At 39.6% G+C, this 72,089-nt stretch overlaps 1 protein-coding gene and 1 long non-coding RNA gene across 3 annotated transcripts; one reads left to right on the forward strand and one right to left on the reverse strand.

Annotated features, from left to right (window-relative positions):
* Positions 1-21,620: 21,620 nt before the first annotated feature.
* Positions 21,621-44,630, reverse strand: ASNS (asparagine synthetase (glutamine-hydrolyzing)). Of its 2 annotated transcripts, XM_045494875.1 has the most exons (15): positions 44,395-44,630; positions 43,134-43,236; positions 39,627-39,702; positions 37,974-38,071; positions 34,747-35,018; positions 30,623-30,860; positions 29,522-29,707; positions 29,161-29,262; positions 28,374-28,501; positions 27,192-27,318; positions 24,853-24,959; positions 24,299-24,399; positions 22,928-23,009; positions 22,685-22,840; positions 21,621-21,966 (listed from the first exon to the last, which is right to left on the reverse strand). In XM_045494875.1, exons 5-15 carry the CDS (start codon positions 34,993-34,995, stop codon positions 21,757-21,759), a joined length of 1,686 nt encoding a protein of 561 aa, XP_045350831.1. In that variant the 5' UTR covers positions 34,996-35,018; positions 37,974-38,071; positions 39,627-39,702; positions 43,134-43,236; positions 44,395-44,630; the 3' UTR covers positions 21,621-21,756. The 2 variants fall into 2 exon arrangements, with proteins under 2 accessions (XP_045350831.1, XP_045350829.1); XM_045494873.1 differs by lacking the exons at positions 37,974-38,071; positions 39,627-39,702; positions 43,134-43,236; positions 44,395-44,630 and adding an exon at positions 37,364-37,869.
* On the forward strand, positions 38,081-45,511 carry LOC123606467. The gene is made up of 2 exons (XR_006716296.1): positions 38,081-38,574; positions 45,435-45,511. It is a non-coding gene; the product is annotated as an uncharacterized LOC123606467 (long non-coding RNA).
* Positions 45,512-72,089: the final 26,578 nt, after the last annotated feature.

The following is a 72,089-nucleotide window of genomic DNA, read 5'->3' on the forward strand; positions in this document are numbered from 1 at the left end:
GTTTCAAGTTACTAAAAATGTTTGAGAAAATATTTTTAAGTAAACACATTGTGAAACATAATTATTACTGAAAAGTTCACTTACAAACCTTACCCTACTTACATTTATTTAACTTACTTGTTTTTAACCATTTTGCTTGGGTTACTCATGAAAGTTTCATAAGACATTAAAGTTAGTCATGATCTTGAGTTAATTTTCTTATTGACAAATGAAGCACATATCAGGAAAAATTAGAGAAGCAAAGAACCTAAAAATTAAAATACACAACTGCTCTGCATTGGGCGCCTGAGTGGTTAAGTCAGTTAAGCGCCCGACATCAGCTCCGGTCATGATCTCATAGGTACGTGGTTCAAGCCCCGAGTCCGGCTCTGTGCTGACAGCTCAAAGTCTGGATCCTGTGTCGGATTCTGTGTCTTCCTCTCCCTCTGCCCCTCCGCTGCTCATGCTGTCTCTCTCAAAAATGAATAAACATTTTAAAAAAATTTTTTAAATAATAAAATCTACAGCTGTCCCCAAGCTTTTTTTTTTTTTTAACTGCTGTGTTTGGTATACACCAAACAATTTATTTTTATTGTACATTTTGTTCTTAGGTTGAAAATTTAAACTTCTGGGGGCATGTGGGTGGCTCAGTTGGTTAAGCCTCTGACTCTTGACTTTGGCTCATGTCATGATCTCACAGTTGCTGGGTTCTAGCCCCAAATCAGTCTCTGTGCTGACAGTACGAAGCCTGCTTGGGATTCTGTCTCCCTCTATCTCTTCCCTCCTTGTAGTTGCTCTCTCTTTCTCTCTCTCTTAAAATTAAAAAATAAACTTATGAAGAAAATTTAAACTTCTGTAAGTTAAACATCTAGTAGAGATAACATAAGCTTATTTAACTGATGAACCCTGGTAGAAACAGTTGTATATCTGTATTATATTTAATGTTGACAACTCTAAAGACTCCTGTTTTTATTAAACCAACAAACTTCAACTAGCTTTTATTTACTGAAGACTATCCCAGACCACATGAACCTGAAAACCATTCGGGCTAGTTTCTGTATTTCTGAGAGTTTTTTTAAAATAGTTAATTTATATAAACACTATTTTTAAAACCAGTTAAAGCAGAGCTCTTTTTTGAATTTTGGCAATAACAGGTAGAGGTATTATGTACATATACATACATTCGTATACACATATACATATATATGTAATAGACATACGTAAACATACAGACAGATGCAAATAGAGATCTTATAGTTTTCATTTTAAATCTTAGCCATGAGTTAGTAAATTCTGTGTGTGTATTTATACCTAACTTACAAGAATTGATCTCATCTTTGCATTATTACCGTGATGATGATAACTATTAATTTGAATTCTGTTTTTTAGACAGAACAAGTTAAGGTTACCTGCCCAATGATGGCTAAAGCTTCTTACCAGTATTTATGGGGAAGACTTTTAAGATTTTTATTTGCCTTTGATAGGTAGTTTTATACAGGCTGTGGACTAAATTTGGGGTGGGGAACCCTGTGGAAATACCAAATAGCAGTTTGGGTTTTTTAGAAGACTTTTTCCCCTTTTTTCTTTTTGTCCCAGAGCTTATGTTAGCCACGAGTTATCTTCTGGAATATTTATATTTACATCTCCAAGGGTTTGAGAAAGGATGTAGGTTTTCTCTTAGAAGGAATTCAGAGGCACATTTGCCTATTATCAGAAACCTAGGGTTATTATTACCATTTAATTTTTTTCTTTAAGTGTAAGGTAGTCCATTGACTTGTGTGTGTCAGAGGCAGGAGGGGTAAAATATGGAAAGGCCTGGAGTCGGTGGGGTTTGGTTAGAGTCAGGGACATAAGTTCGCCCTTCTGCATGTTTCGCCCCCACTTTTGTGCATTTACATCGGTTTCACGCTTACTTGAGTGTCTTTTACATTTCTTAATTTTTGTTCTAAATCAGATCTCTACCACCTAATCTTGTCAAGGGAGTCTTGAATCAGCCAAGGCATTCTCTTGTATCTTTTTCTTTATTTTCCCCCTTTCTCAATCTGATCTTCCCATAGGTATTAACAGGATATTTGCTTGTCTCTAAAATTCCTTTTAGGTCTAAAAGCCAAAGTCTTCAAAGATATATGTATTTCAATGTTACTCGAAAGCAATAAGCTTTCCTGTGACTTAACTGTGGACACAGGAGACTTCCTTAAAGAATGAGCAAAAGGTGCAGCCCCATCCAAGATCCAGAACTGCTATTAAAAACAGCTTAAGAAAGTAAAGAACTTCATTGTCACAGGCAGTAAGAATACTGTTTGTGAAAACTTACCTCTGGTTCTCCCATGAATGTGACAGTCTGCTCACAGACCTGCCAATCTGTGATCCTATGTAGGCAATACTAGGATGAGAGCTTGTAAGAGCTAACAAGGCAACTAAGATTGAGAGGATAAAGGCCCCTTATGGACCGAGACCCTTCACTTAAGACAAACTTCCCTGAGAACTGGAATGGTCAGGCAAAGAGACTTCTGCCTGTCATTTTGTGTTCAGGGTCCCTAACCAGCTAGCTAACCATCTGATACAAGCCCTATGACCTGTGCCACCCAGCTGATGGAAACCAGAGAGAATATTCTCATTAGTCACAAAACCAAGCTCCTAGGGCATTCCGATTCTGACATCAATTCCACCATGATGGTTTTCTCCCCATACAGCCAAGCAATTCTCTAATTCTTTGTAGACACTGACCAGGTGTCCCCCAAATTTCACACAACTCTGACACTTTCCACCTGAAGGATAGCATCCGATTCCACTGTGTAAGAGCTCAGTCCCACAAGACTGCCCCCCACTTCAGATTCCAGTTCCAAATTCAGATTGTCACTGTACTCTGATCAGCTATAAATCAGACCCCATGACCCCCTCCTTGGGTTTGATTAAGTTGGTAGAATGGCTCACAGAACCCAGGAAACCAGTTTTTTTACTAGATTACCAGTTTATTACAGAGGATATTAATGGATATGAATCAACCGCCAGATGAAGAAATACATAGGGCAAGTTCCCAAACTCAGAAGCTTCTGTCCCCATGGAGTTTGGGGCACAACACATGGATGCATTCTGGTTCACCAATCTGGAAACTGTCTGAACCCTGTCTTTTTGGATTTTTCTAGAGGCATCATTACATAGGCACAGTTGATTAAATCATGGACCATGGGCAATTGATTCAACCTCCAGCCCTGTTCCCTTCCCTGGGTGTGGGGGAGGGGTAGGACTGAAAGTTCCCACCCTCTAATCACGTGGAGGCAACCAGCCTCCATCCTTAGGTGTGTTTTCTGAAAGTCCCCTCATTAACATAAACTCAGTTGTGCTTGAAAGGAGTTTGCTATAAATATCAAGACCCCTTTATTGCTCTTACTAGGAAATTTCAAGGGTTTTAGGACATCTGTGACAAAAACACGGTCAAAGAGCAAATATATGTTTATTATAAATCATCACAGACATAAGAACAAGGCAAAAGGAGAATCTCATCTTATGATAATCTTCTTTATGACAAATGACACAAAAGCCAGCAGCAAAGGAAAATAATGACTATTTCTGGAAAGCTAAAGATCAGTAATCAGTGGGTAGGTAGCCAAACCAAATTCCCAAGAGTCATAATCCAAAGATTAATTCCCAGAACTGTTTTTCTCCTGTCAATCTGAATTTGGAAAGGAATAGGCAAGGAGAAGGTTAACTTCCTCTTTTGCAGAGATACAGGAGACTGACATGGCAAGAATTCTTACCTTCTGCCAGTTTATTTAGGTCCTAGAATCTCTGGCAGCCCTAGCCCCCAGAGTCAGCAGGGTTCCAGCCAATGCTATCCCCTCTTGTCCCCAGAACTGTAGAAGAGGAAAAACTTCCTTCTACTCTTCTACCCACAGGTTCTGTGCTGGCCTAGGAAATAAACTGACATAAGACAGATGAACGAGAGGAAAACAGACAAATTTTATCTTACGTACACATGGCAGTTTTCACAGGAAAATGAAGACCCAGAAAGCAGAAAGACCCCAATACTTATAAACTAGGTTGAACAAAGAGTAATAATTATGAAAGAGGAACAAAGATGTAATGGGGAGACTAACAGATCATTTTAACAAACTCTTTGCACAGATATCTCTGGACCTCAACTCTCTCTCTCTCATGGTAAAAATGTTTCTTTCCTCCAAGTGCAAGGAGGGAAGCTTCTATCCTGGAGTATCCTCTCCTGCTTTCAGGAAGAAAAAGGAGAGGTCAGTGTGTGTCCTTCTTATACCTACTGTTTCTCAAGTACCTTAGCTCAAAATAACCCTTGTGCCAAAGCGACATATTTTGAGGTTGCTTGTCCTGTCACTTATCAGTAACACATTGTCACAGGTCTTTAACATAGACTTTAATATTGAAGGCATGACTCAATGAGTAAAATGAAACCGCAAAAAAAAAAAAAAAAAAAATCCTTCTTGTAGTTAACAATGTGCTGGGCTTTGTATTAAGAAAAGTAGTCAGATGGGGTGCCTGGATGGTTTGGTTGGGCATCTGACTTCGGTTCAGATCGTGATCTCATAGTCTGTGAGTATGAGCCCCACATCAGGCTCTGTGCTGACAGCTCAGACCCTGGAGCCTACTTCAGATTCCGTGTCTCCCTCTCTCTTTGCCCCTCCCCTGCTTGTGCTCTGTCTCTCTTTCTCTCAAAAATAAATAAGCATTAAAAAAAAAAAAAAGTAGTCAGAGGGCCACTGATCTTTGTGTTGAGCTGTTTTATATAGATTATGTATTTATTTATATATAAATAAATATAAATATATAAATAAACAAAACAAGTAAATATAAATATATATTTATATTTAATATATATTTAGTTATTTTATATAGATGAGTTATATTGTATAGATTAGATCTAGAATCTATATAGATTATATGGATTATTTTATACAAGATTAATATTAGTATATGGGACATGTCTTGTTTGGCTTGAAATTATTAAACATTTTAATCTACATTTAAAAATCGAGATTTTTCACCCATTTTATTGAGATATAATTGACATGTAACATATTTATCATTGTACAATTGTAATTAAATTGTACAATATACAATTATGTACAACTGTATATTATATTTATAGTATACAACATAATTATAGTCACCATGATATACATCATATCCCTGGAGCTTCATTTTATAACTGAAAGTTTGTACCTTTTGACCACCTTCATCCATTTCCTCCACCCCCCTCCCACCTCCTGCCTTTGGCAACTACCAATCTGTTCTGTTTCTATGAATTCAATTTTCATTAGATTCCACATGTAAATGAGATCATACAGCATTTTTCATTTCTGTTTTGTTTCAGTTTACATAGTGCCTTCAAAGTCCATCCATGTTGTCAAAAATAATAGAATTTCCTTCTTTCTTGTGGATGAACATATTCCATTGTATATATATAAACACCACAGTTTCTTGTGCGTTTATCTATTGTTAGACTCTTAGGTTGTTTCCATGTCTTGGCTATTGTAAATAATGCTATAATGACCATGGGAGTGAAGATACTTCTTCCAGACAGTGATTTTGTTTCTATTATATGTATAAAACCAGAGGTAGAATTGCTGGATTATGGTAGTTCTATTTTTAAGTTTTTGATAAACCTCCACAGTTTTCCACAGTGGTTGCAACAATTTACGTTCCCAACAACACTGCATACAAGAGTTCCTTTTTTTCCACATCTTCATCAGCACTTAGTATCTCATCTTTTGATGATAGCCATTCTAAGAGGTGTGAGGTGATAACTTATTATAGTTTTGCTTTGCATTTCCTTAATGATTAGTGATATTCAACACTTTTTCAAGTACCTGTTGGGGCCATTTGTATATCTTCTTTGGAAAACCCTATTCAGATCCTCTGCCCAATTTTTCATCAGATTGCTTGCTATTGAGTTGTATGAATTCCTTATATATTTTAGATATTAATCCCTTATCAGGCAAATGACTTGTAAATACTTTCTCCCATTACACAGATTGACTTTGAATTTTGTTGATAGTTTCCTTTGCTGTGCAGAAGACTTTTACTTTGATACATTCCTACTTGTTTGTTGCTGCTATTGTTGTCTGTGCTTTGGGTATCTCACCCAAGAAATCTTTGCCAAAATCGATGTCAAGAATTTTCTTTTTGTTTATTTTTCTAGGAGTTTTATGGTTTCAGGTCTTACATTTAAGTCTTTGATCCATTTCAAGTTAATTTTTATGAGTGGTATAAGACACTCTTCATTCTCTAGTATGTGGATATCCAGTTTTCCCAGCACCATTTATTGAAGAAACTATTCTTTACTCATTTTGTGTTCTTGACTTCCTCATCAAAACTTAGTTGATTACATATGCATGGGTTTATGTGTAATCTATTTGTTCCACTGGTCTACATGCCTGTTTTTATGCCAGTACCATACTGTTTTGATCACTTTACCTTCGTAAGATAGTTTGAATTCAGAAAGTGTGATGCATCCAACCTTGTTTTTTCTCAAGATCCCAATGGCTGTTGAGGGTCTTTGATGAATCCAAAAAAAATTTATGAAAGTTTTCTCTATTTCTGTGAAAAATACCATTGGGGTTTTGATTTGGATTGCATTGAATTTGTAGATCACTTTGGATAGTGTGGACATTTTCACAATATTAATTTGTCCAAACTAAGAACATGGGTTATGTTTTCATTTATTTGTGTCTTCTTCAATCTCTTTCATCATGGTGTTCTGTGTACAGGTCTTTCACATTGTTACTTACATTTATTCCTAAGTGCTTTATTGTTTTTAATGCTATTGTAAATGAAATTGGTTTCTTAATTATTCTTTTAGATTGTTTGTTTTTGGCATATGCAAATGCAACTGATTTGGATAAGGTAATCAGTGTGCCATTTGCTTGTCACCTATTATCCATTCTGCACCATTATCTCCATCCTTCAGAGGATGGACATTAGTTCCACAGTGCAACTTCTGCTTAGTCTAATGTGGATAACTGGAAATAAACAAAATAATCGTCTGGTGATTTTTGCAAGATAGGACAGTTTTCCTGAAATTCTCCGTAGTGAATTAATGATGGAGAAAAGCTCTTGAAGGCCTAGCAATGCATGTCTTTTGATCTATGCCACGATTTTCAGGTCAGTGTACTAGGAATTCTTTTAGGAACAGACCTGAGATTGTAGAATAAAATTGGATACCAAAATAAAATTCTATCACGGTAAAAAAAAAAAAAATGCAACCAATTTCTGTATGCTGGTTTTGTATACTACAACTTTGTTAAATTTATTTATTCTAACTAAATTTATTCTATTTATTTAGTGAAGTCTTTAGGGTTTTATATACATAAGCATGCCATCTGCAGAGACTTATTTTTCTTTCTGATATGTATGCTTTTATTTATATTTCTTGCCTAATTGCTATGGCTAGAATTTTCAGTACTATGTTAAATAGAAATGGTGAAAGTGGGCATCCTTGCCTTATTCCTAATCTAGAGGAAAGGATTTTCACTTTTCACTGTTGAGCATGATGTTAGCTGTGTGCTTATTGTATATGGCCTTTATTATGCCGAGGAACATTTCTTCTTACTCATCTTGCTGAGTGTTTTTATCATAAAGTTATGATATTATATTTTGTCAACTATTTTTCTGCATTTATTGAAATGCTCATATGGCTTTTATCCTGCACTTTCTAATGTGGCCTCAACCACATTGATTGATTTGAGGATGTTGAATTTTCTTGGCATTCCAGGGATAATTCCCACTTAATCATGGTGAATGATCATTTTAATGTGTTGTTGAATGAAGTTTGCGGATATTTTCTTGAGGAATTTTGCATCTATGTTCATCAATGATATCAGCCAATAACTATCTTTTCTTGTATCAGTCTTATCTGGCTTTGGTATGAGGGTAATGCTGGCCTTGTAAAATGAGTTTGGGAGGGCTTTCTTCTCTTCAATTTTTTGGAAGAATTTGAAAAGGGTTGATGTTAATTATTCTTTAAATGTTTGGTAGAATTTATCAGTGAAACCACCCAGGCCTCACCTTTTCTTTCTTGGGAAGTTTTGGTTATTGATTCAATATCCTTATTAGTAATTTGTTCAGACTTTCTATTTCTTCATTATACAGGTTTGATAGGTTGTATGATTCTAAGAAGTTATCCACTTATTCTAGGGTATCCAGTTTGATAGTGTATAATTATTTATAGTAGTTTCTCATAATCCTTCGTATTTTTGTGGTATCAGTTGTAACATATTCTTCATTTCTGGTTTTGAGTCCTCTCTCTTTTGTTCTGAGCTGATCTAGCTAAAGGTTTGTTAACTTTTTTGTCTTTCAGAAAACCAGCTCTTACTTTCATTGCCATTTTTTGGTCTCTGTTTCATGTTTTTATGCTCTTATCTTTGTTATTTTCTTCCTTCTGCTAACATTAAGCTTAGTTTATTCTTCTTTTATTTAGTTTCTTAAAGTATAAGGTTTTTTATTTGAGATCTTTATTATTTCTCAGTGTAGTTGGTCATTACTATAAACTTCCCTCTTAGGAATACTTTTGCAGTATCTTACAGGTTTTGATATATTGTGCTTCCATTTTCATTTGTTTTTGGATTTTTGTTGATTTCCGTTTTGATTTCTTCTTTGACTCATTAGTGGTTTGGTAACATGTTGTTAAATCTCACACATCCATGAATTTTCTAGCTTCTGTCCTACTATTGATTTCTACTTTCATACCATTGTCATAAGAGAAGATACTTGATATGGCCAATTCTAATTTTATTAAGAATTGTTTTGTAGCCTATCACGTAATCTATTCTGGAAAATGTTCTGTGTGCACTTGAGAATAATGTGTCTTTTACTGCTGTTGGATGAAATGTTCTGGTATATGTCTGTTAGGTCCATTTGATCTAAATTGTCATTCAAATCCACTATTTTTTTAAAGTTTACTTATTTAGAGAGAGAGGGAAGGAGAGAGAGACAGAGAGAGAATGAGCACAAACAGAGGAGAAGCAGAGAAAGAGAATCTAAGCAGGCTCACACTTATCAGCACAGAGCCCGCATGGGGCTCAATCCCACAAACTGTAAGATCATGACCTGAGCTGAAATTAAGAGTTGGACACTTAACCAATTGAACCACCAAGGCACCCCCACATCCACTATTTCTTTATTGATTTCCTGTCTGGCTGATCTATCCATTGTTGAAAATAGAGTATTGAAGTGCCTTATTATTATTGCATTGCTGTTTTATCCTTCAGATCTATTAATAGTTGTTTTATATAATTTGGCGCTCTAATATTGGGTGCCTATATGTTTACAATTATTATATATTCCTGATGAACTGACTTCTTTATCATTATATCATGACCTTTTTTGACTCCTGTTAGTTTTTGACCTAAAGTCTAATTTTTTTTGAGTAACCTCAACACTTTGTGAGGAGCCCAACACAGGGCTTGAACTCATGACCCTGAGATGAGATCAACAGTCAGATGCTTAACTGACTGAGCCACTCAGATACCCCAACCTATTGTCTATTTTAAGTGTATTATAAGTATATTTACCTCTGCTTTCATTTGATTTCCATTTGCATGGAATATCTTTTTCAGTCCTTTCACTTTGAGCTACTGAATGTCCTGAAAGCTTAAGGGAGTCTGTTATAGACAGCATATAATTCATTCAGGCACTCCGTCTTTTAATTGGAGAATTTAATCCATTTATATTTAGAATAATTGTTGATAGGTAAGAACTTTTAATTGCCGTTTTGTTAATTGCTTTCTGAGCATTTTGTAGTTCCTTTGTTCCTTTCTTCCTATCTTGCTGTTTTTCTTTGTGAGTTGATGATTATTTGTACTAGTGTACTTTGGCTCTTTTTCTTTACCATTTGTGTCTCTTACAGGTTTTTGCTCTATGGTCACCATGAAGCTTTTATAATATATCTTATAGTAACAACCATCCATTTTAAGCTAATAACTTTAGTTGCATTAAAAATTTCACTTATTTACATGCCCCCACAATTTACGTTGATGTACCAATTTGTATCTTTTTATATTGTGTACCTATTTATATAAAATCGTAGTAATAGTTATTTTTAATACCTGTGTCTCTTAACCCATATTTTAGGGTTTGAAGTGATTTACACACCACCACTGCAGTATTAGAGTATTTTAAATTTGACTATATATTTGCCTTTACCAGTGAATTTTATGTTTTCATATATTTTCATGCTGCTATTTAGTGTCCTTTCATTTCAGCTTGAAGTCCCTCTAGTATTTTTTTGTATGGAAGGTCTATTGGTGATTACCTCAGCTTTAATTTGTTTGGAATTGTGTTTATCTCTCCTTCATTTCTGAATGACAACTTTGCTAGGCCTTTGATAACAAGTTTTTTTTCTTTGAGCATTTTGAATATATCATTTCACTCTTTCCTGGCCTGTCAGATTTCTGCAGATAAATCCGCTGATTGCCTTATCAGGATACCCTTGTATTTGATAATTCTTTTTTCTCTTGCTCTTTTCAAAATCCTGTCCTTGATATTTGAGAGCTTAATTATAATGTGTCTTGGTGAAGATATATTTGTGTTTAGTCTGTTTGGAGACCTTTGACCTTCATGTACCTAGATGACCATATTGCTTTCTATATTTGGGTAATTCAGCCATTTTTTTTTTTCTTTAAACATGGTTTCTGTCCCTTTCTCCCTCTCTCCTTTAAGATTCTGATAATCTGGACATTGCTTTACTTGCTGGTTTCCCATAATACGCGTAGGCTTTCTTCATTCTTTTCCTTCTAATTTCTTGAATTTCTTCCAACTAAGTAATATCAAGAGATCTGTCTTCAAAGTCACAGATCCTTTTTCTGCCTAATTGTGCCTGCTGTTGAAGGTCTCTATTGCATTTTTTTTCATCACATTTGTTGTATTCTTCAGCTCCAGAATTTGTTTTGTTTTGCTTTAATAATTTCTGTCTCTTTGTTTCTATCTCATTTTGTTCATATATTGTTTTCCTGAGTTCACTGAGTTATCTATGTTCTCATGAATCTCTCCGAGCTGTCTTAAAATAATTATTTTGAATTCTTTTTCAGATAACTCACAGATCTCCATTTTGGGGAGATCAGGTCAGTAACTGGAAAATTGTGTTCCTTTGGTAGTGTTATGTTTCCTTGCTTTTTTTTTTTATCTTTCTGATGGCTTTGCATTGATACCTGTGCATTTGATGGTGCAGTTATTTCCTCTAGCCTTTTCACACTGTCTTTGGTGGGAAAAGACTTTCACTTGGAGGTGGCTATGAGGGTGTTGGCTGGGTGGGATGCAGCGTTTTTGGTTCCTGAGAAGGCATAGGGGGCATAGTCTTCATGCAGTTCCTCAGCTGAGAATAGCGTTGGTCAGACTACAGAAATCTTCTGTGGCCAATACTGGAGAGGTCCTACAGGTGTCAGTGGCAGAGTGGAGAATTATGAGATCTGCAGAAGCAAAAGCTCCTGGGGTCTTTCTCTTCTTCTTTTTTTTCCCCCTGGAAGGGCATTCTAGTCAAGGGGATCCCTCTTGGCACCTGAACTGTCATGTTGGCACCCAGAGCACTATCAGAACCAGAGCCCTGGGATCAGGTAACATGGAACTCCCATAGCACCTCAGTCACGGAGCACAGGTGTACTTGCTATAGTTGTGGCACAGGTGGCTAAGGTGTGGCACCTGTTGATCTCGCATGAAACCAGGACTTGGGACTCGGGGACTCACTGCAGTCATTCTAGCCAAAGGACGATGGGATGCAGTAGCAGCATGGGTCTTGGGATGACAAGGTGCAGCAGTGGCTTGGAGTGCACTTGCAGTAGCAGTGCAGCCTGGAGATAATGGGTCAAAGTCTCAACTCTGGTCCCAGGGACAGTCAAAGGACAGCATCACAAAAAACCTGGTGGTTATTTACTGTAGCCACATATTGAAGCCTGGGGAGTTGAGCTCAGAGCAGTGGCAGCACAGCTCTTGCAATGAGAGTTCAGAGCCAGAACCTGGGTGGGGTTCAGGACAACAGAAGCACCCCTGGAAATTAAGGGTCATAACCATGACCTGGGACCCTGGTGGTGAGGCTCAGGAAGGCAGTGGCCCAGTCCCAACAAGGAAGGTTCAGAGCCATGGACTGGGATGGGGCACAGGTCTCAGGGCAGCAGCCGCACCACTGGCATTGTCAGGTAGATTGCACCCTAGGTTGGGAAGATGGGGTTCACAACTTTGGTAGCCCATTTCCAGAAATGAGGGTCCAGAGCCATGACCTGGGACTGGGGGGTGGGAGTGGGGTGTGGAGCTAGGCTCGGGGCAATAATGTAAGTAACAGTATGACTTAGGACCCAGGGGGTGGGGCTGAGAACAACAGAGGTTGCTCTGGTAATGATGGGACAAAGCCACAGCCTGGGTTCAGGAGTGGGATGCAAAGCAATAACAGTTCTGGTCCTCTATATGGTGAGGTGCTATGGCTCCCCAATCCTGGGAGTAAATGCAGTAGAGTGGAGGGGGGATTCTAGGCAGCTCTGTTAGCTGGGATCAGCATTGGTGAAGACTCTGGGAGACCTTTTGTAGCTTAGTGATGAGGCTTGCTGGGGTTTTCTCTTCTCTTCAGTGGGGTAAAATTCTTCTGAAAGGATCTTTCCAGGTGTGAAGCTGCTCTTAACTATGACACAGGTAATATGCTTCCTGTACTTCACTGTGCAGCCACATTTTTATTTTTATTTTATTTTATGTTTATTTATTTTATTTATATCTGTGCAGAATTTTGCCTGCTGTTTTGTAGTCCAGAGCTTTCCCTGAACTATTTTGTTTGTTTTACCTAGTGTGTGTGTGTGTGTGTGTGTGTGTGTGTGTGTGTGTGTAAGGGAAGACAATAATTGGACCCTCTTAACCTCCATCTTCCTGATGTCACCTCTTGTCTTTATGAACAGTTGAATTGCAATGTTTCTTGAGGTGGGTCTTTTTCAGTTCATCCCATTTGGAAGTTGGGGCTTCCTAGATCTGGATGTCTGTTCCTTTCCACAATTTGGAGGAGTCGTCAGACATTATTTCCTTGAATAAGCTTTTTTCCCTTTCTGTCTTTCTCTCCGCCTTCTGGGACCCCTATAATATGAATATTGGTCCACTTGATGATGTCCTAAGCTATTTTCCCTCCTTTTCATCCTTTATTTTCTTGTTGCTCCTCTGATTATATAAATCCTACTACCCTGACTTCCAGTTTGCTAATCCTTTCTTCCACTTCATATAGTCTATTGTTGGTCCTTTCTATTAAATTTTTCACTGTAAAATTCTTCAGCTCTGTGATTTGTTTGGTACTTGTATTTTCTCTTTGTTGAGATAGAAAATTTTCACTTTTTCGTGTGTTGTTCTCCTCACTTCAGTGTCTTTATGACCATTATTCTGAACTATTTATTAGGGAAATTACTTATCTTTATTTCATTCGGTTCTGTTCCTGGAGTTTTATCTTGTTCTTTTGTTGGGATCATATTTCTCAGTTGCTTAATTTTCTTGGCTTTCTATGTTAATTTTTAAATTATTTTGATATATTTTAGAGACAATGAGCAGCAGACAGGGGCAGAGAGAGAGAGCGAGCATCCTAAGCAGGCCCCACACTCAGAGCGGAGCCCAACACAAGGCTCCATCCCATGACCCAGGGATCCTGACTGAGCTGAAATCAAGAGTCGGTGGTTCAACCGACTGAGCTACCCAGGCACCTCTCTGTATTGATTTCTGTGCATTAGCAAGAACATCTCCCTCTCCCAGTCTTAGAGTGTTCTCATGTAGGAGATGATCCTTCTTCACCAGCCCAGACTAAGCTCTTGGTTGTTTCTCAAACTTTTGGGATTGTCCAAACAGACTTCTTTGCTCTTTGTGGCTCCTAGTAGTTGCGGGAATGCTAAGATGGGAAAGCTCTCAGCGCCTAGCTGTAGGCTGATTAGAAGTTAGTCCCTCAGGCAGCATCCTTTAAAATATGCAAATTACCTCTTTCAGGGGAAGACTGGGAAATCTGCTTCTGCACTGAGGGGGCCAGGCAGTAATGGCTGGGTTAAGACATTTCTTTTTTACAGTTCCATTGAATCTGTGCATATAAGCCCCACTGGCCACGAGATCCAGGCAATCAAAGGGTGCATCATTGAGGTAACAGTGGCAAAAGCCAGGGCACCATACATGTGCACAAGTTCTTTTCAAGTAGACATTGGCCGCCTGGAGCAGGTCAGCGGGAGAAGGGGAGATGGCCTTCTCAATTGCATCCTCTTTAGATAAGTGCTAAATTAGGGGCCCTGACCTTCAGCCTGTAGCTTTTTTTAAGATATGCAAATATACCTCTTTTAGGAAAAGACTGGGAGTTGAGTGTCTGCTTTTTTGTGTGTGCTGAGCCCTGTGGGGATAGCCTTGATGAGTCTTAACAAGCTCTTTAAAAACTGCTTAATTTGCTATAATCTTGTGGGTCTCAGGGACACAAGACCTGTTGACTTTCAGAGCTAGGTGGAAGTCTTAAAAGTTGAGGGGCTAGATGTTGGGCCCAAAGCCTCTACCTCTCAGGAAAAAACAGTTGTGAGTTCCTTCTCAATTTATGTCACTGTGCTGGGGTGGGGTTTATGACAATAGCATGTGTCAGCCTTTCCTACCATTTCAGTGTGGGTTTTTGTCCCTCTTGTTTGACTGACATGTAGGAGTCCCTCAGCTAGTTTCTGGCGTTCTTTGAGAGGGACTCATTCTTTGTATAACAATAGATTCAGTGGGAGGTGAGTTCACAACCCTTCTGTGTCACCACCTTAGATCAAAACTGCCAACATCAAAGAGATTTAAAAAAATTTTTTAATGTTTATTTATTTTTGAAAGAGAGAGAGAGCATGAGGAGGGAAGGTTGAGAGAGAGAGGAAGACAGAATCTGGAGCACGTTCCAGGCTCCAAGCTGTCAGCACAGAGCCTAATGCGGGCCTCCAACTACAGAACGGTGAGATCGTGACCTGAGCCGAAGTTGGATGCTTACCCGACTGAGCCACCCAGGCCTCCTGAGAGATTTAAAAACTAATACTTAAAAATCTAGATTTCTGGGGCACCTGGGTGCCTCAGTCCATTAAACATCTGATTTTGGCTCAGGTCATGATCTCACGGTTCATGAGTTCAAGCCCTGCATTGGGCTCTCTGCTGTCAGCGCAGAGCCCACATCAGATACTCTGTCTCCTCTCTCTCTGCCCCTCCCCCCCTTGCATTTTCTCTCTCTCTCTCTTTCTCTCTCATAAATATTTTTTTAAAAATCTAGATTTCTGGATTCTTTTCTGGAAAAAAACAGTAATATTGCCCAAAGCATTGAAGGGTTGCACGTGAGGAACAGCTGTGCCGTATACAGCCTAGTCTTTCTTTGCCATTGGCCACAGCAATCCAGTCCCTGCCCAGTCTGGCTTCACCATTAGCACCTGCCTGACTCCTTAGCTATTGTTTTCACTTATACTGAGATATAATTGACACACAACATTGTATAAGTTTAACCACGTATGGCATAATGGTCTGACATACATGTATTGAAAATGATTACCACGGTAAGGTTAGTTAACATCCATCATCTTATAGAGTTACAAAGAAAACAATTCTTTGTGATGACAGCTTTGAGGTTCTACTTTCTTAGCAACTTGCCCTTTCAGCTGCTGAGTGCGTAATTTTGGTGATGGGGTATGACAGACATATCACGTGGTACAATATGACAAAGATGTTTACAAGGTTATTACCTGGGGGGTGTGGTTTTATTCTATGACCACGATAGTGCTAATCACAAATGTGCACGCACACCAATATATATAGTTCAGAGTTAAAACCGAACCAAAAAACTCCCCCCCACCCCCCCCAATCTTGTGGAACATTATTTGGCAGAGTATTATCTTGCTCCACCTTGTGGTCATTTGAGAGACACACAACCTAGACCCAGCCCTGAGCCCAATTAAACAGAATGTGGCCTCATCTAGGGGTAATGTAATAGGATTGAGATGCTATCCTGTTTGGTGAGTTTTAGCAAAGATCCCAAACCAAGAGTTTGTAAACTTTGATCTGATCAGTTGATGCGTACCCCCAGAAACCCTGCCACTTTACCCAGTCGTGAATCCTTCTTTTCAACTGTGTTTTCGTCTCACTCCCTGAAACAGAGAAACACAAATCCAGGGTTCTTCCCTAACTTTCCACTTTGAAAATCCTTGCTCCAGAATTTCTAACATTCTCACTTAAAACCTCTACTGGTGTAAAAGTATTAAGTATAAAGTTAGTGAACAGAAGTTACTATTTTGTTAGTAGGAACTAAAGAAGGAATCTCCATAGTGGTCACTGTATGAGGGCTCACCAAGTTTCTAGAAGTTATCTACCCACAGATACAAATCGTTTGTTAATCTAGAACTCTTTTTTGTCGTATTCATTATAATTGACAGATAATTCCATTGGCCATGAGTTCACCATCTCTTTCAATGTCTAGGCCACCTGTACATTCCATTTTTTTTTTTTTTTTTTTTTTTGGTTCATTAAATAGGGATGACAGTGATAGTGGGTACCTCTCAGGACTATTTTAGAGACCACACCAGGTCTCTAAAATAAGTGGCTGACAGTAAGTTATCAGTACATGTTAGTGTTCAGTACAAGGTTTGTTTTTTGGTTGACTTAGAATAAACTGAAATGAGTCAGGGGTAGCGACAGTGGGCAATTATGAAAAAGACGGTTTACATGTGGATTTGATTGCATTCAAAAGGCAAATAAAAACAGATTTGGGGTTGTCCACATTCCCTCTTATCTTTCAGAGCATAAAGGATCTTTTCTTTTAAGGACATACTTTTTACAAGTATGTTTAGGGATGATTGATCAAAGGAGGGATATGAAAGATTGAGAAGAAAATACAGGTACTCATACTGGCCTGTACAACAGTCATATGCTATTAACGAATTCAAACTGCTCACTAATTAGAACTGTGGCGCTTCCCCGCTAGGATTTATTCTATGAAAGCAACATATTATCTAATTTGGCATAAAATAATCTGTTCCCACCACTAAACTGGAGAAACGTGTTCAAATCGCCTGGAGAGAAAAATTAGTGTCTTGTGGCTGCCACCTTGTGGTTTTATGGATTATATTCGTCCTCAGAAATCAAACAAACATTTTACACTGCAACAACCAATTTCTAAAGTATACCAACAGTGTAAGTATAGTTTTCTTCTAGATTAAAAATTCTCCAAGTTGCAGAAGGGACTATGAACTAATTTCTGGGCCTCCTTGTACTGGCTAGCTAGGGTTGAAATCAGGTAAGAATTCACATGAGATCTAAGTCCCATAGGCTCTCAATCACGTAAAATCTAAATTATGTAAATGATATGTGCTTATATGTGTTCATTAAACACTTAAAATTTTTTAAATATTTATTTGGAGAGAGAGAGAGAGAGAGAGAGAGAGAGAACACACAAGGGGCAGAGAGAGAGGAGAGAGAATCCCAAGCAGGCTCCATGTTGAGCATGAGATCATGACCTGAGCCAAAATCAAGAGTCAGACGCTTAACCTACTGAGCCACCGAGGCACCCCTAAACGTTTTTAAAATTAACAAAATTGTCTCATGCTTAAATTAGATGTGCTAAATAACTTAAGAACTAGCTACAAAATGAATATATAATCTCACTAAAAATACAGAATTACCGGAAAAAAATTGGAATTATTTTTTCCATTCAAATAATTCTATAATCTTGTGAAAGGTAATACAGAGTAGGGATTAAGTACAACCCTGGAACCTGGGATCTAATATCCCACTTTGATTACTTGTTAGTTATATGAACTTGGGTATATGACAGAATACCTGTGTATCACTTTACTCATCCATAAAATGTGGATGAGCTCGATAGTGCAGCCCTCACAGGAATGTTGTCAAGATTGATTGTAGCTTTTAGAGCAGTATTGGTCAGACTCAGGAAGAGGGATCAATATTCTGGGTGACCATGATTACGATGGCATGAGTCAAATTAGTTTTATTGCTCAACATCAGCCTTCCCCCTTCAAAGTATTCCCCATCTCTCACTTCATGCTCAGGCGCTGATTTCCTCAGCTCTTTCACTCTTGCCTGATTGCTGAGGGGCAATTTTCTGCTGCACACCCAAGGTGAGGGTCCTCAAAATAACCGGTGAGCAGGGTGTCAGAACTGCTACCGATTTAAGTTTGCTGTATGCCTCTCATTCTATCCTTTTCGAAAAGCAGTACGTGTTTTGTTGTCATTCTGCTCCTGCCCTATTATATATTGCACAGGTGGGGAGGAGACAACTTTTCTTGTCAGTTCACAAAAGGTGTCACCTGAAACAGACTCCCGTATCAGTACATCACCCAGAAATCTTCAACTCTGGGCTTACGGCCATGGCAAAGTGGAATTGGGGGGTTGTCACTCTTGAAAAGGGGAGGAGTATATTTTGTACGTAGGGGAGAGAGGTGAATATTTAGTGACTAGAGGGTGGATTTGAGGGGTCATTAGTACTGTTCTCTACATATTTCATCTTCCTTTCCGGTACATGCAGCTTTCAAGTTAAGAGTGGTCACATGACTTGCTTTGGCCCATAAAATAGAAGAAAAAGTAATACGTCACTTCAGGGTGGGAGCTCTAAGTTTTGGCACATGGTTGACCATTTTGTCCATCCCCTGCCTTGCTGGTCATGGAAGCATGTGTCAGGATCAGGCTTTCATCAGCCTGGGTCCCAGAGTGATTACAACCTTTTCAATGATGAGCTGAGCTCTGTAGACCCAGAGGAACATACAGTGTGATCAAGAAATGGCTTCAGTTGTGCTAAGACACTAAAAATTTGGAATTTTCTCCTGGTCCTCTCACCAATCCCATTCTAGAAAATGCTTAGGATCGCTGTGATCTCCTGGGAGCTAACTTAACTCAAGTTGACAGGGGGTCCTTCTCTTAGTCCAAGTTACAGCAGAGACCAGGCCTGTAGTTTCATGCTGACAGGGGAAGGGATAGTCAGGAAAGAACGACACAAAGGCTCTGGAGCCAATCTGTCAGGTCACTTGGAATTCTACTACTTAGTAATTCAGCTGAATGACCTTGAACGACTGATTTAACTTGTATAAGATAGGGGTCATAGGGCTTAGCTGTTCCAGTTACTGTACCTGTGTAAGAAACCACGTAAAAGGTAATGGTGTCCATTTATTATACTCAAGGAATTATGAATCAGGAATTTAGATATAGCACAGCAGGGACAGTTTATCTATGCTGGCTGTGACTGGGGCCCCAGCTGAAGACTCCAAGTAGGCACTGGAACTGTCTGGAAGTTTATTCACACATCCGGAGATGGATGCTGGCTGTTGACTGAGACCTTTGCCGGAGAAGTCAGCCCTAATTCTTACATGTGGCCTCTCCTTGTGACCTGGGCTTCCTTACGACATGCATCGAGAGAAAAGGAAGCGCAAGCTGAATCACCTTTTGCAACCTAGCATCTGCAAGTCACAGTATCACTTCTATTGGATTCAGCTTGTCAAGGCAATCTTGAAATCCCAGACACAAGAAGAGGGGAAATAGACTGCTTCTTCAGAGTAGGAGCTAGGGTTTGGAAGAGTCCGTGGGACCATTTTTAGAAAACAGTATCTGCCATACTTCCTCAGAGTGAGGGTAAACCCACTGAATGAGTTAATGCAACAAAGTACTTAGAACATTCGGTACATAATGCTGGGTGTTAGTGTCTGATCCACTGTACAGGTTTAAAACCATGTGGAACTGCCTTCCTGTGGCCAGCTTTGCCCTCTCATGGGGACCCACCCCAAGGATCCCAGACCACACTACAGCAACCCCAAGACGGGAGGAAGTGAGGAGCATGCGTTGACCCCATGGCCTCAACAAGATATTCACACAACAGTCTGACATCAGAAGGCTCACGGTTCTCTGACCGTTTCCTTGTAAAGGGTTCCAGAAACTTTGCAGCCTATTTAACCAAGATCAACAGTTGCATATGTGTAATTGTGCCTTTAAAGCAAGATACTTGCAAGAAAATGTTAAAACTATTTGAAGCAGTGGTAGTATTTAGGTGGTTAATTTTTCTTTTTCTATGGAACATATCCTGTCCCAAACTATAAGGTACCTTTTTTAGTTATGTCTGAAGGCAAGGTAAAATAAACCTCTGAAGGGGTATATCATCCCATAGGGTACGTGGAAGAGGATGAAAAGCCAGGACAGCATCAGCTAAAAATCTTTTAGTTTATGGTGGGGGACTGAATGATCTGTTAGCAGTGCTGTGTGGATTGGAAACCACAAGCCTCTTTAGCACTGAGTCACCAAGATCAGAGTAGGCCAGGAAAACAGGTTTGGCCAGTACGGAGCTGTTGAGTCACATGTGTATATGCTTCAGTGGCTACCATTTCTTTAAACTTCTAGAATTTCAGTTGCAAAAGAAGAGGTTAATTTTATACCATGTGCCAAGAACCTCTGATAGATCTCATGTGCTGCTTGCCATTTACCAAGTTGCTACAGTTAGGGTTGACCTGCAGGACTGAATTCACTGCTATGAACTTGGCTGAACTGAGTATCTCTACTGTTGAACTCTTGAGTGGCACCTGAGTATGCCAGCTCTGATAGTCACTCAAGTTAAACAGCTCATACCCTCAAAAACTAACAGTTGTGATTTATAATCCTGCCATGCACGCTGCCCAACCACCACCACCTAGTTTCTCGTGCCTTCTCGGTGTCACCTAGGTTGGCTGGATGAGGCTATACCATGAATAGGTTTGCCTGGAACCAAGTCATGCCAGGTTGAGGCCCTTCAAGCACCTACAAATACAGGATTATCATTGAATCTTCCAATATTAACTCACGGCATTTCCTCGGCTGTCTAGAGACATTTTACATTTTTCAGTGAGGGCCTCTAGCCTCAGACAGTCCCTATCTTCTAACTTCCTAGCTGAAATCCAGCCCACTCATTCTTCCCATCAAACATTCATATGTTGACCTGCACAGGAACAGTTTCCTCTTCAAAACTTCCTATACATTCATCTTTATAGGGTATTTCAAAATGTGGTCCCTACACAACCAATGCATTCAAACAAGAATCTTTTACTTGTTCATTGACTGCTTCCTTGTTCTACTTTCTCTTTTCCCTCTTGGGTTTAGAATCCTTCTTCCTTTTATCAGAAATGCTTGGCTTGAGTTGTTTCTGTACAACAGGGCTCTATAAACTATGGCCCACTGGCCAAATCCAGCCCGTTGCTATAAACTCTGAGTAGAGCACAGCCCTGGCCACTTGATCGCATACTGGCTATGGCTGCTTTTACACAGTTCCAACAGAGGTCTGCAAGGCCTATGATACTTACTGACTGTCCCTAACAATCTGCTGATCTCGGATCTAGAACAGTAGTTCCAGAAGAGGTGTTGGCTCCACCAGAAAAATGAAAATATGAATTACTGTCTTACAAGAGAGAGCTGTCAGGGACGTCCACGATGGACACAGCACCACAGAGCCTGCCTCACCAGCTGCTGTGAACACAGAAAGAACAGAGAGGGAAGCTGTGAAAAGGCCACGCTAAGAGGAGGCAAGGACTCCTGCAAATGACAGGCTGCTTCCTCCTTTCCAAGGCTCACTCTCTACCTTCCTGGGATACAGTAAAAGCTGCTCAGTTTCTAGCTCCCTCTAAGGAAGGGGCTGTATGAATATAAATGACTATAGCACTGTGTCAGATTCAAGACTTTTATTTTTTTCCATGCCCAACAAGCCGGAATGGTTGATGCTCACTGCTCCCCCTCCTGCCCCCAAGCCCCCTACTCATCATAGGAGGAATGTTTCCTTTCACTGGATAGCTCAGATGGTGCCTAGGCTTTGGCGGCTGACTTGTAATGGGCCAGAGTGCGGGCAGAAGGGTCTGTGGCATTGATCCACTTGGGCATCCAGTAATGGGTCAGCCAGTCTGCCCGGCCTGGGTAGTGGCGTTCAAAGATTTGACGGTAGTAATAGCCTTCCTTAGTTTTAGGAGTATTGAAGGGAAATTTTTGGGCTGCAGTCGCCATCATTGTATCGTCAACCTGTAAGAATATAAATTCAAAATGGCTTTGTTAAATGGTATAGAAACACTTGTATTTAATGTGGCTTCCCAACAACAAAAGATATAAAAAGGCATGACTGTAAATTGTGCAAGAGACCCTTTGAATCACCCGTCACTTAGAAAATGCTAAAATACAATAATAGACACAGCTGCAGCAACTTTCAAGGAACATTTCTGCAAATAATTTTAATACACGGTGGCTCTGAGTGTTTTATGACTAATAATGTCTGGCACCCGGCAGGTGTTAAATGTTAAATGAAGGTCAGTGATGATTGGTAAGTCTCTTCTCTTGCTCTTTGAATTTTAGATGCTACTATATAATCCTTCATGCTACTTAAATCTTATGAAATTCTTTTTTTGTTTGTTTGCTTATTTTGAGAGACCGAGCACATGAGCAGGGGAGAGGCAGAGAGCGAGAAGACAGAATCCCAAGCAGGTTCTGCACTGTCAGGACAAAGCCTGATGCGGGGCTTGAACTCACAAACCATGAGATCATGACCTGCACTGAAACCAGGAGTCAGATCCTTAACTGACTGAGCCACCCAGGTGCCCCAAATCTTATGAAATTCTTATAAAACTCTTGTTTACAGGGAATTTCTCCTACAGCCACAAAACATTTAAATGAAATAAGAAATGAACAGTGATTGTTCATCATCCAAATTGTCCTATGCCAGAAAATATTTTTAAAGACCTTATACCTGATGTTCAACATATTCCTGTAAAATCCTAAACCAGGAATTCTTAACCGAGGTTATTCCATCACTGAATGCTTCTTTTGGCCGCCAGAGAATGTCTTTAGGTATTAGATTGGAGTCCTCAAATGTCTCTCTCAGGAGATGTTTTTCTATCCCATTCTGACATGAAAACAAAGGAATGGCAGTAAAAATTCCAAATACATTTAATAGCAATAGACAGTTTTCATCGTGCATTGATTCACCTACCTTGGGAGTTCTCATATCTGGGGGCAGAGACAAGTAATAGGAAGAAAATCGATGATCCAGGAAAGGGACGCGCAATTCAAGGCTTAAAGGGGAAAAGAAAAATCTAAATCAAAATGGATATTTAGTGCCTGTCCTTTTAGATTCTCCTTGAGTTTCTTAGCAATTCAACTAGCCTCTATGTAATGTTAAGGCTAAAAGTCATTTTTAGGGTCCTCCTAACTATCCTTTACTACTGCGTGAGTAGCAAAAATCTTCATTCCCAACAATATGTACTACCTCATCTAGAGAGTGAAACAAACGGACAATAATTTTACTTTCCCTTCTGTAAACAATTAAATGCACATCTCAAAGAGCAGAAAATGGTAAGAAACATGAGTGATCTGATCATTAAGAACGTACTTTTCCTATACCTTTCTGACTCAAAGTTTTTTCTTGGTGAGGCCATCTCTTGTCCTATGGAAAACTAAAGAATTCAGAATTGTTTACTACTAAATGATTTACATACAACATGCAGTATATACCCCTGTTCCACAGTGTTTCATCAAAGGCCACGTCGTGTTTCCTGAATCCTGGTGACTCTGGTTAAGGCAAATAATAACCATGGGTTCAGTTCCTTCCCCACACCGTATCTGACTATTTTCTAATCTAAGTGTGATTTCCTAGAAGCAACTAAAATATTTAACGTAGTTTATCACCTACAGTAAGAGTTCTGAATTCTCCAACATGACTAGCGAAAAAGTGAAAACTTCAGGCAACCAGAAATAGAGAAACCTGTTTATAATCTAATCAACCCTCCCGGCTCTTCATTGCCCTGTGCCCGCGCAGGGTCACCACAGTATCAAACAGGTGTGGTAGGCACTCAACACTTGTTACAGGGGCTGTGTCAGCTTTAACTTCTCTTAAAAAGTCTTAAAAAGAGCAGCACCTGCCTTCCCTTTCGGTTGTTCTGATGGTACCAGAGTGTGGCTGTGCTTTAAAGACGAAGTCCATCTAAAACAACCTACAGTCTCTTCACCAACGCCAGAACAGTGCTTTGAGACAAGCTTCGTTTTCTCTATCGAAGTCGTACTTTGTGGGGCACCTGGGTGACCCAGGGGGTTAAGTGTCTGACTCTTGATTTCGGCTCAGGTCATGATCTCACGGCTGTGAGATCGAGCCCCAAGTTGGGCTCCGTGCTGGCTGTGGAGCCTGCTTAAGATTCTCTTTCTCCCCCTCCCCTGCTCACGTGTGCATGTAAACTCATGCTCTCTTTCAAAAAACAAAAAGTCATACTTTGCACGAACGTATAATCAACTGAAAAAAGTAATTGGCCATTGAGCTTTTTGATTTTTGAGGCTGTCTTAACGATTGCTTCTCCAACTACCGAGTTACCCGTGGGCAGCAGTAGTGCGATCTGCCCGGAGAACGTCGAACAAGTAGAGTTCCTTCAGAAGCCTCTCGCTCTCCTCCTCGGCTTGTTCAGGAGAAGGAGCCTGTTTTATAAACAGGGGGAGTTACAAATACACCAACAGCTTTGCTTGTGCACACAGAACAGTGTTCATTTCTCTTTCCCGTATGCCAGCTCTAGTGGGAGTAAGAAAGCTAAACAAAGTTTGGGGAAGGAGGGTCCCTACTTGCTAAAACAGGCCTTCCTGCACACCAAACAGGTAGCTGTCAGGCGATAAAATGGACGCCCGGGGCAGTAACCAGGCTGCCACAGGGGATTCAGAAAAGTCAGACTCCCGATTCTCCTGCTTCACCAGTTCTGAAAAACGGAGATTATCTCACATTAAGACTTCTTCCCCCCGCCTCCAAAGAAATACAAAGCAGGCACTATCAGTTTTCCTCACATACGTCACAAGATACTCAAGTGTTAAGACAGACGAGAGCAAACAAACCACTTTTCTTCACCCAGCACCAATATCCCTCCATGTCAGAAAACTTACCTTGTGAAAATATATGTAACCCTGCGTAAGCTCATCTGAACCTTCTCCAGAGAAGATCACCACACTATCTGTGTTCTTCCGAATATACTTGGAGACTAAGTACATACCTTAGTAGACAGACAAAAATTGTTGATGTCAACATAACTGGCCACCAAAAATGTCTCGTATTTAGCTTTTGGAAACAATGATGTTTTACTTAGACTTGAACTCTGTATTAATAATGTAGTTTCCAAAATAATGACCTTTTATCTATAAGCTAATTTTTAAATACCCAGAATTTGTACGGTTGCAATGAAACAGCCCAAAATCATTCCACAATTTTACCTATTTATTAAAAAAATTTTAATGTTTATTTATTTTTGAGATGGGCAGAGAGAGAGAGAGGGAGACACAGAATCTGAAACAGGCTCCAGGTTCCGAGCTGTCAGCACAGAGCCCAATGCAGGGCTCACACCCAAGAATCAAAAGATCATGACCTAAGCCAAAGTCAGACGCTCAACCGACTGAGCCACAGCCACTGTGCCCCTTATTCCACAATTTTATATACGGGTTTTAAAATTGTAATGCTTTTAGACCAAGAATATCCACCTTAGAACTCTGACAAACTGAACAATGACAAATATCTAAAACAAATTCATAACTTTCATACCAATATTATCATACAAAAATAATAAAAGTTGGGAGTTTTGGTAGTTTAGGCTTTTCTTTCCTAACACCAAATTTCACAGGTGGTTAAGAATACTATGTAAATTACTAAAAGAGAGCCATTGGTTCCGGCTGCAAATCTATGTAAACCAGTATTTGTTCTTTATCATTTTTTTCATGATCACCGATCTTGGAAGACTTTTTAGACATTTTTTCCTAATTGCCTTCTCAATGAAATATGAGTATTGGATATACTATAAATCTGTTTATATAGTGTGGCCCTTTGGAGGCCCACAGACCACTGTATACAGAAAATTCTTTTTTACACTCCAAGAACCAATTTAGTTCTCTTGTGGGCAATATCACCCCTGTGGTAATATTCTCATGCCCTAAAATTTGCAATGGAGGCTTATCAGATAGATTCTGAGTCTCTTAAAAGAGAGACATATCTCAGCCAGTAGCACATTAGAGGCTCAATGACACTGGAGTATACTTCTGATCTTGCCATATATCCACAGGACAAAACTAGCATTGCTTGCTGGGCAGTAATAGTTATTGATTGATAAGTCATATGATAGAATAGTTACCAAAGTATATATGAGTATTCCTTACATAAATTAGTTACAACACAGACCTATTTCCTTATATCCCCAAGAAACTATATGCAGAGAAATTGGGGAGTGAGGAGTGCAGAAATGTGCATCTATTCTTTGGAGAAATATAAATACAGATCTTCCTCGACTTACACCCTGATAAACCCACTTAAGTTGAAAACATCATCAAATCCACCTAACCTACTGAACATCCTAGCTTAGGCTAGCCTACCCCAAATGTACTCAGACACTGACATTAGCCTACTGTTGGGCAGAATCACAGACCACAAAGCCTACTTGGTAATGAATGGGGCACTGAGCATCTTATGTAATTTACTGACCCTGTACTAAGAGTGAAAACCAGAATGGGTGTGGGTACAGAATGGTTATAAGTGTTTCAGTTGTTCAACCTTGTGATCACTTGGCTGACTGGGAACTGCAGCTCAACTGCCCAGTATCGAGAGAGAGAGAGAGAGAGAGAGAGAGAGAGAGAGAGAGACAGAATCCCTTGCATGGTGTTAGCCCAGGAAAAGATCCAAATTCAAAAGTCAAAGTAAGGGTTCTGCTGCATGTGTATTGCTTTCACACCCTCATAAAGTCGAAAATTGTTCAGGTCAAACCATGGTAAGTAAAGGACTGTCTGTAGGGACACCATAAATGGGGGAGTTTATGTGTTTATTTCCTCTCACTCCAAAAGAGATTGGGGGAGGGGCGCCTGGGTGGCTCAGTCAGTTAAATGTCCAACATCGGCTCTGGTCATGACCTCACAGTTGTGAGTTCAAGCCCCGCGTTGGGCTCTGTGCTGACAGCTCAGGGCCTGGAGCCTGCTTCGGATTCTGTGTCTCCTCCTCTCTCTGCCCCTCCCCTGCTCACACTCTGTGCTTGTCTCTCAAAAAATGAATAAACATTAAAAAATAAATTAAAAAAAAAAAAAGATTGGGGGAATTCTTAAATGGTCTGGTCTTAAAATAGTGCTGACCTAAGAATTTTATTTGCATTCATTCTTAAGTATTGTTTTTTAAACTGTTGTTCGAAATAATCTTTTATACCTTATACTATTTTCAGGATTAAAAATCTTTTAGATACTGTAAAATACCTTACCTACTGAAGCACGTACTGTTGTAATATCATAAGTTTCCAAGGAAAATATGACTTCATCCAGGACCTGAATGCCTTCCTCAGAATTAAAGAGGACTTCATGGTGTTCACTCCCAATGTGATTTGCCACCTGATTATTTAAGAAATATCCATATACTTGTTATAAGCACTGCCCTTGAAAATGAAACATGAATACTGTCATGTCACAACACGTTATAAGTTAATAATAGTGAAAAACAAATCGGGCAAAATATGAGGAAATGATTCTCTAGTCACCACATACACAGCCCAGTTAGGTTTCCTGGCCTCCCCCAGTCTCTGCCCTGACTTGACCAAGAGGTAGACAGCCCATCAGCTCTTCCCACTCCAAGACTTCAACCTAACTGTCCACAGGCTTCCAGTGAGTTGTGTCCCCCCCACCCCCCAGTTAAGTTACCTCACCCACTTCCTCCCTCTCTAGTCCAACATGGCCCCACTCTAACCTTGGCCCCCTATTGGCCCTCCATCGATGGTTTATGTTACATTCAGGATGTTATTCCTAAGGGAAATGCCTTCCCCTCATTCTTTTTTCTTTGGCTGTTTTGGATTCTTTTAGCCTTGATCAACTTGCTTTGACACTGCACTCATCCATTCCCTGTAAATTCTGCCAGAGTAGGAACAAAGTCTCCCAAACACGGAATGTGTATGTACAAGGTCCTCTCTGCCCATAATCCTAAACACGGTGCTTTATAAAAAATGAAAACAGCTAACATTTACAAAGTACTTACTACAGGCTATGCTCTATCCTATGCACCTCATGAATTCTATCATTTTCACCTTGACATTATCCCATAGTAGATACTGTCATTCCCATTACATAAATGAGGAATCGTATGTTGGAGGTAGGATTTGAAACCAGCAGTCTGCTCCAAAGCATGCAGTCACAACCACTGTACCATTACTTTAAAAACGACAGAATTATTATCACAGGGTTTTTATGAGGATTGCATGAGCCTTAGTAGAAGTACCCAGAGGACAGTGTATGACACACTTGATACTCAACAACGCATTTCATTTTATTTTAATACATTTAACTTAAAACAATTACCTGAGTCAATACAGCGTAAGTACAGAATCATTAATTAGTGGCTAGATTTTTATCCTTATGTCTGTCCCAATTACATAATGGGCAGGACGGTGTCTTACCTTTCTAGCAGCGAGTAAATCAGTACTGTCTTCCATGCCAATCGCAAATGTCTGGAGAGGGTACTGTACTTGAGCCTCTTTTAGCTGCTTCAACAGGGTGGCAGCAACCAAACTGGAATCCAAGCCCCCTATGAGCAAGACGGGAAGTACACTGGTTATATGCCATGCTTACAAGAAACAGATACGATTTACAATCCCGTTAAGCACCAAGATTAGAGTTTTGCTATTTAAAATCCCCAACTTTTAGGGGCGCCTGGGTGGCTTAGGCAGTTACGCGTCCAACTCCTGATTTCGGCTCAGGTCATGATCTCGCGAGTTGTGAGATTGAGCCCGTGCTTTGGGCTCTGTGCTTGACAGCATGGAGGCTGCTTGGGATTCTCTCTCTACCCCTCTCTCTGCTCCTCCCCCACCTGCACACGCTATCTCTCAAAATAAACAAAATTTTTTAAAAAAATTTAAAAATCCCCAAGTTTTATAAACCGAAAATCAACATTATGAAAAATCTAACACATAACCTGACATAATGATTACAGTACTTGAATTGGTCAAAAGTCACCATACCCAATTCTAAAAAATGTTTATTAGCTCACTCATACCAATAATTAGAATGTAACCTGAAGCCGCTCTATTGCCATGAATATTAAATGCAGCTTACAGAAAACATTTTTGTCCTATAACAGAGGGAAAATTTAATCATAAATACTTTATAGTCAAAATCTCAGGGATAGCTACAAATCATTTACTTAAATATGTGCTAAATATAATTGGGCTTTTTAATAGACTTCACCCGATAAAAGGCAGCCAATCCTTCTGTCTGTCATTAAGCGTTTCTTTATGGCGTTGTCAAAAAGGATCCGGAGGTTGTTCTTCACAGTTTCTAGCTCAAAACCTATAAACACGTAAAGCAAATCAACAGTTCCAGAAAACCTTGGGCTGAATTATTTACTGAAACAAGGCAGACAATCATCTATCAATCATGATGACACCTGCTCCAGGGTGGAATTTGCCAAATCCCCATGTGCCACCTCCAAATTAAATAGGAAAGAGCTCTTCTGATTTGAACCATTCCAATGACAAGAAAGTAGCACTTTTTTTTCCCTTTGGGAGAGACAGGCGGGGAACAGGCGGGTGGGCGTTTGCTTTGTTACCTGGGAAGAGTTTCTCCACATTGTCATAGAGCGCATGCAGGGGCTCATCTCTACAGTGATGATATTTGACCATTTCCACTGATGCAACTTTGCCATTCGGCTTTAAATCCAAAACTTCATAGTGTCCTGGGAGAAAAGGCTCCACTTTTAAAAAAGGAGTTGTGGAGTGCTTCAAGTTAACAAGACCTACAAATTCAAAATGATAATTTTACTCAAGATACAATTCACCATTACTTACTATCCTCTCAATTCCTGTTTATTCCCCCTTTTTGATATAAACACATGTCCATTATATAAGCAAAATAGGGAAGAATGAACCCAAATGCTACCACCTACTTACTAGGGAGAGAACAGTGGTACAGAGATGTACCCTAAGGTTACACTGATTTCTAGTAGTTCAAAGTAATAAGAAGATCTCCAACATTCAATTTCTTCTCCCTGGCTGGAATTTCAGATCAAGAAAATCTATTTTCTATAAAAAAAGACACATTAAGCAAGAAGATGGACTTGAAATTGCTACTGTTATGATACCCTGGCAGTCATTTCTTTGTCATCCCTGAGGTATGTTAAGGAAACAGCCATGATTCCTGGTCCTTGAACAAGCAAAATGATCCACTATGAGGTAATGGCAGAACTAGTTATTATATACTGTGTGTTAAACAGTATAATCTAAATTTCTTCAAAAGTTTTCACAGGGAGTAAACAACCTGGCATCACCATGATCTCTGATTAAAAACCAGTGTTTTATTGTAAATGGGAACAGCCTATCTAAATGCTCATTACGAGTCACAATTTGAGTTTGTCAGCCCAGTCATCTTCTGTGTCAGACTGAATTCAAAGATCAGATCGGACCCAGATTCCTGCCTAGCAAGCGGACCTCAAGACAGCCACACAACCCCTATGGGGGATGAGGATTAATTAAAAAGTTTCAAGCAGGGAGGACCATCAACCGATTAGTTTTTGATACGCTATTCTAAAAGCATTGAGAAACAGTCACTCGAAAACTTCTGGACTGCCCAGCATAAGATTTGCAAATATGATCAAAAGGAAAACACAAAACCAGAGTAATAATGAATACCTACAGACAAATTCTATCATTACCTTTAGCTTCTGAACACACAGCCAAAAATCCATCTTCCGTCATGGCTTTAAACAAAGGCCTGACTCCATAAGTATCTCTGCCCAGGAACACTTTCTTATTGGCAGTATCCAGCAAAATAAATGCAAACACCCCATCCAACATGCAAACTGTTTGCTCAATTCCTCCTTTGTCGTAAAGATGAAGGATTATTTCACCATCCACTTTGGTCTGGTATTCAAATTCAAAATGGTGTTGCATCTTGTAAAAGCAATAGCAAAATAAAAATATTAATGTTACAGTCCTTGTGCATCCACTAATAATTTTTTGTTGCAAAGTTGCTTCAACATTTGTACGTTCTATAATCACGCACCTTAGTTATTTAGAAGAATCATGGCATTATCAAAATACAACTCGTTTGAACTCACAATTCTGCTCATTCTTTACAGCATAAAGCTAAACGTGCACATTTTAGTTGCCTTCTGATAAATGAAAAGCAGAGGCAATGTAGCAAAACAGTCATACCTATCAGGAAGGATAGGAATACCCATTATACGTGTCCTATGTCTATAATACATGTATGTTTACATCTGTATGTCAGTTAAGCAAAGAGATTGCAATGACACTAAAAATGTGTCTTCCCCAACTGTAATATTTTGGTTTGGGAATATAGGATCAGCTGAGGTTTTTCCATTTCAGTCTCAAAGACCTGCCTATGAAAATGGAAAGTAAAAGGACACACACAGTTGGTACTATTCCCTGACAAATGGCTCCATCACAATGATGAAGACACATGGTCCAGATAAAGCTGATGGCCCCCTGGGAGAAGCCTAGAATATTCAGTCTTCCCACCATTGCAGTGGCATTAAACTACTTCTCACTGATAGAGAAAATGACAGGGGAGCTTTAGTAGTCCACATGCCCCAAGGGCTCAGCAAAGTGACCATCATGACCACTCAGCACAGAGGGAGAGGGCCTGATTACATTACACCGGGCTCTGGCTCTCCATCACCACTGGCCAACTGTGAGGGGCAGAAATCCTTGGAGTTGCTCTTTCTTTGTGCTTACTCCTATTTTTGGCTGACCATGGAGAGAGAAAAGGTTCCTATAAACAAAATCACGGGGAAATCCTGGTTAAGTTTAAACATTCAGAACATGTTTTTAAAATTCACAAAGTAAATCTATATGTCTGTATATGGATGACCTATAAACATGCTTCACAATCACACTCACTCTATCACTTGTGAAACTTCTGTCTATTAGCACTCACAGAATGACCCAAACCATGGGCTCTGGCTGCCTCAAGGGACTATAAAGCCACTTCCTGTTGACCTCTCCCTCCTCTGAGAGATCAGGATCTCCTCTGAGATCCTGTCACTAGCAAGTGGGGTTTGGAAGCAGTCTTTTGCTTGCCTTTTTGCACTTACATATCAGAAGAATAAATATACCCTCCAAAGCATTCGGTGATTTCAGTAAGCAACAGCTTCCCAAATCTATCCTCCACTACTGTCATCACTGCTCTTTGGCTAAACCTTGCAGGTAACTTACTGGTTAATGATTCCCATGTTCCACTTTGCACTCTCCTGAAACCACACTTAGGTAAAAGCTGCAATTAGAGAGCATCTGGGTGGTTCAGTCAGTTAAGTGTCCAACTTTTGATTTCAGCTCAAGTCATGATCTCAGAGTTTGTGAGTTCGAGCCCCACATTGGTCTCTGCACTGACACTGCAGAGCCTGCTTGGAATTCTCTCTCTCTCTCTACCCCTCCCTCCCCTCTCAAAATAAATAAACATAAAAAAAAAAAAAAAAGCTGTACTTAGATAAAAGTCCCTGTATCCTGCCACCATCCAGAAATCACACTGCCATTTGACCTGCTGGTTGCAAGCCCCTGATGATCCGTGTAGAGAGAGAGCCTCCTCTCTGCCCCAGCCTTTACTCAGATTCCTCCTCTCCTTCATTTATTCTTCCTCCACACCCAGCACATCTCTAGCTGGATTATATTAGAGGTAAATTTTTTTCATCCAAAAAAAAAAAAAAAAAAAAAAAAAGGAGGGGCTTTGGAGCTTATGTTGTAGTGTCCTTTATACAGATGTAAAATGGCCATCCTCCTCATCAACAGATTTCTGGCCGCTCATGCAACAGAAGCTTAGATGATTGGTAGATGCAATGGAATTTCTATGCTTTTGAAAACACAATATATTTGGTAATTTAGATTAAAAATACTTGTGAAATATTTACTATTTTGTAACTTTTCAACAAAATATATAAAAGCAGCAATGTTGTTCAAGTTACACAAGGTATTGCCTATCTGATTTAAGGTGAAAGGTTAATATTGCCATAATACAACCTAGCATTCTCGTGTGTATGGCACTAACTTGGCTTGGTAAGAAAGAAGTCTTACCTCCTGTAAGTACCTCCTGTACTCTCACTAGCTTGAAATTCCATTCTTACTTTTCGTGTTCACCATTTCATCTCCAAGCACCTAGAAAAATCATGCCTATATACTCTTAATAAATGTCTGAAAGGAGTCTGCTGAATAACCATAAAAACTTTTCAAATGAGAAGCCTATTATTAAAAGTAATCTTATGAGGAGATGACACACAATGGTAAAAGCTATTGTCCAGAGATAAAAATGTCCTAATGGTGGCTAGAATATAAATACCTCCCCATGAATGACAGATGTATATCAAGACTCAAAAAATACCAAGGAACCTAACAACTAAATGTATGAAGTATGAATGCTATCAGGCTTCAACAAAACAAAGCAGCTATAAAGACATTTTTGTGACACTTGCAGAAATTTAATTTGAACTCAATATTAGATGATCTTATTGATTCTTGGGTTTAATAGTATTGGTATTAGGTAGAGGATGGCCCTAATTTTTAAGAGATAAGTGGTTGCATATTTAGGAGTAAAATGTCACAATATCTGCAGTATACTCCAAAATGATTCAGCCCAAAATTAAATGCCTAGGTGTATATACAGAAAGAGAGCAATAGAGCAAATACGGCAAAACATTAACAATTAAATAACCTAGGTTCTATTTGTTCTATTTTTTTTTTTTGGTTTGTTCTTTTTTGTTCTTTTTTATATGTTTTAAATTTTCAAAATTACAAGTTGGGGAGGAGGGTGGCAAACAAAAAATAACTTGGAAATTTTGCATTAAAAAATTTATGAAACACTAGCCAAATAATTCCAGATTGGAAGGTTCTTAGCCAGTTTGGCTCCCTGGGGTCAGAATTTCCACCCCCTCACCACTCTCATCCTGAGTAAGCTTTCACCAGATTAGAAAGCTGTTCCAATTTTAATGCTGCTAAAAAAATCACTCCTTTCACTCTTCTGTCCTGTGGCTCTGTTTAAGTGCAGTCAGTACACAGTAGCAATAAATGTCATAAGGGCAGCATTATATAAAAGCTACCAGTATGATTACCTCCAAACTATTAAATTCCATACCTGCCCTAAAGTCCTCCGGTCTCCCTACTCTTAGAATGATATTCCAACTCCTTGCCAAGTCCTGCTTGATCTGGTCGTGCCCTGCCCACCTACCTACCCCTTGATCACATCTGACAATCCCAGGGCTGCTTCCTACCTCGGGGCTTCTACACATGCTATTCCCCCAGCATGAAATGCTGTTACCAGCCCCACTAGTTGATCATTATCCATTAGGTCTCAGCTCAAGTGTCAGTTCCTCAAGAGACCTTCTCTGACCACCCTTGCTGACATTGGATCTCCCATATTATTATTATTTTTTTTTTTGTCCAGAATATCTATCCTATGTACAAGGATTTTTTGTCTTTTTTTATTTTTAATGGAATAAACTCCATCAGAGTGAAGACCTATGTCTCATACTTACTACTGTATCCCCAGTACCAAACACAGGCTCTAATTAATATTCAAATTCATGACAGGAAAAAAAATTCTAAGAGTTAAAGAATTATAATCTTCATTTTGTCTTTTTTTTTTGTGACCAGGCCATTTGAACTCCTTGTGCATCTGTGCCCTATCTCTCTTTAGAATTGGAGCAAATGAGGTAATGAACATGGAAACTGTGTGAAAAGTAAAAAGCTTTATACAAAATATATAAAATTATTACAACCAACTAGCCCTGAGGTTTAATCACATCCAGATATCTTCTGGTTTATTTACCTTCTTGTGGTTGTAGATTTCACCGTTGTAACAAAGCCACAAATAAGGATATTTCTTCACTCGGATTGGCTGCATTCCAAACAGCTGGTCAACCACTGCCAACCGATGAAATCCAAAGCAGCAGTTGGTATATCCATTGACATTCTCAAAGCGAAATGCATCTGGACCCCTGTGTGCAATCTTCATAGCACTCAGGCACTGAACAGAAAGGCAGTCATCACTGCCAAAGAGGGCCCAAATCCCACACATGGTGCAATGGAGCTAGGGGCTCTCTATGGAGAGAAAAGCAGACCAGTTGAATATTCAATACCCAAGTCTGTATTAAATCTTGATTCCAAAAACTGGCATAAACTACTTCAAAGACTGATATTTAAACCATCTGATCTATAGCATTAGGCTGGCAGGCACACAGGAGTTGAGACTGATTTAATTGATTTACAAGTATTCAGAAAAGATGCATGACCTTCACATCCAGCCGGCTAAAGCAGTTAGCACCCCGTCAATGCCTGCATCTCTCTCACCTTGGACCTTGGCTCACCTGAGCCGGGGTAGTCAGGCCACATTCTAGGTTTACTTCCAAGATACAGATATACATGCAGGCTGGCTCCAACCTAGTGAGAGGTCCTGTCCCATTCTCTCTATCCCAGAATGTCAGAAGCCCTCAAAAATCCAATAGACTCCCCAGATTACTACTACAGTCCCCTCTCGGGACTCCTGACAATTAAATGTCCTCTCTTTACCTGTACTAACTGCATATAGAGTATAGCAGGTAAGAAAGATCACACATACTGCTCGTGTAATGTTAAGATACATAGCTATTACAAGCATTTCACAGCTTCTAGTTTACCTCTAAGTGATTTATTCAAATGTGATAAAAGAAATTCTAAAGAGACAAAAGGCATGTTATCTGACATTAGATACCCTGGATCGGTTACAAAAAAAAAAAATTTAAGTTGACAGAGATACATAATGTTCACCATCAAAATGTCCTAAATGACAAAAATGTCCTCAAATACTTTTGTCTCAAAGCTGCTTTGGTCCATAAGAAAGCAAAATAGGTGGGATATAAACAGCAAGAACATCTCTGAAAAACAAGCTGGCCATCCCTACAGGCCAAGAAGCAAACAAATAATTCCTGTGAATGTTACTTTGCAATTTTATATTCTCAATTGTGAAATAAAGGCTTTTTATTTAGATGCTGCCAACTCAAAACAGCTGTTTTACCAAAATAACTTGGAACTATTTGGGTTTTTTTAAATGCAAATTTGCAGTGGATGCCTAATTCGAAACAAAAATCATATATAAATATATATAATATAAATATATAATATATATATAATATAAATATACTATATAAAATATACATAGAATACATATATTGTTTCAAGTTACATCAATCACTTTGAGCAATCCTCTGAGGACATGCACAGCTAAATGAACCAAACCTTTGTTTGGCCTTTTAATGAGACCATATCAAATTAATAAAAAATGATAGTGACTCCAACAACTTGGAAATGAAGTAGCACATGTCCTATGCAGTCCCTTCCATGAACCTGGCAAATAGCCTCTAATGAGATATTTGAGATTTAGGGGGAAATTCACTTAGATTGAGGTGAGAGAACTACTGATAAGCCATCTATCTTTGACTCCATACCAATGAAAAATGGGCTGAGACAGTACTTTGAAAATCACAAGAGGTCGTCATTAGTGAATCATTTCCCTAAGTCTTCCTAATGCTGCTTAGTGAATCCCATTATTAAGCCTGTTATAGGAAACACACCCTAAACACCAAATTAGAGGGGAAAGACAGGCAACACATATTAGTGAAGCACACTTCTCCAGCAGGAAATAGCAAGTTAAAACTGTTATCTATTTTTGTTGGAATCCGTCTCACTTGCAAAGGTCCTATTTGCAATGCTTTTTCCAACTGCTGTTACCGCTCCCAGTAATTTTCCCTATTTCCTCATAAACTTCTAGGGCAGTGCTGTCCAGTAGAAATGTGAGCTACGTATGTAATTTTCAATATGCTGGTGGCTCCGTTAAAAAAGTCATGAGAAAATGGGAAGTTTTTAAATCTATTTTAACACAATGTACTAAAAGATAGTATTTTGACAGGTAATCAGGCATAAAAGTTATCGACAAGATATTTTATATTGCTTTTCTCTACTGAAGTTAACATCTGGCGTATTTTATACTTACCCCAGACCTTGATTCGGACTAGTCTGCCTTTGAAGTTCTCAAAACAGTTACATGTGTACTGAATTTGTGCTGATCCAATGCATTTAATTTCTATGCTATTTACCAACCACTTCAATTTCACCATCTCGTTTTATTTTTACCTTAAGATATCAGCAACCAACTCCTGGACAGGTTCAAGACCTAAATTACTTCTAAGTAATCTTATAGGAACGTGGCCAATCAATGGGGAAAAAAAAAGAGTTAGGAGTCCTGTTAAATTGTTACTCAAGTACCCAGGAAGAAGAAATAATGTAGGCCAAGGGCCCAGAAGAAAACTGTCTTTTTATTCAAAATAGTAACATTAATCTGAAACCAGCCCTACAGAACAGACAGATATCCACTGAGAAAGGCATGTTCATTCATTTGCTTTTTCGCATACCGTGCCGCCTGTCGCCCTGAACAGTTGTCTTCTAGGCAGGATTTGCTCATTAAGTCACTTGTTGAGTCTTGCAGTCTGGCTGGGGGGTGGGGCAGGGAGAGGGAGATGGTGGGACCAGTGGTGAGGGCCTAAGTACAGACCCTTAGGCTTGGACCTACAGCCTTGAGACCAGGACCAAGCGACTGTGTGTCCCGAAACTCCGACTGCACCCCAGCCACGTGCACCCTCTGGCCAGTCCGCAGCAGGGCCCCCGGACTGCAAAATTTTCCACAGGCTTCGATGCAATGTAATTTTTAAAAACAGTAAAATTTACAAGGGCCAACGTGGGCTGGAACCCGGCCTCCCCTCTGCCTTCCACTGGACCCCAACCTCTGCAGGGCCAGACTGGGGTCTTTACCCCGCAGCTGGCTCCCAGGTGCGCAACAATCGGCCCCGCCCCCTTTACGGGTGGGAGCCGCAGAGCCCTCCTGCGCCCGGATCAGCCTCTGCCCACGAGTGTGCTAGCCAGACTGCCGCGCATCCGCATCCTCCTCCTCCTTCCCCTCCCCCTTCCGGGGCGGCCCAGGGTACCCTGGAAGGACGCTGCACCCCGCAGCAGGGCCTGGCTTACCTGGGATCCAGCGGGTGGAGTGACCAAGGTCCCAGGTAGGGGCTGCAGCTGGCGGGCGGGGCGGCCGGGCGTCCTCTCACTTTATACTGGCCTAGCTCCTGTAATGCGTGCGGGAAGTTTCATCATGTTTGTGAGGACCAACCAGCGCGTAGGGGCGTGGCCCACAATGCGAGACCTTGGAGGCAAGGAGGGGGGAGGGCGGAGGAGGAGCAGAGAACTAGAGGAGGAATTGCTCCGTTCCAGCTCCTTAAAGTGTTAGTGCACCTGCTGAAGGATTGCCTCAGAGGTCTAGCCAGGTGCCCCACTGACACTGAGGGTTATCTTACCTGCTGTTCTGACAATTAGGGGGCCTTCTGCACTTGGTTTGTTCTTGGGGAAATCAACACCAAATTGATGGCCGTGTCCCCTCTACAGCACATCTCCCTGCAGATCCTTAACTGCAAAATTTTTAGGAGTACAGGTATCCCCCGCTTTTCGAAAGTTCATGTTATGCCACTTTGCTTTTACAGAAGACCCACATTAGTACTTCATGTGGTACTAATTCAGTTAGTTTTTGCTAACGGAAAGGAATCCGAAAGGATGTTTGCTTTTAGGGGAAAAGGTGAGAGATGAAAATAGCGTTCCGTATTGATTTCGTAGCTGGCCATTTAAGGAGGCAGCAAGCGAGTGGCACTGCCAAGTTCCTTCCCCAGGACTACACTCTGCGTCGAGGCGCCGTGGCTTTGAACAATGTCTCTGAGCATCTGCGCTTTGTCTGTATCTTGTGCATGCATTAGCAGGATGTGCCCTAGGTATCAGAAAGGCCTAGCAGAGGTTATTTTTTGCGTCTGAGAAAACTCAAATTTTTCATGTAAATTGATGGTAACTGCTTCTTCATTTTATGTCATTTCAGCTTATGAAATGTTTCCTAGGAACACTCTACTTTGAAATAACAGGGAAACCTGTACTTTAGTTTCTCCGTAACTACAAAGAGAGCATCTAGTACATAAGATGGATACAGAAATATTTGCTCTATTAATAAATAATGGGGCAGGTAGGAAGAGGTGGCAGGATACGATCTTTTTATTAACTACAAGGTAGATTTCATTATGTCTTCTACCTCAGACATAATTAAATTTATCCCATCTCTGGATCTATAGCTCGCTGTATTTGTGTTCTGTGTTGGATCATTATCAAACTTTGTGATGTGGTTATATTCTCCTTCGACTAGATTGGCATCTTTCTGGTTGTGTTGACTTCACCTTTTGAGTCTCACTATCAGCTCAGTGGATACCACTAGCTAGATTCTCAAAACCTGCATTCAATTCAATTCGATTCCTCATCACATTTTGTTGTTGACCAATTTCACTTTCAGGAAAGGATGGAGTTCCAGTCTGAATTTTACCACTCACCACTTCTATGACCATGGGTATGTCTTATAATCTCTTTAGGTTTCCCTCTTTGAAAGGAAAGTGGAGATTACCAGGGGTCCTTCCAGCCTTGAAATTGTAAGCACTAAAATGATGAGAGTTCTTAGAGCCATAGCACCCAAGGAGGAATTTTTTTTTCCATCCCCATAATATCAATCTGTCTTGCTGAAGCTCAGAATAACTTTTCAGTGTGTATATTTTTACATTAGGCCCAGTTAGAAGTAAATTGCCCAAATTCACTCACTTGATACTTATAGATCCAGGATGTGAAATCAGGTTTGTCTGGGTCCACGGGGCATCCTCTTTTGATCAAATTGTGCCTGTAGAATAGATAGACAAGAAGAGCTGGCTGGGTCATACCAGAGATACTGACAGAGAGCAAGGAGCTGACATAGCCTCTCTTATTTTTGCTAAACATGAAAGATTTGCATTCAGGATTAAATAAATTTTATTCTCCAGATTTCATCCCCATTCCTATATTGGAGCATTACCCTAAAATTTGTATTATCTGCACTAAGAGTTTGAAAGGGGAGACTCTCCATTTGAATTTTTTTAAATGTTTATTTATTTTTAAGACAGAGACAGAGCACAATGAGCAGGAGAAGGGAGGAGAGAGAGGGAGACACAGAATCCAAAGCAGGCCCCAGGCTCAGAGCCTGATGCGGGGTTCAACTCATGAATGGCGAGATCGTGACCTGAGCTGAAGTCAGATGCTTAACCAACTCAGGTGCCACTCAGGGGCCCCTGAGACTCTCCACTTTAAAGGCATTGTTGAACTGGTACCACTAGGTTCTTCAATTTGTTATGCAATACAGGGAAAGACTTGTCGTCAGAAACCAATTTTTGCCTTTTTTTTTTTTTTTTCATTTTAATTCCAGTTAGTTAACCTACAGTGTTATATTTGTTTCAGGTATATAATATAGTGATTCAACATACCGTATATCACTCTGTGCTCATCATGACAAGTGCACTCCTTAATCTCCCTCACCTACTTCACCTATCTTCCCATCCACCTTCCCTCTGGTAACCACCAAATTGTTCTCTATAATTAGGAATCTGTTTGGGGGCACCTGGATGGCTCAGTCAGTTAAGCATCTGACTCTTGATTTTGGCTCAGGTCATGATCTTGCAGTTTGTGGGATCGAGCCCCATGTCTGGCTTCGCACTGACAACGTGGAGCCTGCTTGGGATACTTTCTCTCCATCTCTCTCTCTCTCTGCCCCTCCCCTACTAATGCTCTGTCTCTCTCAAAATAAATAAATAAACTTAAAAAGAATTTTTTAAAGAATCTGTTTCTTGTTTTGTCTTATTTTCTTCTCTTTGCTCATTTGTGTTCTTAAAATTCCACATATGATTTAAATCATGTGGTATTTGTCTTTCTCTGACTTATTTTGCTTAGCATTATTCTAACTCCATCCGTGTTGGTGCAGATGGCAACATTTCACTTTTTTATGACTGAATAGTATTCCATTATATATCAACATCTTCCTTATCCATTCATCAGTTGATGGACACATGGGCTGCGTCCGTATCTTGGCTATTGTAAACAATGCTGCTATAAACATAGGAGTGCATGTGTTTCTTTGAGTTAATGTTCTTATATTCTTTGAGTAACTACTCAGTAATGTATTGCTGGATCATAGGTAGTTCCGTTTTTAACATTTTGAGGAACCTCCATACTGTTCTACACAGTGGCTGCACCAGTTTGCATTCCAACCAACAGTGCACGAGTGTTCCATTTTTTCCACATCCTCACCAACACCTTTATTTCTTGTGTTGTTGATTTTAGCCATTCTGACAGGTGTGAGGTACTATCTCACTCTAGTTTTGATTTGCATTTCCCTGATGGTAAGTAATGGTGAGCATCTTTTCATGTGTCTGTGACCATATGGATGTCTTCTTTGGAGAACTGTCTGTTCATGTCTTCTGCCCATTTTTATCAGATTATTTGTTTTGTGGCATTATATAATTTCTTTACATATTTTGCATACTAACCCTTTACTAAATATGTCATTTGCAAATATCTTCTCCCATTCTGTAGCATGGCTTTTAATTTTGTTGATTGTTTCCTTTGTTGTGCAGAAGTTTTTTATTTTGATGTAGTCCCAATAGTTCATTTTGCTTTTGTTTCCCTGGCTTCAGGAGACCTATCTTGAAAGAAGTTGCTATGGCTGATATCAAAGAAGTTACTGCTTGTGTTCTTGTCTAGGATTTTTATGGTTTCGTGTCTCACATTTAGGTCTTTAGTCCATTTTAAATTTATTTTTGTATATGGTGTAAGAAACTGGTCCAGGTTCATTCCTCTGCATGTTGTTATCCAGTTTTCCCATCACCATTTGTTAAGAGACTGTCCTTTTCCCACTGAATATTCTTTCCTGCTATGTTTAAGATTAGTTTATTATATAGTTGTGGGTCCATTTCTGGGTTTTATATTGTTTTCCATTGATCTATATGTCCATTTTTGTGCCAGTACTATACTGCCTTGATCACTACAGCTTTGAAATATAACTTGAAGTCCAGAATTGTGATCCCTCTAGCTTTGCTTTTCTTTTTCAAGACTGCTTTGGCTATTTGGGGTCTTTTGTGGTTCCATACAAATTGTACGATTTTTTGTTCTAGCTCTGTGAAAAATGCTGCTGGTATTTTGATAAGATTGTATTAAATGTGTAGATTGCTTTGGGTAATATAGACATTTTAACAATATTTGTTCTTCCTATCCAGGAGAATGGAATGTCTTTCCATTTCTTTGTGTTGTCTTCAATTTTATCAGTGTTTTATAGTGTTCAGAACACAGGTCTTTTACATCTTTGGTTAGGTTTATTCCTAAGTATCTTACTATTTTGTTTTATTTTTTTTTAACGTTTATTTATTTTTGAGACAGAGAGAGACAGAGCATGAACGGGGGAGGGGCAGAGAGAGAGGGAGACACAGAATTGGAAGCAGGCTCCAGTCTCAGAGCCATCAGCCCAGAGCCTGACACAGGGCTCGAACTCACGGACCGTGAGATCGTGACCTGAGCTGAAGTCTGACGCTTAACCAACTAAGCCACCCAGGCACCCTTCTTACTATTTTAAGTACAAGATTCCTTTTAGAATCACAAAAAAAAAGTCTCTCTTGACCTCACCCCGCCAAATAGTGTGTTTTTAGTATTCCTTTGATAGAGAAAACATAGCACCATGATAAAAATAAAACAAAACACCCAAGAAGTTATCAAGGCTTCATACCACTCTTAAATAAATGTCTATTTTACTGGTCACATCAGCACCAAGATAAATAAATAGTAAAATGTGTAAGACATACTAAGAACAGACTACAGTCAATGCTCGTAGACTACACAGGTTCAATATCCCCCTAAGTTACATTCCCAACTAGTTTACAAACTGCCAAGAATATAAATTCCACACAGAACATGTAGTGAACACTTAGTAATTGACAGGCAAAAGCAAAGATGACAGCTGACTCAGTTCAAAGGTTCCTTAGTGCCCTAAAGTCTTTAGCAAACTGACTTTGCTGCATCCTAATCTACATAAAATGTCTGAAACCTGAGAACAACCTAGGAAAGGAGATCTTCTATCCACATTGTACAGATGTAAAACTAAGACTCAGATAAGTTGAAGGATTTAGCCAGTCTGAATTAAGTCATCACAACTGCACATAATCATAAACTGAATCATAATCATAATCATATAAAACCCAGAGACGATTTCCCTTACCCCCCACCCCCACGATTTATGTAGTAAAAGACAGATACCTGATATGTTACATAGTGTTGGTTGTGCTGAGTATCTTCCACTTGTCCCTCCAGAGTCACTCCATCCTTCCTTCACTTTGTGTCCTGGCTCCCTTGCCCTCCTCTTGTCATGGAAGTGTCCAAAGGGAGACACAGAGGTTAGAAGGGAGAGGTCTCAGGGTGTTTCTTCCCCAGGCTCCTGCACCCCCACAGAACTCCTCTCCTAAAGCCCACAGCTCCTGCCACATGGCCTTCTCTATAGCACAGTCTCCTCAGATTCCAGGAACTGCTCCTTCCTCTTCCCCTTTAGGCTTAGCCCGAGGCACCAAACCATCTTGCTTTTCTTGAATCCTGTCCACACTTCTGTAATTAGTGTCAATTCGAGTGTGACATCTGCTTCCTATCAGAACCCTGCCCAATACATTGATCTAGGATATAACAGAGGATGCAACGGATTTAACTAGAGTAGAAAATGATTCATATGTTCTCTTAATTATTAGACACAAATGAAAACTAAATTATGTGGCCTATTTTCCCACATCTTACCCACCCCTCCATTGAAACCTTACTCTAAAAGCAGCCGGAAGCATTTAACATTCTGTGACCTGAGTCACTGAAGAATCAAATAAAATCTTCCTCTGTCAAGTAAAACCTTTAGGCTGGTTCCCCATCCCAAAAGTATAATTGACAACACAAGATTGCATTTGTTCAGCCCCTGAGAGCATTAGTTAAAGTCTTTAAAATTCTTTTAAATACTAAATTCATTTTTCTCAATGGTTTTTTTTTTTTTTTTTTGTAGATTGATCCATTTTCTAGAATTAAAAAAATATATAGTAATAAAATAACCAGCCACATAATGATAGCTACCCTTTGGGATTCATTGATTTTAAAATGTACATAATAATAAAAAAGCTTCATTGATATTAAAACACTATAAAATGAAGTCGCATTTTATTCAACCCAATGTACCTTTGTAAAAGTTTGTTGATGAGTTTGACATATTTATGGTCTATAGAAAATGCTATCAAACCATTCAGGTTTGCCAACCCCTGTCATAACTCCAAAGCTACCAGGAGACCATGACTCACATGTTAGGTAACAGTGACTTAGGATTCCAACGAATTTATAAGCCCATCCTCTCACCCCCCAAAACAGAAAATGTTTCCAAAGCAGGCCACATGGTTAGCCCTTAACCTAAACACCAGATGAATTATCAGCAATAGTGTCACCTTTAGATCCCAGTAACCAGAACCATCGAGCTTTTCACTGGACATGAACTTACCCACTCAGGGAGGAGTTTAGGATGCCACCATGGGGGAGCTCTCAAGGCACAGGACGGAGTCGGAGTGAGACAAAAGATAGCTGGAGCCTCCATTTGATCTCTTGTTCTGTCCCATAAATGTTAGCCACAGGCCTTCTCAGCAGCTTATGATTCCATTTCTCTGCTGTTCTACCTATTTCTTATGATTTTTTAAAATCAGGTGTTGAAATGCAATTTGAGATAGGACTTCTGATCTTTACTTCTATATCCTCTACTTTTCTTCTCATGTCATCGAAATTTCCCTGGTACCTACATTTAACTCAGCAGGTTAAACAGTAATTTGGAGGGGCACCTGGGTGGCTCAGTCGGTTAAGCATCCGACTTCAGCTCAGGTCATGATCTCGTGGTTTGTGGGTTCAAGCCTCACATCAGGCTTTGTGCTGACAGCTTAGAGCCTGGAGCCTGCTTCGGATTCTGTGTCTCCCTCTCTCTCTGCCCCTCCCTCACTTATGCTCTGTGTCTCTCTATCTCAAAAATAAACAAACATTAAAAAAAACCAACAGTAATATGGAAAATTCTGAAAATTCCAGATTCCAGAAAAATTAGATACTTTTGCATTTGTTACCTAGGATCTGTTACTTAGCCTTAGTGCAACAAAAGAGGGAATATTAACATGGGTTATGTGCATATGTGTTTTGTGGAACCAGACTTCATAAAACTGGGAATGAACTATATTTCAACAAACCATTTGTGTAGTCCTAAATACAAGAAGACTGGTATAAAAAGGAATAAGAAAAGACTGGAAAAGCTGAAAGAAAAATGGGAGTCTCTCCTCTGAAAGATGAAAAACTTACTGGGAAGTTCCACTAATTTAGAATCAGAGTAATAATTGCTTTAAAGAAGAATAGAGTGAAATGAGCATAAATAACACTATTCAAAGTTGACCTTGCACAGCAGATGACATGGGAGCAGAGACTGATATTTAAGATCATAATATTAACAGTTATTTATTGAGTACCTCCTAGATGCAATGTATTTTAATTTTTTTTTCTATTCTGTAGGCTAACCATGGGAAAGAACAATTATTCTTATCTTTTGACTGTCAAAGAAGAGTCTCAAGAATATAAAGTAACATACCCGACACCAAACAGTTATCAACTGGCTGAGCCATGGGCCTCAAACGTAGCATGACGACGTGAGAGCTTCCGTGTCTGTTCCAGAAGTTGCTCAGCAAGCAGACCAGGTAGAGAGAGCCCCTCCAAGAAATGGCAGTGAGACATGAAAGGTCCCAGTGTGTCCCTAAAGACAGCTAGAGAAAGTACAGTTGATCCTTGAACAGCACTGGTTTATAATGTGTGGATCCAACTATAAATGAATTTTTTACAATACAGTAAATACATAAATGTATTTTCTCTTCCTTATGATTTCCTTAACATTTTCTTCAGTAAAAGGCGAAAAGATTTATATGATCTGAGGAGAAACCAGAGTATTAACATTTTCTTTTATCAAGCTTACTTTATTGTAAGAATACAGTATAAAACACATATAACATACAAGCTATGTGCTAATCAAATCCTTATGCTATTGGTGAGGTCAACAGCTGGCTCCTAGTAGGTAAGTTTTTGTGGAGTTAAAACTTAAACCGGATTTTCAACTACACAGGGCAGTCGATGGAGCCCCTAAGGCCCACATTATTCAAGAGTCGACAGTACATAGAACAAGTGGGAAAAGCCAATGAAGAGGAAGAGATTCCATTTGAAGAGAGCAAGAAGAGTAAATGGAGAAGGGCAGCCACAGGAAATGGGCAGAATGCATGCATTTGGAGAAGAAAGATTACTTTTAATTTAGGACAGGAGAGGGGGAAAGAATGGTAGTGGGGTATAGGTAAGCCTAGAGGAAAAGGAAAGAGAAACAGAGAGAAAACAAACAAGACACATTAAGTATATCAATGATGATAAGTAAGTGCTTTAGAGGAAAACAGGGAGAGAAGAAAAGGAATGGGGGGATTACAATTTTTAGAAGAATTTGTGCTTACAGGCCTCCTTTTTCTCTAAGAAATAGAAGGTATATTGACTGTGGTACTGAAACCCTTGGGATGCTGTGAGGGTGAACTTTGAAATACCAGACAGATGTCAACAAAAGTTGATAAGGGGAAAAAACAAGAGATGGTTGGGCAATGTGGAGATCCAATACAGGAGGACATGAACGTGACTGGGGCAATGAGGGAGCGCGTATTCTCCAACCACATGGGACAATCCAAGATTTAGGGTCCAGACATGGAGGGGAATGGATCCAGGCTCTGGGTTTGGCAGAGCATGTGTAGAACACAGGTAAGCTGGCATGGGAACGTGCACCAAGTGTGCCTCAGCAGAGACAGCACTTTCAGTAAACTCTGGTATTGTTCAAAAATATTCAGCGCTCCTCGCCAGGGGGAGAATTATACCATCTCTAGCCCGCTGACATCCGGTTTAGCCATGTGACTTGCTATCGCCAGTGATATATGAGCAGAAGTGACAGGTGTCTCTTGTGAACAGAAACTTTAGGAGCCATGGTTATGGTTCACCATGTCCTCTTTGCCCTCTGCCATGAGTCTGGCAGTGCTCCGGAGGCAGGCAGCTCCACCAACCCAGAATGAAACATGAGAGGGACTACAGCCCACCCATGATCAGTCTGTAGTTTTCTGGTTACAAGGGTCTGAGATTAGGTGGTCATTTGTAATTGCAGTATAACCTAGTCTAACTTCAAGAGTAGAGTTTGAACGCTTTAAATTAGAATGGAAAGAAGTCAAGTTAGAAGTTACTTAATTTATTAAAAGACTAAAAGGGGCTAATGGATTAGAGGCTTGGTTGTAGGCTAAGGAAGTATAGGAATAGAAGAAATAGATGAACAGGGTATGTTTATGGGAAAGGAATATGTAATTTTTTTTTAACGTTTATTTATTTTTGAGACAGAGACAGACAGAGCATGAACAGGGCAGGGGCAGAGAGAGAGGGAGACACAGAATCTGAAATGGGCTCCAAGCTCTGAGCTGTCAGCACAGAGTCCAACACGGGGCTCAAACTCAGACTGTGAGATCATGACTGAAGTCGGACGCTTAACCGAATGAGCCACCCAGGTGCCCCAGGAATGTATAATTTTAAAGTGCTAAATAAAATAGTGAATATAAGATGACCTGTCCCAGGTCCCTTAACACAATAAGCATTAAGTAAGCAAAGGTCCTCCCCAAACAGAATTCTCCTGTGCCTTACCAGGCTAAGCCCTATCCAGTCAAGATGTTTATGAAGCTAGGAATTAGCAGCCCTGGAATAAAAGACCCCCCAAAAACAGTCATATAGCAAGTCCTGAAGCTTGACAAAAACATCCATTCTTCTCCAAAACATCTTCTACTACATTGCACCCCAGACCACTGGTCTCCTTTTTCTTAAACACAACAGGCAGAGGTGAATAGGGTTTTCAGCTGCTGAAAGTTGGGCTTGGAACTAGAAACCAGATTTATCCCTTTTCCTTCCTGTGGAAGTTATGCATACTGAGGTTGTCAGGGCAGAAACGCATGGTTTCATTTCTTCATTAAACTAACAATATATATGGAGAATCTATGATATCGGGACATGGAGCTTACAGTCACAGGGGAAATCAACAAGATACCTAAGTGCGATACACAGAGAAGGGTAAATAACTGCTATGGAGAAAACTAGAGCAGAAAAGGAAGCACACCATACTGCGCCCCTGTTGTTGCATTATATAGTATCACTCTACGACGTTGGTCTTATGTTTGGTTTGCACATTTAGTGAAATATTACAAGCATCTCTCCAGGATGAAGCTGAGCCAGAATTCACATCTCTTAATGAAAGGTACCCAGTAAAGAGTCATCCGATAGTCCCTGAGGCTTGTCAGATATGCTCAATTCTTCCACCACATTCAGCCCTTACTACTCTAAAGCCCACCCAATAGGGAAGAGTTTGCTGGATTCCAGCCATGAACACAGCATTGCGGCAGCTGAAAACCCATCACACTCCTACTCCAATTGTGGCCACCGTGAAAGGACCCAACCCAATGCTTCAAAGCAAGGTCTTTAACACCCTAGTGGAGACCAGTGTTTCCCAAAATGATGCAGGTACAAATGGTATTCGCTACTACATCTACAGCCCAGAAAGGTGACAACAAAAATTATTAGCAATTCAAGTTGCTATTGTGGCTGGGAAGCAGGACCATTAAGAAACTAACACCTAATAACAACTACACTGAGACTATCCAGACCAATTGTGGCAGATCAAATGACAATAGTAGTTGCTGTTCATGAAGACCTTTTAGGCCACCTTTTCCAAGTAACTTATTTTTACCTACTGCTAAGTATCCAGGCAGACACTGTGGCTTGGATGCTGGACTACCAGGGAAGCCCCACTCTCAGGAAATGCTCCAGACTGAGCCTATCTCAGCCATCAGGCCCCAGCACAGGCAGAAAAATGCACCTTTCCATGGCATCTGGCCACGATCCAAGACATCTAGTGGGAACACATAGGTTTCCACTTATGTGGAAAGGGGATAATTGGGGCAAGAAAATAACACCCTAAAATATAGGCTTACCTATGAGGTCACCTCTGTCCATTTGTGTCTCTGAACATAGTATGCAAAAGACTTGGTGTAGTGGGTTGAATGGTGGCACCCTAAATATCTCCTTAAATCCCAGAACCTGTGAATGTGACCTTATCTGGGAAAAGGGCCTTTGCAGATGCACATAAGTTAAGGATCTTGACACATGATCATCCTAGATTATCCATGTGGGCCTTAAATCCAATGACAAGCCTTCTTATAAAAGACACAGAGGGGAAAACAGAGGACAAGGCCATGTGAAGATGGAGACTGAGATGGCAGTTATACAGCTACAAACCAAGGAACACCCGGAGCCACTAGAAGATGGAAGAGGCAAGAAAGGATTCTCCCCTAGAGACTTGGAGGCAGTTCGGTCCTGCCAACATGCTGACATCAGATTTCTGGTCTCCAGAACTATGAGAGAATAAATTTCTGTTATTTTAAGGCATCCAGTATATGGTAATACATTTTATCAGCCCTTAGGAAATTAATACACTCGGTAACTTTAACTTGACCCTACTCTTGATGTCTGCCTCCAAGGTAAGGAGAAGCCAGGCAGCAGGACCATTCCCAATCCTAAATTCCTCTGTAATTAACATTGTCTCTACTTCAGGTGTGCTCCCTACCACATTCAAAGTAAGGTGTCTCCCTGCAGCCACCCCCACTCACCCTACAACTACCCAAATTTGGAGCAAAGTACTTGATCATGAAAGAGGGTCTCCATCTTCATGGACTATTTAACCAATTAATCTCCAATCTTCCATTCTAACACATGCTCCAACTTGGCAAGACACCATTCAAAACTATTCATGCAACTGTTCTCCCACCTTCCCTCCCACCTGTGCCCAGACACATGCAGGTGATTCAGCAGGTGCCCTTCTGATGCACCCCCTCCAGACACCATGGTTCTTCCACTTGCTCAGCCTCCAGAGATACGTCTTACAGCAAATTGCTCTCTTCCTCCTACAGAATAGCCATTTCCCTAAAAATTATCATTTCTCCCTCTACCTTCTCAAAGCTCCACTCCTTTTGACACAGTCCAGTCCAGAGCTAAGCACAATGCCTGGCACATAGACAGCACTCAATAAATACTTGCTGATTGAATGATTAAGATGGCTTTGGAACATCCAGGAAGATATTCTAGAGACTAACCACTGCATGAAAGAATGTTTTAAAGACTTTCCCACTGGCATTGCTGTCATTGGCCTCCTTAATACACTTGACAATTCTCTTTAGCTTGACCTTACCCTTAAAGGCTGTCACCTAGTGATGGTGAAAGCCTGTTATGGCCTCTTCCCATTGGTCACACAGGTACATGTTGTAACTTGCTTCTAGTGAATCCTTTCTGCCACAGAGAGAGGAGTCCATGAGGTGAACAAGCAAAGATTCAAGCACAGCCCCTACCTTATACTTAGTCTTCTGCCCCCTTTCTTCTTCCTCCATTTTGGCCTCCCTGCTTACATATCTTAGGTTCAGAAACTCAGAACTGTTTTTATTTAATGTTTGAACCAGCTTCTCCACCTAATGTTGCTGTCACAAGCTCTCATGCTGTGCCGTGGAAGAGAGCATCTGGATAATGCAATCCTACAGAAACAATATAGAATTCCAGCTACAACACCTTCAAGCTGTGTGACCTTGAGCAAGTTCTTTCTTTCACCCGCCAAATGGGAAAAAAGTATGAACTCTGCAGGTTCGTTAGGAGGTTTAGAAATATTGAGAGGATTAGGGAACTGGCAAAGTAGCTGGAACACAATAAAAGTTCAAAATATGTCAGCCATTGTTACTATTGGATCTACCTTGATATTCATATTGTAGATCACAGAAAAGAAGAGTGGCAGAGCCCTGGGCAGCCTTGCCCACTCTTCCAGCCGTGAAGAGATGAACAGGACACTTTAACTATCCCCAGATATTTCTATAATTCTACCTCACTAGACTGGGAGTGGAAATAACTGAAATCATGAGACAAGTTTGAAAAAAACTAGTTTGAAATAACTTTCTCAGCCTTTAATTGTATCTGTTAGAAATGTAACTTTCTAGTTTTACATATCAGATGTTATTCAAAATGCTTTGTAAAATACATCAGTTGCACAACATTGTGAAAGTGCTAAGCAGCACTGAACTGTACACTTTAAAACGGTGAATTTTATGTGAATTTAACCAAAAAATTAATTTTTTTAAAAAGATGCCGGGGCACCTGGGTGGCTCAGTTGGTTGAACGTCTGACTTTGGCTCAGGTCATGATCTCACGTTTGTGAGTTCCGGCCCCGCATCAGGCTCTGTGCTGACAGCTCAGAGCGTGGAGCCTGCTTCCGATTCTGTGTCTCCCTCTCTCTACCCCTCCCCCACCCATGCTCTGTCTCTCTCTGCCTCTCAAAAATAAACTAATTAAAAAAATAAATAATTAAAAGAGGCAGAAACTGCTGTTGTCTTCAACATCAGAATGTTGACCTGGAGATTACTTTAACCAACACAGATTCCAATTTTGTAGGTCAAGGTGGGCATCAACACCTTTTAAAAACCCCGATAGTGATTCAGATGATCCAGAGTTGAGAAGCATTTTAGCCATATTAAAATATCTCAGAGTAGACAAAGGAGATGAATACAGTAGAAATTGCACTTTTTACAAAAAGACAATTATCTGGATAACATGGTATGGTTCTGGGGACATTCTTTCTATAATTTGCATTACTGGGGTTCCAATAAAGTTTGAACAACGCATTTACCCACGTAAATCACACTTTCCTGTGGATTTTCATTCATTTCAATTTTAGGAAGAAACATCTGCTTGGAGCAAACAAAAGGTAGGAGCAAACTTGGGAGCCATGAGGGGAGGAAAAATAATCCCTGTGGCACCTCTTGGATTCTCTTCATCCAGTTCCATTCAAAAGGGTCCCAAAGCACAGTCCAATGTCCCGTTGTGTTTTGATGGGAGGTGGGCAGTGGGGACGTGTGTTTCTTCAGTTCATCAGAGTGCTGCGAGATCTGGAGAAGAGAGGGGTACAGAGGCAGCAAGGGTACTGCAGGCAGCACTCAGCTTCCTCAACCTTCCTTTCATCTTCCACCAAGTCATTCCCTGCCCACCTCCATGTCTGTGTGTCTGGCAAATGAATGCAGACTGGACATTTCTGAAAGTGCTTGCTGCTACCAGGAAGATTCCACAAGAAGCTGAGACAAAGGGGAGTGGATGGCAGGAAGGGACGGTAAAGGGAGGAAACTATTAAAGCTACATCTGTGAGACGGACAGAAAAAAATAACTCTAGATTTAAAAAACAAACAAAAGCAAAAAAGTGACTGGCTTCTCTATTTCTCAGATTGGGGGAAGGAACCTCATCCCTGCTATTAAGAGGTTGCCCAATTTGCTGTTATGTAAAAGAAGGTGCTTCTGTATTTGTTTGCATTTCTTTTAGGGACATGATTACTACTTGGTATTACTATCCTCTTCCACCATTTTATTTCTCCCTCATCCTTTAATTGTAAACTTTGACTTTTCAGATCAACTCAAATAGTACCTGGCAGACTTGTTATTGCATGAATACTTATTGAATTATGAAACGGTGAGTTGGAGTGGAATAAATGAGAAGACTAGAATGTTCTCTTTTCACTGTAACAGGTTTGAAGTGTTCCTTGTGGTGCATAGGAAAATGAATCCTCATACATTATGTTCTTACATTTCATGTAAGAGAAATGTTTCCCACTTTTCTCAGAGCTGATGTCCCAGCCTTATGATAATGATAATTGAGTTGGGGCAGGAGTCTGGTACCAACCAAGTTGTGATGTCTGTTCCCAGATATACAAATAGTTTATGATGTGTCTCTTGCTAATTCATATAATCTTCTTGGGTTTCCACATTTGTAAAAAATGGGGCTGAAATACATAAATTTCCTGGTCCCTTCTAGTAAATGGATGTGACATAATGTCAGAAGAGAAATTAACACTTAATGATCTTTGGTCCCAAGCATCCTCGCATTGACATTGCAGATAGGATTTTCCTCCATTTAAAGATAATTGAGAATCAGAGATAAGACAGGCCTTGCTCATGATCACACAGTTATCCAGGAATATATCCAGGGTTTGAACCCAAGTGGATCCGAACCCAGATTCTATTCCCTGCCACTCCACATGACTTCTTACCTGGGAGACTGAACTATATGAGTATAATCATTTTTATTTCGGGACACAAAAAGTCCACATCATGCTACATTAAAACAGAGTATATTAGGCACCTGGGTGGCTCAGGCAGTTAAGCATCGAGCTCTTGATTTCAGCTCAGATCGTGACCTCATGGTTTGGGAGTTCAAGCCCAGCATGGAGCTCTGTGCTGACAGGGCAGAGCCTGCTTGGGATTCTCTGTCTCCTTCTCTCTCTCTGCCCCTCCCCCACTTTCTCTCTCAAAAAATATTTTTTTAAAAAGAAAGAAAATACAATATATAATTAAGTATAATTTTTTCCAGTCTTCACTGGAATTTTTTAAATTGGAAGCTTACAAAGGAGCAGATACATTTTATTATTATTTTAAATGAGCTATTAAGAATGTAGAATTCATCCCATTCCTGTTTCAAAATGATCCTGGTGTTAGTATCCTCTTCCCCTCCCCATCCTTATGTATGCACCTCCACTCTGTCACTCATGTTACTCAAGTTTATTATATAAAATTAATGTCCCCTAGGTGCAGGGTCTACAGCTAGAGGATAACCAGAGAATATTAGTTAAAACCAGAGCTTTTACATGAAAATAACCTAGTTGGCATGTAGTTATGAATGTCTTTTTTTCATGTCAAAAAACTGAGCAGACTCATGTGACAATAGCTGTACATTTAATTTCCCCACCGATTGAGAAGAGTAAGTGATTAGCCACTTAAATGTAGTAAAAGTTCTGAAACCCATTTTGTTTTCTTCAGCGTAACAGCATCTACACATATCTTAAAATACAATTCTTCCGATATGTTCATGTTGTCTCTGATAGGCAAGGCAGGCAAGGCCAGAGTGATAAGGAGAATGGAAAGGACAGTGGAGGTGATGAGGGCTACAAGTTTTTTAAGTGGAACAGAATGATCAGATGGACTTTTTCAAAAGCTAACCTTGCCAGCTGTAATGAGAACCAACTACAGTGGGAGCCCAGCAGCAGGAAGGAGAGGTCAACAGCACTGGGGTACAGAGACACCCCTACAGTTACCTGGAGATGAGAACAAGGGACATGGACAGGAGGGTGAGAGAAGGGCAAATCCAGAACATTGCAGACTGGGGGGATGGGCTGAAGGAGAAACCATGATAAGAAATAAGGAATATCAGAGGATATTAAAATAGAGACATTTGGGAAGTAGGGTAGGGGTTGAAATGAGGGGCACCGAATACTGAGTTTAGTTTAACATCTATTAAGATAGACGTGCCTGAGCTACATACATTAGGTATTTGGACAGATGTACCAATCTCAAACTAAGGAGATCTCAGAGTTTTAAAAGACAATAAAACACTGTAGTTATAACATCAGCTTTAGAGGGGTGCCTGGATGGCTCAGTTGGTTAAGCATATGACTTCGGCCCAGGTCATGATCTCATGGTTCATGAGTTCAGGCCCTGCATCGGACTCTGTGCTGACAGCTCAGAGCCTGCAGCCTGCTTTGGATTTCGTGTCTCCCTCTCTCTCTGCCCCTCCCCACCTCTCAAAAATAAAAAAAAATTAAAAAATCAGCTTTAGAGTCAAATAGACAATGGATTCATTAAAAGCTCTGCCATGACTAATTCTGTGGGATTGGATGAGATTTGGAGACTTTCTGAGCATTAACTTCCTCATTTGAAAATGATTACTCATTTTCAAATGATTTGGAAAATACTCAAATGATTACTTGATGTGGACTTAATGAGATAAGGCAGATACATCTATGAGCAAAGTGCCTGGCATATAGTAGTAATTGTTCCATAAATGTTATATGCTATTATTACTACATAGGTTATTGAACCATGAATAAAGGTTGGAATTGAAGTCAGAGGTTTGGAGCTGATAACCCTGGAAGTATAGGAGGGAAGATCATTAAAGGCAGGGCCTTGGGGATGCAAACTCTTGAGGGCCAGGCATAGCAGGGGCAGGCAAAAACAGACCGAGAAGACGTAGAAGCAGAAAGGATAATCAGGAGAGTGCTGTGCCCTGGAAGCCAGTGGGAGTGGGCAACAGGAGAATGAATCAGAATCATTGTATTAAGCACTTTCAGATCAGAAAATTAACCATTACATCTGTTAATGAGGATATCTGTGTTCTGACCTGAACAAAGGGTACTTTGATGAGAGAACAAGTAGAAGCAGTACATAGAGATAAGCATTCAGCTTTCCTACAAGTTTGAAAGCTTAATTATTAGAAATATATAATTCTAAGATAGAGAATATAATCTAGTTTAAAAACAGGAAGGGGTTAATAGTATTAACACAGCTGAAATGGATCTCTTCAGGATCTTTCCCCTCCGCTTGTGATCTTTGTTGTTTCTCTCATCTTAGCAAAAACCACCACCACCACCAACAACAACACATTCTTGACTCTATGACTGTACCTCTTTCTCTGCCTCTTGCTCCATTTCTCTCCCACCTTCTACCAAAATTACCAGTAACCCCCACATGGCAAAATCCAAAGGTTGTTTCTCAGCTCTCATCTCAGTTGACCTATCAGCAACACTTGATACGGTTAATCAGTCTCCGCTTTAAACACTTGGCTTTTAGGACACAAATTCTCTTGATTTTCCTCTTTTCCTGCTAGCCATTCTATCTGCTTTGCTGGCTCCTTACTATAATGTTAATATTGGAAAGCCCTACAGCTCAGTCCTGGACTTATTATTATTATTATTATTTTAAATTTACACTCACCACTCAATCTAATCTAGTATCATGACCTAAAAAAATTGACATGATCCACAACTTTAAATCTTAACCTTGGATTGCTCCAGCAATTCCAGAATACTATATCAATCTTCACTTCAACATATCTACTTGAAGTTATTTTAAAAACTATAAATTTTTGAAATTCCCATCAACTAAATGAATGCTTATTAAAATTTTCAACTCTGGGGAGCTCTTTGCTAACATCAAAAAATTAAACCATTCACATGAGAGTAGTTGTAATTGGGTACCACTGATAACAAAATTTATAATGCAACCACCTACAGTTCACTTGGTCCCACTTTAAATTTATATTTTACATTTACTTGAAAATTATTTTTATAGATTTATCAGTTACATTATTTTCAATGTACAATGAGGCAGCAACATCCAGGTTCACCAATTCCTTGCTATATAATCCCCCAAACTATCCAGGCTCCATGTTCCACAAATTGAAAAACACGACTGGAGGAGTGCCTGGGTGGCTCAGTTGGTTAGGTGTCCCACTTCAGCTCAGGTAATTATCTCACAGTCTGCAGGTTCAAGCCCCACATAGGGTTCTGTACTGTCATAACAGCTCAGAGCCTGGAGTCTGCTTTGCATCCTCTTTTTCTCCTCTCTCTCTGCCCCTCCACAGCTTGTGCACTCTCTCTCAAAAAATAAATAAGAATTTAAAAATTAAAAAAAAACACAACTGGCTTCCTAATGAATTTATTTGCATACAAAAATGATTATGCCTTCAAGGCAGAGCCCACGATTTAACTTTTGCATAGGTTAACACTCAGACTCCTCATTTCTGTTCAATATATTACTTCCCAAGCAAAAATTCAAAATGGCAAAGACATGAACCCTCATGTTAAGCCCTCCAGCTATCAGTCTTCCCTCATGTTTCCTAAAGGGACTGCATGCATCTCTTCACATCCTAAACAAGTTCAAAAGGTTGAACTGCAGAAAGCAAAATTTGAGGATACTCAATACACCGTAAAATTGTCATGATGTTTTGCTTTGTGATATTTTGACCAGCTATTAAACCTCATTTCTCTTTGTGAAAAAAACAAAAAAAAAAAAAACAAAAAAAAACAAAAAAACAAAAAAAAAAACTATTAACATGGTCCCCAAAAGACACTTCTTAGAAAAAATAATATGGCAGTACAACATAGGATGCAACTGAAGTATAAGAAACTAAAAGCAAGAAGTATTTTTTTTTAAACTCTAAAAGCAACAAGACTAGTTAGGAGGTGAAAGAGGATAGAATTAATGGTAGAGATATACAGACATCTCTGAGGTAAATTCTGTAGGACTTGGAGACAAACGGATAAGGAGAAAGAGTAAGCAGGATTCTAGAACAACTTCCAAATATCCATTTGTGTGTCAATGGTGATAGATTAACAATATGAGAAATAAAGTAAGGGGAAATTTGAAAGAATGTAGGTTCAGGTTTGTTCAAGTTAAAGTTTCTGGGAGGCATCTAGGTAATAATCCATTAAGTGGCAATTTGAACATAAGGATTTAGCTCTCACTACCTGGTATGCATCCATAGCATGCATCAAAAGCATTTGCCAAGATTTTTTTTTTCAGTAAGAAAAAGGAGGGACAGAAGCATCTATCTATATCTATATCTATATCTATATCTATATCTGTATCTGTATCTATTAATGTTCATTTATTTTTGAGAGAGAAAGAGAGAGACAGACTGCACGAGCAGGAGAGGGGCAAAGAGAGGGGGAGAGATACAGAATCTCAAACAGGCTCCAGGCTCTGAGCTGTCAGCACAGAATCCTACGCAGGGCTCGTACTCTGAATGGCATGATCATGACCTGAGCAGAAGTCAGACGCTTAACCGACTCAGCCACCCAGGCTCCCCAAGGCATCTATATTTAAAATAATTTTCATTCATGTCTCTCTAGTGCCCCAAAGGTATGAAACCCTGGTTTCAGGTTCAAGTCAGACATTGAGATTCACAATATACTGGGCACCATATGTTAAGTTTAAAACAATGGTATTGCAGTGAGATCTGGGATCTTGTCCCAGATGTGATTTGAACAAGGTATGCAACTTTTTCATCCTCATGCCAAACAGGAATACTGATTTTAAGATTGTTATAAGAATTAAATGAGGTCAAATATATTGAGATAAACACAGTTACCAGCGTACAATAATGTCCCCCCCCCCACCAATGGTATATTTGGAAAATCATAGGAATATTTGGAGAATGGAATCGATCATCCTGAAAAAGCAGAAGAGGTAGGAATTAAAGGCCAGGCCTTGCAAATGCCAACATTTTAGGAATAACAAGAGAATGATTTAAGCAAATACACTATAAAAGTATAGACAAACAAAGAAAAACTGAGAGCTTTCCCCCTAAGGTCAGGAACATGACAAGGATGTCCACTGTCACCACTGTTATTCAACACAATGTTGGAAGTCCACACACAATGTTGTGTGTCAGCAGTCAGACAACACATATAAATAAAAGGCATCGAAATCAGCAAGGAGGAAGTCAAACTTTCAGTCTTCACAGATGACATGATACTCTATGTGGAAAACCCAAAAGACTCCACCAAAAAACTGCTAGAACTGATCCATGAAATCAGCAGAGTCGCAGGAAATAAAATCAATGTACAGAAATTGGTTGCATTTACATACGCCAATAATGAAGCAGCAGAAAGAGAAATCAAGCAATCAACCCCATTTATAACTGCACCAAAAACCATAAAATATCTAGGAATAAGCCTAACCCAAGAGGTGAAAAATCTATACATTGAAAACTATAGAAAACTTAGGAAAGAAATTAAAGACACCAAAAAATGGAAAAGATTCCATGCTCCTGCATAGGAAGAACAAATATTGTTAAAATGTCGATACTACCCAAAGCAATCTATATACTCAATACGACCCCTATCAAAATAACACAAGCATTCCTCACAGAGCTAGAACAAACAATCCTAAAATTTGTATGGAATCAGAAAAGACCTCGAATAGCCAAAGCAATCCTGAAAAAGAAAACCAAAGCTGTAGACATCACAATTCTGGACCTCAAGCTATATCACAAAGCTATAATTATCAAGACAGTATGGTACTGGCACAAAAACAGACACATAGATCAATGGAACAGAATAGAGAACCCAAAAATGGACCCACAAATGTAAACTAATCTTTGACAAAGCAGGAAAGAATATCCAATGGAAAAAATTCAAAAAAGTCAAAAAATTATATAGTTTAAATGGTTAAATTTTATGGTACATAAATTATTTTTCAATAAATAATGCTTTTACCAAAAAACAAACAAAAACCATGGAGTTGTAGTACTGGAGATTATGTGAAAATACAGCTTCCTTGTCATTGCTCCTGCAACGGTGATATTCCTTCCCTACCCTTCTCCCCTGAAGTTGCAAAAACAAATAGCTTCTTTATCCTAGAGGGCAGAAAGAATATATCCTGTGGCATCTCCATGAAACTGAGTGAAGACCTCAAGGAAACATCTATGCTCCTCAGGGAGACTTAGGACAAGTAATATCAGGACTTGGGCATGTACTTGGTACACCACCAAGCCAATACCCCTGTGGAAGACCCCTCCCACTCAGCTTCTAATCACATCCCTCTCCCTCAAGTGTCTCTGGAAGTGATAGTCACTATCTATACTCCCTAGATAGATTCATAAACATATAGATATACATGTCTGGATGACAAGCTACAAAGTGGGGAAGTTGATTATGAAGAAAAAAAACCATGCATAATAAACAGAACTTCTTGACATATATCCTGACAGATAAAATCTCAAGGTTTCCTTAGGCTACTGCTCTGGGGATAAACATTGTGATTCTTTTATAGAGTGAGTACGTTTTCCTTTCCTAGACAAATACTGTAAATTATTTTTAAATCTTAAATATTTTATTAGATAAATAGCATAACTTCCTTCATTTATAGTGAGTCCCCTTTAAAAAGTCTTCTTCAAGTTTGTCAACTTGGGACTACAAGCTCTGCCCTCTATCAATCCTCCCTCTACCCCATCCCCCCATATCACACAGTCCAGTTGTATCACAATGACCTGGATTTCTGCTTAAAGTTGTACATGTTGTGATATGCAAAAGACTTAAGGTAGAAAGGAAAGAAAATAAACCATAAGTATGTTAGTGGAGGGGAAGAATGTGGAAGGGTAGAAGCTAATATAGTCTCAAATAGCTGGATGATTTGAGGTAGTACATCAGAGGGTGCTCATCACCTAAATCATGTGTTTGTGGAGATTTACATGATTTGTGTAGATACATATATGTAAAATTTTAACGACTTTATGGCATATGGCAAATTTACTAAGTTGTTGCTAGGTATTGAGGAAAGAGAGACGGAAGGGTAGGGACTGGCAGGGCCTCCATCTACCCTAAGTTGCTCTCAGCCTTCCTTCTGCTCCTGCCTGCTTGTCCCGATATTTCACTGCTGTTGGGGACATTACCTCATTTCTTCAAAGGACAGACCAGGTCTCCAAATGAGGTAGGGCCTCCGTTGCAGCTGTCAGGCTAACTACTGAGAAGAAAAAGGGTCTGAGGAAGGAAGCAACAGTTGGCAGGAAGGATGAGGGGAGGGGAGAAAAGCCTGCAGCTGTGTCTTTGAGCCAAACTGTCAGAATGCACATGAAAATCAGAATAATAAAAATCCAGGGCTGATCTGGATCTCTTTTCCAAATATCTGCCTCAGCCGCTACTTGGAAGTTGCCTGGTGTGTTGCTCTATGAAACAGGGAACTTCTGCTATTGTTTACATCTCTTTGGAAAGTAATTATCAATTCTTATTTTTATTTGACTTGCAGTCTTATTCCCCATACCCCTTAACTGTAAATTGTTTGACTCATTTTTCCACAGATGATGTCAAACACAATACCTGAAAAGAGACACTTTGTTCCAGACATATTTGCTGAATTGATGATGGGTGAGATCAGTTGGAATTACTCTTCCGCAGGTTTCCCAAAGCTGTCTTTTTAATCCCCAGGCAAGTCCTTTCCTCTGTGTTCCCAAGCTCTTCTCACTTCCATCATAGCTGTCATTCCATAATAAATAGTATTAAGTATTCAGTTGTGTTGATGTCTTATACCTAGATTGCACCCTAGACTGAAAGAATTCTGAAATTCTGAATTTAAAGCTCTGGGTGAAGTCCAGTCATGAATAAGTTTTAAGACTTCTCCCAGGTAAAATACAAATCAAAGACACACTGAGATACCACTGGTCAGAGTGGCTAAAATGAACAACTCAAGAAACAGATGTTGGCAAGAATGTGGAGAAACGGGAACCCTCTTGCACTGTTGGTGGGAATGAAAACTGGTGCAGCTGCTCTGGAAAACAGTGTGGAGGTTCCTTAAAAAATTAAAAATAGAACTACCCTACGACCCAGCAATAGCACTACTAGGAATTTACCCAAGGGATACAGGAGTGCTAATGCATACGGGCACATGTACCCCAATGTTTATAGCAGCGCTTTCAACAGTAGCCAAATTATGGAAAGATCCCAAATGTCCATCAACTGATAAATGAATAAAGAAGATGTGGTTTTTAAATACAATGGAATACTAGGTGTCAATGAGAAAGAATGAAATCCTGCCATCTGCAGCAATGTGGATGGAACTGGAAGGTATTATGCTGAGTGAAATAAGTCAGAGAAGGACAGATATATGTTTTCACTCAGATGTGGATATTATGAAACTTAACAGAAGTCCATGGGGGAAGGAAAGGGGAAAAAATAGTTACAGAGAGGGAGGGAGGCAAACCACAAGAGATTCTTAAATACAGAGAACAAGCTGAGGGTGGATGGGAGGGAGAGGGAGAGGGAAAATGGGTGATGGGCATTGAGGAGGGCACTTGTTAGGATGAGCACTGGGTGTTGTATATAGGCCAATTTGGCAATAAATTATATTAAAAAAAAAAAAGACTTCTCCCAGGTGATTCTAGCATGCAGGCAGTGTTATGAATTTCTAGGAGCCATTTCAGATAGAGGAAATATTTGTATCCATCACTGTACCCAGCAGCAACAGCTGAGTGCCTAGGATTAAGAAGATCCTCACTTACTTGTTTCATTCAATCCAGTTACTATCTCATTAGCATTTGATTGAAGATCAGTTTGCCATCACTAGGCATGGACAATACTAGGCTAGAAGAAGACTTCTCAGCCTATTCTCAATTATATAGCAATTTCATAAGGTGATCAAGACATCTCACATGGCCTCTTGGTATTTTCACATTTATGAAATATGGGTCTAGGCTAATTAGGGGTTAAATTTCCTCCAGCCTTAGAGTTTTAAGTACTAAATGGATGTGAGCTATTTGGGTACATAGTACCATAGAAAGAGAAATCAAGATTTATTACTCTTTTCAAGTTCAACTCTATCTTATTTAAACTCCCAATAACTCGGGGCTCCTGGGTGGCGCAGTCGGTTAAGCGTCCGACTTCAGCCAGGTCACGATCTCGCGGTCCGTGAGTTCGAGCCCCGCGTAGGGCTCTGGGCTGATGGCTCAGAACCTGGAGCCTGTTTCCGATTCTGTGTCTCCCTCTCTCTCTGCCCCTCCCCCGTTCATGCTCTGTCTCTCTCTGTCCCAAAAATAAATAAACGTTGAAAAAAAAAATTAAAAAAAAAAAATAAACAAAATAAACTCCCAATAACAAAGTAGACTTTTTTCCTATATTGAAGATAAGGAAACTAAAGTGTAGTATTTGGTGACTTTGTATTTAAGTTTTAACCCAAACATGTCCAACTCCAGAGCCCAATCTTCTCTCTGACCACACAGGGCCTTTGTACCAGGGAAATGACCTAAATAAGCTCTTTGCTCTGGAGACGCTGTCAAATCAACAGGTGGCTACACTGGGATAGAAAACAATGTCCATCAATCCCCTGCTTTCAATATAGGACACAACTGAAGACCAAACAACATTGATACAGTATTATAACTAAATATCATTTTTTCCCTTTTTATTTCATTCCCATTTCTATATTGAAGCCTACCATCAGGGATGGATACATTTAAAATTTTCTTTATAATAAGCTATTAAGAATGAAAATTAAATTCTTCCCTACTTTGTTAAGATCTTAGGGCTTATAACCCCATGCACACCTAGGTTCACACCCCAAAAAATTATTCCATTATTCAGCCCAGGAATGACTTTCACTACAAGGTCCACAACCTTGGAACTACAATAGCTAATCATGTTCATTAAAAATTTTAAGCTCCAAAATCCCATAGAAAGGTTTTATGAAATGATGATCAATCAAAAAGAAGAACCAATCAGCAGATATCAGCCTTTTTCACTTCTGAGACACTCTTAAGTATCCTATATGAAAGTAGTTGTATGTTTAACATTTTATTGATTGAGATATTCACAATGATAAAAATCCACTATATCTTTAGCAATACCTTGAAATTATTTTGTATGTTTTTCCTCATGTGCATACATTTAAGAAAGCAATCATTCACATACATGTGAGATAAATCTGATCAGAAAATACAGGTGGGGTCAATTGTGAAGGACCTTGGATGAATTCTATGGATATTAGTAGGCAACAAGGACTTAAGAAGCCAAGAGAGATTTTTAAGCAAAGTGACAGAATCACATTGATTGGAAAGTTGGGGCACCTGGGTGACTCAGTCAGTTAAGCATCCAACTTCAGCTCAGGACATGATCTCACAGTTTGTGGGTTCAAGTCCCGCATCGGGCTTTGTGCTGACAGCTCAGAGCCTGGAGCCTGTTTTGAATTCTGTGTCTCCCTCTCTCTCTGCTCTTCCTTCATTCATTCTCTGTCTCTCAAAAATAAATGAAAGTTCAAACAAATTAAGAAAGAAAAGTATCTGTTAACTGTTCAGGACTACCGGACTGTGTAAAGACCAGCCCAGAAAATCAATTAGGAGGCAGGAGATGTCACCAACATAGATTTGCCATGACATCTGTGAACTAAGTGCTGCTAGAAATAAAGAACAATTTGATAGGGGATAGTGGAGAGGGCAGAGTCCAGGATATTTCCAGATTTGGACACCATATGGAAGATCAAATCATGAAGCAAAATAAAGACAACAAAAAGAAGTGGTTTTGTCTGTTGGGTTTGGGGGGAAGGATAGAATTAGAATGAACGTGAATTTTGAAAGACAGTAGACTTCAGTTGTTATGATACTTTAGGATTCATATGGGTCTGTGTTCAAAACCAAGGTCTGCCATTTGCTAACTATGTGAGCTTGAGCAAAATCGTTAACCATGAATCTGTACCCTCATTTAAAAAATAGGGATAGTGATACAATACCACAGTAAAAATAAAATGATGTAACATATACATAGGGATTAGAAATGTGCTGGTGCATAACAATCTTACAATCAATTTAAGTACAATTATTATTATATAGATTTTCAAACCATCAGAAATGTCTGGGAGTTGAAGCCACGCAAGTTCAACTGGAGAAGCGATTTTCTACCCTAAGAGAAAAATCAAAGCAGGGCTCTATGGATATCAAGACTAGAGAAGTAGTCAAATGAGAGGGAAAAGTGAGAGAACCTCAGGAAGGCTGGTGACCTGAAGCCAACAAAGTAAGAGTTTTAACAAGCAAGGGAAGAGGTGAATATCATTCCAATTTCACTGAGTCTTGGGGACAGGCACTAAAAATCTACCTTGGATTTGTCAGTGGGTCAGTATCAGTGTCCTGAAAAACATCACTGTGAAAAGAAACATGAGGGTAGCAGCAGTATACAGGAGGTGACTTTTTATCAACTTATAAGATAAGAAATTATAAGATAAATCCAAAACAGGAAGACCCTAATGCAAAGTAAGGAATGATCTGGTTCAAAAACAAAAAGGCAGAGAATCATTCTACATACCTTTTTTCTTTCCCCTCTCAGATCTACTCCATTAATAAATTATGTTAGTTAATACTATCGAAATAAATCCCAAGTCTCTATACCCCTTCTCTGGTTTATGTCCAGGCTGGGTATTATCACCTTCCTGAACTACTAGTCTCTTAATTAGTGTCCTGGTTTCATTTCACTCCTCTGAGAAACAATTCTCTGTAGAGTTATCCAAGGAATCTTGTAAGTGTGAGTTAGATAATATTCCCGGGCTTCAAACCATCCATTGTTTCCCACTGCATTTCAAATATAATCCCTGCCATTTACCCTGGGTCTAGGAGGCTCAAGTGAATAGACCCCCAACAATCTCTTGTACCTCATCTTCCTTTATATCCCCCACCTTGGGTACCAAATTTAGCACAATGGCCACCTTACTTTCCTCTGGCAATGCAATTCATTCCCATCTTAAACCCTTTGCCCTTGCTGTTCCCTCTCTCTGGAGTGTTTTTTCTCAGGATCTTCCCATTCCTCCTGTTATTCTCATCTCAGCTACTATGTCATCTCCTTGGTGAGGCCTTTGACGACCTTGTCAATCGAAGTAACTCTTCTTCCCTCCTACAGTCAATTTCCATCTCTTAGCCTTTGCAGCTCTACGGCTATGTGAATTATCTTCCCAGACCAGTAGGTACCAATTCCCAGATTCTCGATTTCTCCTGGACACAGTAACACTCTGGCAGCCAGCCCACTTAAGCCCTCCCAAAATAACCTTCTGACGCACCAAAGAATGGTATAAAAGCCATGTCTAGTAGGAGCCCAGGCAATCAGAGTGGGAAACCCTGGCTGTCTTCCTTCCCAGTGTCTATATTGGAGACTAATATGCTTTTCTCCCAGCAAACCTGAGGAAGCCACAGTTGTGCCACGTCCAGGATGGGTATTCAAGCCAAACAGGTAAAGGCCTAGTCATGACAGCCTTCTGTCTCTGGCACTCCTGCTAACCAGCCACTCACTCCAAGTTTAGAACTATGGTGTTGACCAAATGTCTCCCCAGCTTGATTCTCAGAGTAAGCTCTCTGGGCAGAGAAGCCATACTGTATAGTAGAGAGGATGCAGGGTTAAATAAGCTACATTAACCCTCTTCTGTAAAATAGCTACACTGATGGGTTTTGTTGAGAATTTGAAAATAATGTTTATAACACACAAAATGCAGTCCCCAGAATCAGATAGAAGTTTGATAAATGGCCATTACTATAACTAAATAAGATTCACTATTTACCCCTTGAATGCATACGTTTCAGTGGCGGATCAGTCTTTATATCTAGATCTCAAAGACCTGGAGACACCCTAGTTTCCCTCCACCCCACTTCGGACTTGAGACAACTTCAGACCAGACACTTTCCTGCTCTCCAGAGAGGTCACCCACTGTTCTGCCTCATAGAACTGTATGTGGACGAGGGATATAAAAAGAAGGGCAGTTACTAAGAAGATTATAAAACAAAACTTGTAAAAATATTTCTATCATCCCTTACCAAGGTAATTGGTAAATTTTAGGTAATGGACCTACAACTTGGAAGTGAAGGAAAAAAATTCTTTATTCTCTTGGGGTCACAGTTCTGGCTAAGGATGAATAGGACTTGAAAACCATAAAACAGCAGATTCTGGAATCTTAGTCCACAGACAGTGAGTTCATAGCTCTGGAGAGAAACCCAGATATGGGTATGTTTCACATTTTCCCTGATGACACTTATGGGTATTTAAAGTATAAATCGCTACAGATCTATTCTCAGAACATTTAGGAGTAAGGGCTTGGAAAGCACCTAAAAAATGACAGCAGTTGCTCAAGAGGATAGATTTTGCACACTCTCTCCTTTTTGTTTCCATACATTTCATTACAACACTGCTTATAAGCTACATTTAGAGAATATTATAATTGTTGTTTATAGAAAAAACAAAGCCTTCTGAATGTACACCAGGTACCAAGAGAGATGGTGCTTGAACGGAAATGGCGAGGGAGAGGTGATGGATATAGACAAAGAAATGGCGTCCCAAGGGAGCCTTCAATCCTGCTACCATGGCCTGCAGCTCTGCCCAGTTGGAGACCACAGCCAAGCATTCATCCTGGTACCTGTTGAGGAAGTGCCATGGGGTGTAGATTCTGCAAGGGCAAGTGTGTTCCTCATTGACACAGGCACTGAGAAGTCTAGATGAGGCGGAATTTAGGGATGACTACTCACTGCTTCTCCTTCTGGAACTCCCATCTCATTTAAGCTGCCTACTAAGCAAAATCAACGTTTTTTATTAAGGTGAGGATATGGAAAAATTAGAACCCTCATACACTGGTGGGAGTGTGAAATGGTTTAGCCCCCGTGGAAAACATTTTGGCAGTTCCTCAAAAAGTTAAAAAGGAGTTACCACGTGACCCAGGAATACACCCAAAAGAATTTGAAAACATGTACTCAAAGTAGTACGTATACAAGAACGTTGGTAGCAACACTTGATAACAGCCAGAAGGTGGAAACAGATCAAAAGTCCTTCAGTGCATGAATGAACAAACAAAACTGGGGTATACACATACAATAGAATGTATGTATGTAAATACAAATTTAGGCATAAAAAGAAATGCGTACTAATACATGTTACAACATAAACGAACTTCAAAAACATGCTAAGTGAACAAAGCCAGACACAAAGGTCACATATTTATAATTCCATTTATATGAAATATTCCAAATAGGTAAATCCATAGAGACAGAATGCATGCAGATTGATGATTTTCAGGGAATGGGTAATGCAGAGAATGGGGAGAAACAGATTAAAGATAAAGGGTAAGGGGTTTTACTTTGGAATGATGTAAGTATTTTAGAACTAGATAGGAATGGTGGTTGCAATGCAAATACTGTGAAGAAAAAAACTTTTAATTTTAAAAAACAAATGGAAGTCCACATCACCATAATGGCTGTGGGGAAGAAACAGGATGAAAATACAAAACCTTATAGCAAGTATGAATTGCAAGATATTTGATTGATTAATTTGGCTATTATAAATATAATGATAATTTGTAAAGAATCAATATTTAGTTTACAAACAAAACTGTTAACTTTTCTGTAGAGTTAACATGCAATTTAAAATGTTTTTGCAGGTTTCTGGACAAAATTGTACTCACTCTCTCACCTCTGAATCCTGTATTTGACAAAACAAGAGGTTACCAAACCCAGAAGATGGCTCAGTAAGGATGAGAAACATGTCGGGGGAGAGGGATATTTTTATGCCTATTTTACAAGGATAAAAACAACTGCCATTTGAGAGAAGTTATGTGATTTTTGAGGTACCCATAACCAGAAGAAGTTCACTAAAAATTTCAACTTTGGTTTTTCCAAATCTGGAATCCATTCTCCTACCACAAGAATTTTCTAAAATGGTAAAAGACTAGTATTTTACCTATAACACTACTAACCTAGAAGAACTGACTAAAGACAGAATGGATTTAACTAGGATGAAAAAATAAATATCCTCTCTTTTAAATATTAAATATAAAACAAAAGGAAATCATATATGCCTATCTTTTCCAGAGTGAACTGCATTCACAATTTAGAGATCCATTATACAGGCTGGGAGAGTTTATCAAACTTTTTAATTTTTTTTTAATATTTATGTATGTATGTATGTATGTATGTATGTATTTATTTATTTTAAATATATGAAATTTATTGTCAAATTGGTTTCCATACAACACCCAGTGCTCATCCCAAAAGATGCCCTCTTCAATATCCATCACCCCCTCCCACCCACCCCCTCCCTCCCACCACCCCCCCCCCCCCCATCAGCCCTTAGCCATAGAAGATCCAAAATAAAATCCTCCCCTTCCAAGATAAGGCCTGGGCCAGTCGTCATCTCTCAGATTTACCCTATAAGAGATGTATACTCTTGGCCTAAATGAACGCATCTTGGCTTAGCCCAGAAAGTATTATAGTAATTAAGACGTTTTAAGATGTTGATATAGTTTGCATATAAGTGTACTAGATCAATGCTTCTTAGCCATTCCAGTTTATGGATTACTTTTCTAACATTACAAAATTATGTGGATGCTTTCCAGGCACACATCATAGTAACTATTCTCTTGGTAATCATTGCTGACAATATATATGAAAGAATGACTTTAGAAACACTTCAAAGTAAATTCCTATCTTATCACAAAGTTACACAACTGTTATCGGAGATTATTCAGTCTGCAAACAAAACTACAAGAGCATTAACTCTGAGAGTCCATGGCCTACTGATTAGAAAACACTAAACTAGGTTCCCAACTTAGATCTGAGCCTCTGGACCCTGGGCCACATTATGGCTTTCACGGGCCCTGAGCAATTTTGCCTTTGTGGATCCTTTCTCTATAAAAAATGTTAAAATTTATATTTTATAATTGAAATGCTATACAGAAAAATATATTAATATTATATGTTAAAATATTTTCTTTGACCTAAATGTTCATTTTTTCCTTCTTATTTTAAAAGAAATAAAAACATGTTCATTGTGGGTCCTCAGCACTTTCCCTAATAGAGAAGCCAGCAATGCCCAGGTGTAAGCACTTCGGGGTGGTGTATATACCAAGTACTCACTAATTATTCAGTTGTTTGTTAATCAATAACTCAAATGATAGTGCTATTTTTCTCCTATCTTCAATCTGTGGTCTAAAAGGACTTCTTTGCAGTATTTGAAATGCAAGTTTAAGACAGCAAAATTCTCTCATTCATTCCCATCCTTTCAGATGTCTCCCACGATTCCTTAGGCGTACTGCTTCCAAACCATAATTCAACAGGATAAAAAACAGGATGAAAAATTCAAGAAGAGAATTTCCAACTTTCAGATAGAGTATTATATGGCCATGCTCATTTGCAGTCCTTTGAGACCAGCTAGTGCTATACCCTTTGGTCTAACGTGTATCCTATATAAATCCACAGAGGAATTCTTGTCATAGGGCATCCATATATGCATTTTTGACTTAAGAAAAGTGTCTCTAGAAGTAGGGGAAGGAGGGCTGGGATGTGGACTGCTGAGAAGCAGGAGACCAATGAGGAGCAGAAGAGGATGATGCAGCTGTGGAGATGTCCAGGCATTGCCAGGGCAAGCTCAGCAGGACATGGTACAAACCGAGCGGAAGGTGAGGTGGTGGTGGGGAGGGGGAGGAATCAGCCTGGGATGGTGCCCGAGCACCAGTTAGCCATTTATAACCATGCGGCTTCAAATTCACCCCAAGCCTGCTCTGTGAAATGGACCTGGGCCCTTTAAGTATTTTTCCTTTGCCAATTGGCACAATGTTAAGCTTTGTCAGTGGAGGGCACAGGAGGAAAGGATTTTGCCTCCCTGTTCTGATGAAATGTGTGTGTGTGTTCATATGTGTCTTTTCCCAGCACCTGCTCCTGTGTCATGCACAGCTTCCCCATGGCTGGTGGCCAGCAGCCAGCAGCTTCCCCAGTTATCCCCTTCAGAAGGTTTGGCAGAATGCCTCTGGTGAGACACCTCCCTGTCAACAGCTCTCCTTGGCACATTAGAGGGCTGATTTCTGGAAAGTTCCACCAGCACTGCACCACAATGATTTCTCTGCCATCCAGTGAACTGGCCATGCCCAGTCCCACATAGTCTGGGTCTCATGCTAAAAGGGGTGGGGACTTCTTTGTGCACTCTGTATCAGCCTTGGGGACAGTGGCTGCTTCTTATATCTGCTATAGCAATTCTTTTTTCTTCTTCCAAGACTATCTTTTGATACTTCTATTCCTTTTTCTAGTTAATAGTTTTTGTATTAAACCTACCCATCCCTGTGTTGTTTCTCTTTCCTGATTGGGCCCAAACTAATATACTTGGTTTTTAAATTTGTAAGGATTGTGATATTATTAATAAATGGGAAAAGAAGGAAAAGAAGAGGTTTAGAAGGAAAATAATTTGCTCTGTTTTGTACAGATTTAAGTAAGGCTTTTGACAGACATTCAGGACATAGTCAAGAACAGTGTTTTACATTATTTGGTGCTTTTCCAAAATACATAAGTCCTAATGCCACCCACTGAGATGTCTGAGATGGAGTACTAGCTTAGGGCACAGACACCTGTTTGTTTTTTTTTTTTGTTTTTTTTTTTTGTTTTTAATTTCCACAGATGATTCTTATTTGCAATTACAGTACTTGGCTGTATAGGATGCTGATTAAGAAAACAGTTTTGTAGTTAGATTAATTTGGATTTAAATCTCAGCTTCCCTTTTATTAGCAGTGACTGAACAATGATGAGCCTCTTCTGCAAAATGTGGCTAGTACTATTTAGCTATTTAAATTGTAACGATTAAATTAGATGACATTTAATTAGCAGGGTTTTGAGCATATTATAATTATTTTAGTAAATGGCAGGAGTGATTATTCTTCTGATATTCTGAATCTGCTTTACTTTTTTAAAGTAGGCTCCACATCCAATGTGGGGCTTGAACTCACAACCCTGAGATTTAGAGTTGCATGCTCCATTGACTGAGCCAGCCAGGCGCCCCACGAATCTGCTTTATTTTTTTCTACGTTCCACTTACCTACACCTAATATACCATACATTTATGTTCTTATTCTACAACTCACCTCTCTGGAAGTAAACTCCAAGAAGGTGGGAAATTTGTTCTAATCATAGTTGCTTCCTAAACCAATGTAGGTACCCAACAAATATTATTTGTGTCAATAAATGATGTAAACCTGATCAGGAACATCTTATTCAGGGACTAGAATCAGCTGCCCTGAAAGAGCAAGAGGGAAGTGAATTTAAAACATAGCCTGTATTTCCAGAAGCTGGTTCTTTGAAAGAATGAACAAAATTCATACACCCCTAGCCAGATAAAAAAGAAAAAGGAAAAGACCCCAATAAATAAAATCAAGAATGAAAGAGGGGAGATCACAACCAACACAGCAGAAATAAAAATAATAAGAGAATATTATGAGCAATTATATGCCAAGAAAATGGACGATCTGGAAGAAATGGACAAATCCTAGAAACACATAAACTACTAAAACTGAAACAGGAAGAAACAGAATATTTGAACAGACCCATAATCAGTAAAGAAATTGAATTAGTAATCAAAAATCTCCCAAAAAACAAGAGTCCAGGGCCAGATGGCTTTCTAGGGGAATTCTATCAAACATTTAAGGAAGAGTTAACACCTATTCTCTTGAAGCTGTTCCAAAAAAATAGCAATGAAAGGAAAACTTCTTTCTATGAAGCCAGCATTACCTTGATTCCAAAACCAGACAAAGACCCCACTAAAAAGGAGAACCATAGACGAATTTCCCTGATGAAATGGAAGCAAAAATCCTCAAGATATTAGCCAACTGGATCTAACAATACATTAAAAAAATTATTCACCACGACAAAGCAGGATTTATACCTGGGATGCAGGGCTAGTTCAATATCCACAAAATAATCAATGTGATTCATCACATCAATAA

The sequence above is a fragment of the Leopardus geoffroyi genome, chromosome A2 (assembly GCF_018350155.1).
Source record: "Leopardus geoffroyi isolate Oge1 chromosome A2, O.geoffroyi_Oge1_pat1.0, whole genome shotgun sequence".
NCBI classification, from domain to species: Eukaryota; Metazoa; Chordata; class Mammalia; order Carnivora; family Felidae; genus Leopardus; species Leopardus geoffroyi.

Excerpts from the sequence above, each read along its gene's own strand:
- ASNS (XM_045494875.1), bottom strand. The coding sequence starts at position 34,995 with ATGTGTGGGATTTGGGCCCTCTTTGGCAGTGATGACTGCCTTTCTGTT. Across the intron at positions 30,861-34,746 it reads AAATCTACAACCACAAGAAG|ATGCAACACCATTTTGAATT; the intron begins GTAAATAAACCA and ends TGCTTTTACAAG. Across the intron at positions 29,708-30,622 it reads TGTGTGTTCAGAAGCTAAAG|GTCTTGTTAACTTGAAGCAC; the intron begins GTAATGATAGAA and ends TTGAATTTGTAG.